General features: G+C 39.2%; 10 protein-coding genes across 11 annotated transcripts; 9 read left to right on the plus strand and 1 right to left on the minus strand.

Annotated features, from left to right (window-relative positions):
* Nucleotides 1–779: 779 nt before the first annotated feature.
* Nucleotides 780–3755, plus strand: LOC141813441 (protein BIIDXI-like). The gene is made up of 4 exons (XM_074701408.1): nucleotides 780–991; nucleotides 2205–2375; nucleotides 2472–2813; nucleotides 2891–3755. The coding sequence occupies exons 1-4, from the start codon at nucleotides 910–912 to the stop codon at nucleotides 3487–3489; spliced, it is 1194 nt and encodes a 397-aa protein (XP_074557509.1). The 5' UTR covers nucleotides 780–909; the 3' UTR covers nucleotides 3490–3755.
* A 1407-nt stretch (nucleotides 3756–5162) lies between these two features.
* LOC141813704 (gibberellin 2-beta-dioxygenase 1-like) lies at nucleotides 5163–6322 on the plus strand. Its single transcript, XM_074701679.1, has 3 exons — nucleotides 5163–5542; nucleotides 5642–5993; nucleotides 6083–6322. The coding sequence occupies exons 1-3, from the start codon at nucleotides 5163–5165 to the stop codon at nucleotides 6320–6322; spliced, it is 972 nt and encodes a 323-aa protein (XP_074557780.1).
* A 975-nt stretch (nucleotides 6323–7297) lies between these two features.
* LOC141813637 (uncharacterized) lies at nucleotides 7298–8819 on the plus strand. 2 transcript variants are annotated; one of them, XM_074701597.1, is made up of 3 exons: nucleotides 7298–7565; nucleotides 7691–8145; nucleotides 8227–8819. In XM_074701597.1, the coding sequence occupies exons 1-3, from the start codon at nucleotides 7401–7403 to the stop codon at nucleotides 8663–8665; spliced, it is 1059 nt and encodes a 352-aa protein (XP_074557698.1). In that variant the 5' UTR covers nucleotides 7298–7400; the 3' UTR covers nucleotides 8666–8819. The 2 variants fall into 2 exon arrangements, with proteins under 2 accessions (XP_074557698.1, XP_074557699.1); XM_074701598.1 differs by having other exon boundaries at nucleotides 8218–8316.
* Nucleotides 8820–12503: 3684 nt separating this feature from the next.
* Nucleotides 12504–15689, plus strand: LOC141813571 (uncharacterized). Its single transcript, XM_074701529.1, has 2 exons — nucleotides 12504–15103; nucleotides 15186–15689. Exons 1-2 carry the CDS (start codon nucleotides 12517–12519, stop codon nucleotides 15533–15535), a joined length of 2937 nt encoding a protein of 978 aa, XP_074557630.1. The 5' UTR covers nucleotides 12504–12516; the 3' UTR covers nucleotides 15536–15689.
* A 6342-nt stretch (nucleotides 15690–22031) lies between these two features.
* On the plus strand, nucleotides 22032–24822 carry LOC141813572 (NAC domain-containing protein 73-like). Its single transcript, XM_074701530.1, has 3 exons — nucleotides 22032–22169; nucleotides 23043–23235; nucleotides 24269–24822. The coding sequence occupies exons 1-3, from the start codon at nucleotides 22032–22034 to the stop codon at nucleotides 24820–24822; spliced, it is 885 nt and encodes a 294-aa protein (XP_074557631.1).
* Nucleotides 24823–28216: 3394 nt separating this feature from the next.
* LOC141813365 (auxin response factor 2-like) lies at nucleotides 28217–36587 on the plus strand. The gene is made up of 10 exons (XM_074701322.1): nucleotides 28217–28808; nucleotides 28895–28951; nucleotides 29031–29213; nucleotides 29356–29440; nucleotides 30568–30658; nucleotides 30751–30915; nucleotides 32518–32637; nucleotides 32713–32788; nucleotides 34878–35040; nucleotides 35129–36587. Exons 1-10 carry the CDS (start codon nucleotides 28497–28499, stop codon nucleotides 36076–36078), a joined length of 2202 nt encoding a protein of 733 aa, XP_074557423.1. The 5' UTR covers nucleotides 28217–28496; the 3' UTR covers nucleotides 36079–36587.
* A 1301-nt stretch (nucleotides 36588–37888) lies between these two features.
* Nucleotides 37889–39317, plus strand: LOC141813008 (F-box/LRR-repeat protein At3g26922-like). The gene is made up of 3 exons (XM_074700927.1): nucleotides 37889–38704; nucleotides 38779–38922; nucleotides 39030–39317. Exons 1-3 carry the CDS (start codon nucleotides 37889–37891, stop codon nucleotides 39315–39317), a joined length of 1248 nt encoding a protein of 415 aa, XP_074557028.1.
* A 1958-nt stretch (nucleotides 39318–41275) lies between these two features.
* Nucleotides 41276–43453, plus strand: LOC141813230 (cytochrome P450 CYP72A616-like). Its single transcript, XM_074701158.1, has 5 exons — nucleotides 41276–41566; nucleotides 41661–41890; nucleotides 41981–42219; nucleotides 42316–42694; nucleotides 42782–43453. The coding sequence occupies exons 1-5, from the start codon at nucleotides 41293–41295 to the stop codon at nucleotides 43202–43204; spliced, it is 1545 nt and encodes a 514-aa protein (XP_074557259.1). The 5' UTR covers nucleotides 41276–41292; the 3' UTR covers nucleotides 43205–43453.
* A 2448-nt stretch (nucleotides 43454–45901) lies between these two features.
* LOC141813758 (ADP-ribosylation factor GTPase-activating protein AGD5-like) lies at nucleotides 45902–52176 on the minus strand. The gene is made up of 11 exons (XM_074701742.1): nucleotides 52085–52176; nucleotides 50635–50693; nucleotides 49780–49870; nucleotides 49440–49494; nucleotides 49208–49298; nucleotides 48888–49089; nucleotides 48224–48413; nucleotides 47609–47973; nucleotides 47061–47315; nucleotides 46930–46985; nucleotides 45902–46272 (listed from the first exon to the last, which is right to left on the minus strand). The coding sequence occupies exons 1-11, from the start codon at nucleotides 52133–52135 to the stop codon at nucleotides 46149–46151; spliced, it is 1539 nt and encodes a 512-aa protein (XP_074557843.1). The 5' UTR covers nucleotides 52136–52176; the 3' UTR covers nucleotides 45902–46148.
* Nucleotides 52177–52855: 679 nt separating this feature from the next.
* Nucleotides 52856–56757, plus strand: LOC141813180 (pectin acetylesterase 8-like). Its single transcript, XM_074701097.1, has 14 exons — nucleotides 52856–52926; nucleotides 53016–53046; nucleotides 53293–53410; nucleotides 53522–53604; nucleotides 53883–54012; nucleotides 54842–54921; nucleotides 55045–55131; nucleotides 55199–55323; nucleotides 55419–55479; nucleotides 55621–55671; nucleotides 55750–55827; nucleotides 55988–56093; nucleotides 56230–56375; nucleotides 56520–56757. The coding sequence occupies exons 3-14, from the start codon at nucleotides 53293–53295 to the stop codon at nucleotides 56637–56639; spliced, it is 1185 nt and encodes a 394-aa protein (XP_074557198.1). The 5' UTR covers nucleotides 52856–52926; nucleotides 53016–53046; the 3' UTR covers nucleotides 56640–56757.
* Nucleotides 56758–68308: the final 11551 nt, after the last annotated feature.

A 68308-nucleotide genomic window follows, 5' to 3' on the forward strand; every position in this document is an offset into this window, starting at 1 on the left:
TCAGATTTTACTCTTCATCTTCGTCACCATACGTTACTCTCGCCGAATCAAACAGCAATTGTTGCACAACCCCCCCCCCCCCCCCCCCCCCCCCCCTAAATGCCATTTATTATTAAATCTAAATATGTGAACGATATTAAAAGTATAGTTGGTATGAGATGCTAAAGCATAACTATTTTTTAGGACACTTATTTCATGTAATGACGTTTATTAAGTGTAATTATTTATTTTTAAATTATTGCACCGCAGGCAGCAATGCAATAATTAAAAGGTGGGACCCATGTCGAGCCTAAAGAAGAGTGCGTCACACCTGTGCGCCATCATAATAATCCATCGAAGCTGTGATTGCGCGTGAGCCGTAGCCCATTGCTCGCTATAAATTAAAATATTATATTTTACAAAAAACAATAGATCGGAGGCTTTCTTTTTTTCCTTTTTACGGCGCTCTTTGTTTTTAACCTTTTCATAAGTTTGTATTATAAAGAAAAGACAATCCCTGATTTGACATTGATTACAGAAAGTGGTGGGTACAGTCAGTACGTGAAACTGGGAGCGACATCAGTACTACCGAATGCTTTTATTTTTCACTTTTTATTTAATTTGTCCTTCCAATCTTACTCACTCTGCTTTATATTTCAACTTCACCCTTTTTTGTAATAAAAAACCAAAAAAAAGGGAGAAATTAAAAAAAAAAACTTTGCTTAAAGAAATAAAGTATTCACACTGGCCAACATAGTGCCAAAGGAAATGGAATCAGTGGTAATAAAAGGCCTGCCATTCAGCCAAACGAGTGGTGTGTCTGTCCGCTCCACTCCTCGGAATTGCAGGAAGCGAGCGAAGGGGGAAGAACCACCCCGGCCGAGTCCTGTGCCTGGTCTGCTGATCGCTTCACTTTGCTGTCTCCCGGAGATGAATCCACTCGCTCGTCTTCCACATCTCATTGTCCTCCTCCTCCTCCTCACTCATTGTGTTTCAGCTGCAGTGGAAGATGGTATGCCTCCTTTCCCGCTGTGTTATGGATATGCAATTGTTGTGAGTTCACCTTTTGTCTTAGATTTCCTTGGATTGGTTTGGGGAACATCTGGAGGATAAGGTCATTTGGATTTTTTTTTGTCTCTCAGGATGATATTGTCTAATAGGTTGGTTATCATTCGTTTTCAAGCTACTGAATAAGAAACATTTAACAATGTGAATTAATTTACTCTGCGATCCAATAAACTCTCCACGCATTCACAGTACCTTTTACCTTTCTCAACTCGCTACATAAATTGTTTTTCAGCTCGCCCATCCCTGCAATTATCTCTTGTAGCACTGATAGCATCAAAGCCTGCTTTTGCTTCTTGTCCTCTTTCTTTACCTGCTTCGTGAGTTCGTGAGATGTTGCAGCTCTGCAGCTGGAGTTGTTGGTATATATATATATATAAGAGTCCGTGAGATGTTGCAGCTCTGCAGCTGGAGTTGTTGGCGTATATATATATATATATAATCCTAATCAGTAATTATTTTTTGTTCCCTAATCAGTAATTATTTATTGCTCCACTGTATTCCGCTTGAGTCGCAACAACTCTTTTAATTTCTACTTCATGTTATTCTAAACCATTTGGCCATATACTGAGTGTCATTATTAATTAACCGCGACGTATCTTGTGTTCGAAGAAATGTTAATGACATGTCTGTCCCACGGAAATGGTTCAAAGCAGGATCACTCGTTCACATTATTTGATGGATTGGATGTCAATCTTAATCATCCAGATGGCCAAATTCCTTCATTTGATTTGTAGACATAGAACAGGGTTTCAAGTGATCTCTTTGTTTTACATAAAAGCAGCAACCTTTAGCTACTTGTATTACTTGCCGGTCTTTGGTTCCTGGCTAACCAATGTAAACAATGTGTACTTTAGACAAAGCAAAAGTTTGACGCCGATCGAGATGAATATTAAACAAAGAAATAGTCTTTATCTTCTGCATCGTATGACTGAGAAAGTAGGCAATGTTGGACTTGTTGCATGCCTATTCTGCTGCGCTATGCTAATAGCGCACTTCCCTATGCCTTTTTTTTTTTATGTTTGTCTGCCACTGGCATCACCATGCCATCCCGTAGCTTGCATGCTAGCTGACTACGGTATGATGGACAGTTTGCAGGGTGTGCTTCGATCCTTTTCTTTGTTCCTGGACAATTTATACAGCGAGTAAATGATGTGCAGGCTTGATTAACAACGGGGATTTCGAGACTACGCCAGCGCCCTCGGGCGGGACCGCTGGCAATGACCTGGGCGAAGGAATTACCTCCCTTCCCGGTTGGACCATCAATGGCACCGTCGAGCTCGTGGAGTCAGGCCAAAAGCAAGGCGGCATGATTCTTATCGTTCCTGAAGGTAGTTACTTACCTAAATTTGCTGATTTGACGATCGAAGGCTGCTTTTTACGAAGTTTTGCTCTGTTCTACTTGACTGTAATCTTTGGTGTTGTAGGATCGCGTGCGATGCGGCTGGGCAACGAGGCGCAGATATCGCAGGGTCTACAGCTGGAGAAAGGGGCGTCGTACGCAGTCACGTTTAGCTCCGCCCGGACATGCGCGCAACTGGAGTCGCTTAACGTGTCGGTGTTTCCGGCAGCGTCGACGGTAGACCTTCAGACGCTGTACAGCGTCGAGGGGTGGGACGCCTACGCCTGGGCTTTCCAGGCCGAGGCCGACGACGGCACCGAGTCACTGCTAAGCTTCAAGAATCCTGGAATGGAAGACGATCCCACTTGCGGCCCTATCATCGACAACATCGCCATCAAGAAGCTCTTCACTCCCGATAGACCCAAAGGTGTCGATTTTTTCCCTGTTCAATTATCCTCTGTGTTGTTTTGGATCAGCGTGGTCATTAATTGTTCTGTTTCTCAGACAACGCCGTCGTGAACGGGGACTTTGAGGAAGGTCCGTGGATGTTCCAAAACGCCAGCCTCGGCGTGCTTCTTCCCACCAACCTCGAGGAGACCATGTCGGCTCTCCCAGGCTGGTTGGTGGAGTCCAATCGCGCGGTACGGTACATTGACTCTAACCACTTCGCCGTTCCTCAAGGAAAGCGCGCCGTCGAGCTTCTCTCCGGCAAGGAAGGCATCATCTCGCAGATGGTGGAGACTACTCCCGATAAGAGGTACAATCTCACCTTCACCGTCGGCGCCGCCGGCGACTCCTGCCAAGCCCCGCTAGCGGTCATGGCCTTCGCCGGCGACCAGGCGCAGAACTTCCACTACAACCCCACGGGCAACGCCACTAGCCAGCTGGCCAATATCACCTTTACGGCGCGCGCCGAGCGCACGCGAATTGCCTTCTACAGCGTCTACTACAACACTAGGAGCGATGACCACAGCTCGCTCTGCGGCCCTGTTGTGGACGAGGTCAGGGTTTGGGGCGTCTCCAGCGATGGTACTTTGACGCGCGCTTGTGCCACGTCTCTTCTCAGTCTGCTCGTCACTGTGCTCATGGTCGTAGCATTCTGAATTCCGGTCGATTGCAGTGTAAGCTGTTTAAGCCAAGTCTCAACGGATTTGCAGCTCAAGTGTTTGATGAAATTACTATGTGCGATCATCTTAGCTATCAATATCGTACGAGAGAAAGTGTGATGGTAGTGCTATCGAGTTTTGCTTAGTTTTCTTTAGCATTTGGAGATCAACCCACCTATGCGAAAGAGCAATGGCATGTTTTCAGTTACTTTGGTATCCGATCGTAAGTTAAAAATATAATCTGACTGGAGTATTATCATATTATGCCTCAGAATGTAGTCATTAATTTGTCAGATTGATTGATTGATTCCTTGTACATATGGATAATTAGTGTTGATTGATCCACAGTCTTCGGGGTACACAGAGCACGGGTAGATTGTCGACATCGTCTGATTTGTTTAAAATTCTCCAAACGCTATACGATATGCCTGTCGTTTAGTTTAAAATATTAAACAGACGTACGTTATTCTCATGTGGTCTGTCTAATGTCTGTCTTCTTCAGCAGGATCCAAGAAATATCATCAATGTATAAGCAAATCTAATCCGTCAAAGGGCCCGGGCCAGGCAAGGTGTAAGAAAGAGTCCATGTCCTCGTTCAATGTACTGCGATCGATCGAGCAACGAAGTAGATTCGGTGGCAAAACTTCTACTCCCATTTGTTGCACCTTTTTCCTGCTTAACTTGCTTTGCTTTTCAGATTCTTATCACCGTATTGTTTCGGGGCCAATAGATGACCAAACCAGCTCACTGCACTCCCATTCCTCCAGATCTCCGTACGTTATCCTCCTGCCAAAGCTTGCCTTCTTCGCTGCCCATCCAATGATTAGAGTTGTTAGATCCTTATCCACTACCCCCCTCTGCTCCTATCTTTTTGGTCTAACAGCTCACGATCTCTCAACTTTAACAAAGAATTGACACCACATTTCATGTTTTGATACTGAACCCGTCCTCCAGATAGAAAAAGATCTCTCTCGCTCTCTCTCTCTCTCTCTCTGAATTTTTTATCTGTGACCATAAAAATAATTTTTATTATTATAGTTAGATTCTCAATAATTTCTTATCTAAAATATAAAAAAAATCGTATGTGTTAATTTTCGGGCAACGTCCCGCATTGAATCGAAGGATCGCGTGGGGGGCCACCTGCCGCAGTGTGCACTCGTGTCGAGGCCTTCAGTCTTTGGACAGGCTAGTGGACCCAAGGCCAGAGAGATCATGTCCTTGCCGCTTTGGAACTCCTGTTCCAAATCAATTTGACAGTTTTTTTTTAAATTTCCTTCAGAAAGAAAGGTCAATTATTATGTCGTCTGATACCGACGTATTATTGCCTGCCACGTCGGAAATAAATGTGAAGCATGGGCAAGGATGGTGAGGGGTGACCTGGTGTCTTGGTCAAATTCGCACCAACATGGTCAAGTTTGGTTTACCTTAACGGATGTGACTGACTGAGCTGGATCCGATGTGTGTACTTTTGATAGTGGATCGAAATAAGTCAGAAATAATGCATGTATCAAAAAGTTTAGTGTCCCAGAAATGATTAACCAGGGGATTCTAAGCGTAATAAATTTTATTATGACAGAGTCTGTTACAATCCTGGCCATGCCACTATATAAGCGCCCACCGCACGCGTCGGCACTCCCTGGCTGGCTGGTTGCTCTTCTCCTGTCTCAACGATGGTCGCCTTATCCAGTGCCTCGCTGGATCAAATACCGCTCATCCGGCCCCCTAAGGCCGCCGCCGCCGCCACTTCCTTCTCGGTCGTCCCCGCCATCGACCTCTCGAAGCCCGACGACACGGCTGCCCGGCTCATCGTCAAGGCGTGCCAAGACACGGGGCTGTTCAAGGTCACCAACCACGGCGTTTCCTTGGAGCTTATGAGGAGGCTCGAAGCGGAGGCCGTGAGTTTCTTCTCCCTGCCTCTGTTGGAGAAGCAGAGGTCGTGCCCTCGTGATCCTTTTGGTGGCTACGGAAACAAAAGCATCGGCGCTAATGGCGACGTGGGCTGGCTCGAGTACCTCCTCTTCGCAGTCACTCCGAAGCACTACCCATTCAGGTCCGTTACTCGGGAGCAACCGATTCGAAGCCTCTGTTTTAGACTTTTAGGTGTGGCGCTCATCGGTGATTAAGTTTTCAAGTGTGTCGGTGCATGCAGTTCTACGTTGAGGGAGTACTTGTCCGCCATCAGGAAGCTGGCTCAGCGGGTGCTGGAGCTAATGGCAGAAGGGCTAGCGATCGAGCCGCGAGACGCGTTGAGTAAGCTAGTGATGGGTGAGCAGAGTGACGGGCTCTTTAGGTTCAACCACTACCCTCCCTGCCCGTTGCAGTTGCTCCACGGGTTTAATTCCTGCTTGACTGGCTTCGGCGAGCACACCGATCCACAGGTCATCTCTGTTCTGCGCTCAAACAACACTTCAGGCTTGCAGATTTCACATAAGGAAGGGAGCTGGATTCCGATCCTCCCCGACGAGGAATCCTTCTTCATCAACGTCGGTGATGCCCTACAGGTCTATTACTGTTAACTAACTAAAGTTTAATTAGTTAAAATATTTATCATGCCAGTAATTGAGGTAATGGACAAAATGGATGGGCACAGGTTCTGACAAATGGGAGATTCCGTAGTTTGAGGCATAGGGTGGTGGCCAATGGGAGGGAGTCGAGGGTGTCCATGATCTACTTCTTCGGGCCAGCGCTTAGGGAGAGGATTGCACCATTGCCACAGGCGATGAGGGTGGGGGAGCAGAGCCGCTACAGGGAGTTCACATGGGAGGAGTACAAGAAGGCTGCCTACGGATCCAGGCTGAGCGACAACAGGCTTGGGCTGTTTGAGAAGTAGACTGGCCAGTGATCACATTCAGAGGTCACGGTCTCATAAGTTGCATGTATGACAGACACACTGATGAGGACTGAATAGTGATGACTGCTCTATCTGGTTTCACTTCAGTGCACTGCTGCGTTACGCTGTATCTTTGAGCTTAGTTTTCTGAGATGTCTAACCAAACATGGCAACCAAACAACCTTTTCTATGACTTCTATATGCTGGGAACCTCTTCTCGCCAGACAAACTATTGGCATCGACAATACTTTGATCATATTAATGCTGCTTTTATTTTACTAACTACCCTTTTTTTTAAAGTAAATGGAGAATTTATCAATGATAGAAAAGAATGAACCATCAAAAAATGAAATTAACTTTAGCTTTTATGCAGTTCAAATGAGAGCCACTTGCATTTCTAAATGTTAAGGTGGGAGAGAGAGCTTATACAATGTTAAATATAAATTGATAATCTTTGCGCATGCACAAATCAAAAACCAGAAGTTTGTACTAGAAAGATAAATGCTACTTTGATATAACAAAAAATATTGAAGTCAGTTTGAATGGTGAAAAGCGTGGAAACTGATCGAGCCCACAGTTAATGTTTTACCTTGTCCACGGATCGACAAGCTACTATTTGATTCGAGCCAAATTGATATTGGTCTATTCGGTTCAAGCCCAAGTCAATCAATATTGTGTCAACTTGTTACAAGTCAATATTTTTTTGTTAAATATTTAAAAGTTTTAGAATCGTAAGCAGACATGGAATGCCACCATGGCAGCCACGTCATTGATACGTTGGGTGAATCGATGATCTTGCTGAATTGGCGAATGGTAATAATTCAAAATTTCTAGATGCTTTTAATAATTTTGAATCGTAAAGGGCTTTAGAGATAAGCTTCAAAGGGGCTAAAATGAAAATTCGCGGAAGCTTCGGCTTCTCTGGAAGTTTCTACAGTATGCCAACACCGTCTGCTCCAGATTCTTCGTCAGCTTTCTCTCCTACCAAGCGCCGCTAATTTATTCTCGCAACCTCGCCGATCGAGTTGAGCAATCGAGAGAGCGAAGAAGAAGAAGAAGAAGAAGGCAATTTTGAAAGATGGGCGTCGACTACTACAAGATTCTGGGCGTCGACAAGAGCGCCAAGGAGGACGACCTCAAGAAGGCCTACCGGAAACTCGCCATGAAATGGCACCCGGACAAGAATCCTAACAACAAGAAGGAAGCCGAGGAAAAATTTAAGCAGATCTCCGAGGCCTACGAGGTGATTGTTTTTATTTCTGATAACTGAATCATTGTGATTTTGTTGGAGAATTGTGGCTTTAAGATCTTATTTTTTAACCTATTTTCGTCTTCGAAATCAGATCTATAACCTTACTCTTCCTGCAGGTTCTAAGCGACCCTCAGAAGCGCGCAATCTACGACCAATACGGGGAAGAAGGCCTGAAGGGCGAGTTTCCGCCGCCAGGAGCCGATGGTTCTGGGAACGCCTCCTTCTTCTCCGGCGGAGGCAGCGGCGGCGGCCCCACTGTCTTCCGGTTCAACCCCAGAAACGCTGACGATATATTCGCGGAGTTCTTCGGATTCTCGAGCCCGTTCGGTGGCATGGGTGGAGGAGCAAGCAACGGGGGCGTCCGTGTCGGGGGGCCGCGGTTCTCCAACTCCTACTTCGGCGACGACCTCTTCGCTTCGGCGGCGTTTGGCGGGGCGGAGGGCCCGATGAACTCGCGTCGGCCGCAGAAGGCGGCTCCGATCGAGAACATGCTCCCCTGCACCCTGGAGGAGTTGTACAAAGGCACCACCAAGAAGATGAAGATCTCCAGAGAGATCGCCGACGCAAGTGGGTGAGTCTCTCAACACTGTCCTCTTTCAATCCAACTTGAATTACCATGTTTCATTTTCTCAAACGTCTCCAGTTGATCCAGGAAAACTCTACCTGTCGAGGAAATCCTCACTATCGAGATAAAGCCCGGTTGGAAGAAAGGCACTAAGATTACCTTCCCGGAGAAAGGAAACGAGCGACCCAATATGATCCCCGCTGACATCGTCTTCATCATCGACGAGAAGCCGCACCCTGTGTTTACGAGGGAAGGGAACGACCTTGTTGTGGTGCAAAAGCTCTCCCTCGTCGAAGCATTAACCGGTTACACTATGCATTTGACGACGTTGGATGGCAGAAATCTCACTATTCCTATAAACAACGTGATTCATCCTACTTACGAGGAGGTTGTTCCTGGCGAAGGTATGCCATTGCCCAAGGATCCAACCAAGAAAGGCAAGCTGAGGATCAAGTTCGATATCAAATTCCCGGCGAGGCTTAGTCCCGAGCAGAAGGTCGGATTTAAAAGGCTACTGCCTCCTTAAACACCAGGACCCTTGCTTTGCTAAATTTGCAGCTTCGCGTAGGAGCACACACTTGTGTGCTCTAAGCCTCTAATCGTGACGACCTTGTAGAGTTTAATAAGATTAGTAATTTGTAAATTTTTTCGATGATGAACATAAACATATCGTTTGATGATTTAAACCATAACCATCTATACAAACTACTACTACTACTACCATTTTAACTCAGCGAAAAGGACAAATGGAAGAGCGAAAAACAGAAAGAACTCTTTAAGGGAAAACAAGAAAGGGAGAACAACTCAGGTCGTGAGGGACCAAACGAGAGATGACCACTCCGTTGCAGCATTGGTGAAGAAGAATAAAACTCAGGTGGTCCTGCATTAGATCTTGCAAGAGGGACCTATACACAAATTTGTGATTATGCAGTAATGGGCTCTTCTGGGTTGAAAGTAGGCCCAGAGGCCTAGGAATTCGGTTATTGGGAAGTAGAAGCAGAGAGCAGAATATTGAAAACGTGTGCCGAACTTTAACTAAGGACATATTAATTTAGCGACACGTTTACTTTGTTTCATCAATCATCGTTCCAATCCGCGAACTCTTCAACGCACGGAAGTGGAGCTGAAATTCCATACTCAAAAATTCTTCTGCAAAAAAAAAAAAAAAATCATAAATTTTCTATGCGATCGACTTCGTGATCATCTGAAACGTGAATCATATTAAAAAAAAAACTCTTCTGTGTGACGTTGTCATATTTAATAACACCTACTGTACGGAACAGGGACCAAAGTTGACTTTGTTTTATTGATTTTCGCTGTAGCCACAACAGCTTCATGCAATACTGTGCAATAATGGAGACGAGCATTAGCAAGCAACGAGCTTTGACAACATATCGGAACTGTTCAAAAGTCATACCATCCAACTTGTGTTTCAAAATGATAAAGTCTTCCAGTTAACTTAATGCACACGAAATTTCCTTCCTTTTTCTCAACAGACACACACACACACTATGAAATATATGATAATTCAGGTGACTGCGACAGTTCTCCAATTTTCATAATTTTCGAATATCTCTGAGGTTTCTATTTTTAGTAACAACACAATTTATTACCGAATGTGACCATCAAGAAAAAAGAAAAATCTCACAACATTTTCTTCTGAAGGATTAAATAATTGATTGAATTATCAAGGTGAGGCTTCAAACAAAGAATTCATTTAATGGCTTTCAAGAGAGCTACCAAATAAGCTAATAGGATAAACTTCATTTGATATATAACCTTTTAACTTGACTGGATTTTTTTTTTCCAACTCCACCAAAGATTTTTGTATCAATCACGTGTGGACATATATCAAAAGAGCTCAAATGGACAATACTGCACAATTAGGGCATAATTAGGCTATCAAACCTTTCCAATAGTCCAATTTAAGTAGATTATCATGTACCTGTGTGAGTGAAGTGAATGATAATGAAGGTTCAGTATATGACTTAATCGTAATGTTAGTTAAATATTAGCTCAGTATATAAAATTGTTTACCTTTTGTTTTTCCAAAGGCGTTAGTGACATCCATTAGGAGAAGGAGAGCAGCCACACTTCATCTTATCTTCAGCCGTATAAAAAACCAAATCTTTAATTGGTCCTTACAAGATTTTTGGAATAAAGCTGGATTCTAAAACATGATCTGCATATTGACCAATAATTCATTCCATCTACTTTTCTGTATATATTTTTTTAAACTAGTTAATTATGGACAATTGTTACGTACACTTTTGACAAATTTAGATTGTGTTTGCATTTTCTGTACACTTTTCTATTGAAAATTTAAACTTTTTTTTGATAATAATCCCATTATATTTCATTAAAACTTTTTGATTGATGTTTTTTACGAGAGGGTAAAGTATTTAGTTATTCTTTTTCTATAAAAGATGAAATTTATGGTCTCCGATCGATCCTACGATCATATGTGAAAAAGTAAATCGAAAAACTACAGTTGATTATGATAGAAAAAGATATTATCTATTCGAACCCTTGCCATCTTTTATAACTTTACTCCGTTATAATTAATTCAGCTATGTCGCGAGAGCCCTATCACTTGTTTGAGATCACAATATAACTATATATTTGACCGAGGAGTTACAATCTAGCTTGTTAATTAGCTCAGGAGTGCCTTTATTTGGACTATCAAGTCAACTCGCTTGGTCTTAGACTTGACACTTGAGACAATTCGACAATTGTTTATTTAATAAAATAAATGATATCTAATTATACATTAGTAAAATTTGCCTTCGTTCAATAATTTACTTTCTTTCTCAAAATGGCACGGGAGTTTTGCTTCTGCTGCCTTTCTTTTTCTTCTGCAACTCTGCTGCCTTTCTTGATACAGTGCTCAATTTTTGTTCCTTTAACAAAGGACAAAAACATTTGTCCTTTAGCCGATTCAAATTCCTAGTCGGAGCAGGAGCATAGCAGGAGCAGCGTGCTGCAAGCCAAACAACGTGACCAGTCGCCCACCAAACACTCGTGTGCCGTGCAACTGCAAACTCAGCGATGGGATGAGATGTTGATAAATCGCAAGGGACCAACGTCATGGATTGCTCATTGCTTGCTGGCTGCTCATCACGAGAAAGAGCACCGAAGAGGAACCGGACACAACGGCCCCCTAAGGCAGCCCATGCAAGCAAAATCGCCTTGGCATCACGTGAACGACGAGCACAGAGCCTCTCATCTCATCGTCTGTCTTCTCCCTCTCCATCCCCTACCGACCGCGCTCACGTCAATCTCTGCCTTGTCCTCCTCGTCTCCACCGCCTCCCGTTGCCTTGCATGCAATCGACGGCTTCCCTTGCAGCACAATTCATGTGGACAAGATGATGTTTTAGCTGGCGTAAATTATTCTTATCTATCCACCTAATAAAAAACAGAGCAGGTTGACCTATCTGAAACAGAGCAGCAGATTCCTGGTAACTCTCTCGATGGCACGCGCTTCGCTCGTATTTCGCTTTAGAAAAGTGTGGTGAGGAAGTTTTCAAACTTTTCTCTGACAGATACGAGGCGATCGATTAACTCCCATCCGAAAGATATTCGTGTTGGGAGTTGGAGCCAGGAGAGCAGTGCTTCGTCCCATTGCGAATTGGCTTTCATGAGCATAAAAGCTCTGGGGGCTCGGTGGGACGCTGGATTTGACAGGGACCGGTGCAGGAATCCCGCTGCCGACGTTTGCGCCATGCATGACTTCATGCTCAGAACGACCAAGTTAATGCGATCAATTTAAATCCTAGAAACAACCATCGGATAAATCTGTAATCCAATGCGATCAGTCGTGTTCAAGAAATTAAAGAAAAAGGAAGATCAATTGGGGAGAAAGATCGATCAATAATGGCCTTATCCAAGCAAACATTATACCCACACCACCTTTAGAATTCCCAATGGCCATCCATGCTAATATGCTCCGAGACTCTGCACCACATTTTCCAAATCTCTATCCAACATGCAAACTATGCTTTAATAGAATCACTTCATCGCCACGTTGCGAGCAAATTGTTGAGAGAACAGAATCGTCCACGAGAGACAGAAGATATGAAACTTCTACGCAAACCCTTCCCAAACGCATATGTCCTCCTCCAACATAATCAATCCCTTGGATTCGCACTCAGTAAATCTAAGAACTGGCCAAAAGTTACAATCCCGGAAAACATAAACTTTTCTCATGCTCATTTTGTTGAATCAAAGCTGGCATTGAGAAAAGGGACCTGACTTAAAATCCTCCAGCAACCTACTGTTTCAGTAAATTCCCCTCCTCTTCTCCTTTTTAACACCCTTATCAAAGCGCACACAACCAGTGCCAAAATTGCTGGTTCAGCTTCTGCGAGACTGCAATATGCATGCTTCCCTGCTTGCTTTGCTCAGCTTCGTCTTCTTTATTCCACACCTCTCTCTCTCCCTCAACCAAGAAGCTCGCTCTCTTCTCTTAGCCAAGAGCTACCTCTCTGACCCCTACAACGCCCTGTCCAACTGGAACCCGGCGGATTCCACACCCTGCGACTGGAGAGGTGTCACCTGCAGCTCCGCCGCCGTCACCGCAGTTGACCTCTCCAACTTCGGTCTCTCCGGCCACTTCCCTTCCGCCCTCTGCCGTCTCCGTCATCTCACCTTTCTCTCGCTTTCCAACAATGAACTCACCTCCACCTTATCATCATCCGCGCTCCGGGGCTGCTACGCCCTTACTCACCTCGACCTGTCCCAGAATCTGCTCGTCGGCCCGCTCCCAGCTTCCCTACCCGCGTTTCTCCCTGTCCTATTGCACCTCGATCTCACGGAGAACAACTTCTCCGGCGAAGTGCCGCCGTCTTTTGGCCAGTTCGCAATCCTCCAATCGCTGTCCCTCGTGGGAAACCAGCTCATCGGCTCGCTGCCTTCCTTCTTCGCTAATTTGTCTTCTCTTCGCGAGCTTAATCTCTCTTACAACGACTTCGCTCCTTCTCCGATCCCGCCAACCTTTGCAAACCTCACGCAGCTTCGCGTGCTCTGGCTCGCCGGTTGCAACCTCGTTGGCCGCATCCCGCCGGAGCTTGGCCACCTTTCCTCGCTAGTAAATCTTGACCTCACCTATAATTCGCTCACCGGAAGCATTCCCCAATCACTCGCTGGCTTGTCGTCAGCGGTCCAAATTGAGTTGTACTCTAATTCGCTTTCCGGCCCGCTTCCCAGTGGCTTCTCCAACCTCACCCAACTCCGCTTCCTTGACGTTTCCATGAACAAGCTTTCCGGCTGTATCCCTGACGACATTTTCCTCGCTCCAAACCTCGAAAATTTGCAGCTTTACGAGAACAATCTAGTCGGGCAGATCCCTCGGACCATTTCTCAGTGCAAGAACCTTATCGATCTCCGGCTGTTCTCCAACCGGTTAACGGGTTCTCTGCCTGCTGATTTTGGCATGAACTGTCCACTTAGATTTCTTGATCTCTCCGACAACTTCTTCTCCGGCGATATTCCTGAAGGTTTATGTGGCGGCAGCGTGATGGCCGAGCTGCTTTTGTTAAACAATTCATTCTCAGGAAGGTTGCCGGAGAGTCTTGGCAGATGTAGGACGTTAACACGCGTGCGACTGCCTAACAATCATCTTTCGGGCGAGGTCCCCTCAGGATTATGGGGACTGCCTCACTTGTCGCTGCTCGAGTTATCCGGTAATTCCTTCTTCGGCAGTATCTCTCCAGCGATATCCACGGCGGCCAATCTGTCCATGCTCCTAATATCTGACAATCAGTTTAGCGGCCCCATTCCGGAGGAAATCGGATCTCTGTTCAATATGTACGAGTTCTCGGCCGCCAATAACCGCCTCTCGGGGCCTTTACCGGCGAGCATGCTGAACCTTTCTGAGCTTGGAGAGCTGGACATCCACAACAACTCCCTATCCGGCGAGCTCCTCAGAGGGATCCAGTCGTGGAAGAAGCTTAGCCAGCTGAACCTCGCGAACAATGAGATCTCCGGTAGCATTCCGTCTGAGATCGGTGATCTCCCAGTGCTTAATTATCTCGATCTTTCTGGGAATAAACTCAGCGGAGTGATTCCAATCGAACTGCAGAACCTTAAACTCATTCAATTCAACCTATCTAACAACCAGCTATCTGGCGGTCTTCCTCCTCTGCTTGTGGCTCAGGGCTATCAGAACAGCTTCTTGGGCAATCCCGGCTTATGCGGGGACTTATTCACTGGCCTCTGTCCCCGAATGAAAGAGGAAGGCAATCCTGAGCGCGAAGTGATCGTGTGGCTTCTTCGATCGTTATTTGTGCTCTTAGCGCTCGTGCTCGTGCTTGGCGCAATTTGGTTTTATTGGATGAATAAGAACCCGAAGCCGGCACAACCAGCAGTAGACAAGCTAAAATTGAAGCTCACTTCCTTCCATAAGCTCGTGCTCAGTGAGAATGAAATCTTGAATTGCCTGGACGAAGATAACGTGATCGGCACCGGAGCTTCTGGCAGGGTCTACAGGGTTGTGCTCGCAAGCGGCGACGTGGTGGCAGTGAAGAAACTCTGGGGAACCTCCAAAAAGAGTTACTTTCGTCAGGGCTTCGGGGATAGCTTCGAAGCAGAGGTGGCAACTTTGGGGAAGGTAAGGCACAAGAACATCGTGAAGCTGTGGTGCTGTTGCACGCACAACGACTGCAAGCTTTTGGTGTACGAGTACATGCCAAATGGGAGCTTAGGAGACAAGCTACACAGCAGCAAAGGAGCCCAGCTCGACTGGCCAATGAGGTTGAAGATCGCCGTGGATGCGGCGGAGGGGCTTTCCTACCTTCACCACGACTGCGAACCACCCATCGTTCATAGAGACGTCAAGTCCAATAACATATTGTTGGATGCCGAGTTTGGGGCCAAAGTTGCAGACTTTGGCCTCGCAAAGACCATCGAAAAGGGACCACAGTCCATGTCATTCGTTGCTGGTTCCTGCGGTTACATTGCTCCAGGTTCGTCCACTTTCACTGCTCATTTTTCCTCTTGTTCAAGATACGCTCTCGTTCACTGCGAGGGCTCTGCTTTTTTGTGCAGAGTATGCGTACACGCTGCGGGTTACTGAAAAAAGTGACATATATAGCTTCGGCGTGGTTATCCTTGAGCTGGTGACTGGGAGATTTCCGGTGGATCCTGAGTTCGGAGAGAAGGATTTGGCGAAGTGGGTGTGCTGTACGATGGAGCAGAAAGGAGTGGATAGTGTGATCGATCCAAGGCTCAATCTTTGTTTCAAGGAAGAAATTAGCAAGGCGATCAACATAGGCCGCCTCTGCACCGCCGCTCTCCCGATTAATCGCCCATCCATGAGAACCGTGGTGAAGATGCTCATTGAGCTGGCTCATGACAACATGGTTAACCCGTCAATCAATGACCCGAAGCTCGTTTGATACCCTGCTAATTAGTAGCATTAGTACATCGTTGTTAGTTTAGTTAAATAGCCAAGCAGCTTTATGTTATTGTGTCGCATACCGTTCGAATAGAACTGTGCACTGGTCTTATGATGAAAACAAAAATACTAATCTAAATGTATCTTTTCGACAACCAGATTCTCTTCAAGATTTTGTGCCAGTAGCTTTGACGGAAGTATATATATATATATATCAGCTCAAGTTAGGTTTTGGAAAAGTTTCTACATTAATTTGTACACTGCGTTTCCTTTCATCTGAAATCTTTCAAAAAGTTTCTTCAAAGATCTGTACTTTGGATAGTGTGGATTGATTGTTCGAAGAGAGATTACGTAATTGAGGAGACATTGTTCAAGTTGACTACTGTCGAGGCTTGTCATGCAGTGCAGTCCTTCAGACTGTCTGCATCAGCAATTAGTATCTTTTGTTGGCTTTCGTGAATTGGCGTTTAAGTCACCAATTTGTGGATCGATTTATTTATGTGAAAATAGATGTCTTTGGTTTTATCATTGAAAGTACATCCCTTGGTTTCTTCGGGTATGATTTCATATACTCTGTGTTGGGATTAATGTAATACAGTTGAAGTCCCATCTTCTTCGTCGATGTCTTTTTAACTTCAATTCAATCTATCGTGTTGCAACGTTCCCTCCTTTTCAGCATAAAGATGAAAATTGTCATTCTAACGATTTCATACAATCGGTCTTATCATTTTCTATGAAGAGGTAAATAAAAAAACTATAGTTGACAACGACGTAGAAGGATACTATTTCGATTTCGAAAAAATTCGATAACCAACTCAATTATATTCCAGAAACTTGTTTCGTCATTCCAAAGTCATCTCAATTGTCAATTTTGTTAAGAGTGGTGACAACAACATAGCATGACACTCACCTCCAACTCATTCCGAAGTCATCCCAATTGTCAATTTTTTTAATAGTAATTGACTTTTTTTAATAGTAATTATCTTACTTAGGCCCAAAATACAGGTCATAGATAAAATTAAATTTATTTTTGCTTAGGCTTTAGGCTTTGCAACTTGAAATACTTTATCTCTTCCAATTTACAAACGATCGATGCTAGTTGGGATATTCATGTAGACGGTATGCAGGGAGACTGCGTTTGCCAAAGCTATATATGATTTATGTTTTATTATTTATTTCAGCGTATAATATTAGTAGAAACACGAAGGCATACTTTATTTTAGGTCGTATCTTGTAACTCAATACATATGCTTCGTTTCCAAGTCTGGTAGTTATGAGTGGATTGTAATCTCCATATTGATATAAATATTGTTCTGGCTGAATGTTGTGGACAGTCAAGTTATCAGTTAACAAAAATTCGACTCACGCATAGTTGCTTCCACCAATGAAGAGACATGAAGAGAGACTGAATAGAAGGGTTAGATGAGTATCAAAATCCCGACAGACCACTCCGATATTCAAAACAATACTGATAGAAAAAGATGCATAAGAAAAAATATACGAAGTTACTGAAGTTGTCAAAAGCATTGTTCATACATCTGGAAAGACTTTACTACAAGAAAATCGGTCTTTAACAACACTCAAAAGACATCGGTTTTATGTCAAAACCGATGTCTTTTACTTTTTAACAACGGTTTTAACAAAAACCGATGTCTTTGAGACATCGGTTAGAACCTACGACAACGATTTTTGGAGGCTACAACAACGGTTTTAAAAATCGATGTCTATGTGCGCTTTTAACAACGGTTTTTGAAGACTACGACAATGGTTTAAAAACCGTTGTCTATTTGCGCTTTCAACAACGGTTTTGGAAGCTATAACAACATTTTAAAACCGATGTCTATTTGCGCTTTCAACAACGGTTTTGGAAGCTATAACAACAATTTAAAACCGTTGTATATTTTCGTTGTCTTTGAGAGGTTGATTGGAGACTACGACAACAGTTTTTTTGAGGATACAACAACGGGTTTAAACCGTTGTCTATGTGCGCTTTCAACAACGGTTTTTGAAGACTACGACAACGGTTTGAAAACTGTTGTCTATTTGCGCTTTCAACAACGGGTTTGGAAGCTATAACAACATTTTAAAACCGATGTCTATTTGCGCTTTCAACAACGGTTTTTGAAGACTACGACAACGGTTTGAAAACCGTTGTCTATTTTCGTTGTCTTTGAGAGGTTGATTGGAGACTACGACAACAGTTTTTTGAGGATACAACAACGGTTTTAAATCGTTGTCTATGTGCGCTTTCAACAACGGTTTTTGAAGACTACGACAACGGTTTGAAAACCGTTGTCTATTTGCACGCACTACTATTATAATAGTTTAAAAAAAACTTATTTCTTTTTCCCATCCCCCGCTCGACTTAACACGCACTGCCCTTTAGGTTTTTGTCGCGCCGCACCTTTCTGTTCTTCGCGCTCCCGACGTCTCGTCTCTGTCTTAACCCTAGACACTGCCGCATCTTCGACACTGCCGCATCTTCGATCTTCTCCGCCGCTTCAACGACACCGCCGCTTCAACGACACCGCCGCGTCTTCAACCTCCCCTCCCCTTCTCAACCGAGGTTCGGGAGCCGCTTCGCTTCCTCCGGACCTTCGTCTCCACTAAGCTTCCTCCGCAACCTTCGTCTCCACTAAGCTTCGCTTCCACCGCCGCTAAGCTTCCTCCGCAACCTTTGGCTCCACTTCCACACCTCCCCTCCTATCTCTTCGAGTGGCCCACCTCCCCTCCGCAACCGCCGCAAAGCTTCGTCTCCTTTGTTTGAGCCGCCCGTCGAAAGGAGCATCGCCGCCTCCCCTGCTCCATCTCCTTTCCCCGATTCTTCCTCGCTGACTTGCTGCACCGACGCTGAAGCCTTATTCCCCCTTCCTTAACCAGATTCTTTCCTTTTCGGTTTGCTGCCGCAGGGAGAAGATAGGGGAGCCACCGCCGTTGATTTCCTTCCTCAGTCCTCCGCCCTTGCTGCCAGCTTGGAGAAGACCAGAGCTTGAGGGGAAACTAGGGCAAGATCGGTCCTACATTTTCTTGGATTTTAATTGAGGTATAATCTGATCTAGTTAACCATTTCTTTGATCATGAGTAAATACCAAACTTTTAACACGATGTGTGAAATAAGAGTAAGTTCACTATGGCTTGTGGAAAAAAGTGTTTGTGGTTATTGATTGCTATTCTCTAGAAACATATACTGATTACTGATAATATTTGCTTTTGTCTTATAGTGATCAGATGAAATAAACACTAATTCATAATTAGTTGGGTGTCTTCTGGCATTTTATTTTTCATTTACAATGTTGTCTCAATCAAATGGATGTTCTTTTCTGGGTAGGAGAAACTTGCTTCTCTTAATATTCACATATAAGTTGCTTTTGTCTGAACCACCCTGTTACATGCTTAAAATCTCTTTGGCAAAAATTATGATAGATCTTTTAAACTAGTTTCACATCTTAAGTTTATAATTGAAACAATTATCCTTAAATTATATGTAGCATGTACAAAATGTATAAACTTGACTTCGAAGGCAAATCTGATTTCTTCTGCATTGTTGCTGTAAACATACGAGTTGGTTAAATTCTATAAACAATTCTCAATTTGGAGAGCAATGATTTTTGTTAACAATGTGATATTTTTGATTCATCAGTACAACAAAATGGACAAAGCATGGATGTCAAAGGATAGATTATCACATGAATTTGAAGTTGGATTGGAATATTTTTTGCAATTTGCGCTGCAACATGCTGCTAATCCTACTAGTATACCTTGTCCTTGTACAAAATGTGGAAATCTATGGAACAATAATATTAACAGCATAAGGGCACATGTGTACTGCAATGGTATAGACTTAACATACAAAAAATGGATATGGCATGGGGAAGAATCTATATTAGGGGATTTAAAGAAAGAGAAAGATGCATATGGAGAATGTGAAAACTATTTTGCTGCTGATGAACCTGTAGATATGGTACACGCTGCATATGAAAGTTCACAGAATCCAGATCAATTTATAAAATTACTTGAAGATGCTGAAAAACCTCTGTATCCTGGGTGTACAAAATTTACAAAGTTATCTGCAATTGTGCAGTTATATAACTTGAAGGCGAAATACAGCTGGAGTGATACTAGTTTTACTGACCTACTTATCTTGTTTGGAGAAATGCTTCCTGCTAGAAATGAATTGCCTTTATCTTTATATGATGCAAAGAAAAGCTTATGTGCAATGGGGATGACTTATAAGAAAATACATGCTTGCCCTAATGATTGTGTCCTATACTGGAAGGAGTACGAGGATTTTACCCATTGTCCTACTTGTGGGATGTCAAGGTGGAAGTTGGCCAAGAATTCAAGGATAATTGAAGGAGTCCCTGCAAAGATTTTATGGTACTTTCCTCCTATTCCTAGATTTCAAAGAATGTTTCGGAGTAAGGAAATATCTAAGGAGTTAACTTGGCATGCTGATAAAAGAGTATGTGATGCGACAAAGGAATCTTTATATCGACCTGAGGGAAGACCTTTGTCAAGGCCAAGGAGACTAATTCTGCGAGTTGCTGACATGGGGTTCCCACACGAGGCATTTGAGGAACCAAATTGGTTAACCTCGCAAGCACCATATGGCTCCGCATTGCTGATTATTCTTACCTTTTAGCTATATGTACAAGCACGAGGGGATCTAGGGAATCAGACTTGACAACCTCGTAATCGCCCTGACCCCTTGGCAGACATCGCACGCTAAGGGCATTTTGACAGTTTCTGTGAGAGATGGGAATGGTAACGGAGATGAGGCGTGAAGAGATCGAGCGGGCCGAGGGACTGCTTAATTATGAGAGATTAAAAGAGAATGACCGATGGAGGAGCCGAGTCATCCGAGAGCCGGACTGCCAAGTTGCTGAGTGGTCAAGTGTTCAAGAGATAGATTGGTTGAGCAGTCGAGAGGCCGAGAGATCGAGACGGTAGAGGTCGAGATGGTCGAGTGGTCGAGAGATCGTATGACTAAGAGTGTGAACGACTGAGATGACCCATAGCCGAGATCGGGTGAGATGGAGTGGTCGTATGGTCGAGAGGCTGAGTGATCGAGACAGTTGATAGCCGAGATCGGTCGAGATGGAGTGACTGAGAGACCTAGTGGCTAGTAGATGAGACGGTCCAGGTCGGGATGACCGAGTAGCTGAGTAGACAAGACGGTCTAGGTCGGAATGACCGAGTGGCCGAGACGACCGAGAGATCGAGTAGCCAAGACGGTCCAGGTCGAGATGGGCGAGTGGCTAAGATGACCAAGAGATCGAGTAACTAAGACGGTCCAGGTCGAGATGCCTGAGTAGACAAGACGGTTCAGATCAGGATGGCTGAGTGATCGAGACGACTGAGTAGCTAAGACGATCCAAGTCGGGATGACCAAGTGGCCGAAATAATCGAGAGACCGAGTAGCCTAGACAACCTAGTGGCCGAGTGGCTGAGATAATCGAGTAGTCAAGACGATCCAAGTCGGGATGGCCGAGTGGCCGAGTGGCCGAGATGACCGAGAGACCGAGTAGCCTAGACGGCCTAGTGGCCAAGTGGCCGTGTGACCGAGAAACCAAGTGGTAAAGTATAAAGCTATGACCGAGACAGTCAATCGAGGTCAAGATGGAGACATTGATCTACTCAATGTTGACTATATTGACTTTCTAGCTTGACAGATAAGTTCAGCCTCAACTATTTCTATCATATAAAATTAATCAAAATCGGCCACATCAAAAATAAAAAATAATATATATATATCACCATTTTGAAATTATCAAACTAATACAAGAAATCCATTAAGCATGCATTATCTTCCAGATTACTCTAACGTGACTTTGGACCTGAAAAGAAAAGCAAGAATCTCACCTCTCTCTCCGATCGCTCTCTCTCGTTGTTGTTTAATTAGTGTCTATATACGTCTCTCCGTGAGGTGAAACGTCTCTTACCACCTCCCTCTTGCCCTGTTTTTACTCAACCTTCTCATCTGTTAGCACGTATATTTGTCTTTAATTTCCTCCACATTATATTCCTTGATTTCATACTCTTTGTTTTAGTCTCACATGCATGAGCATGTACTTAAGTACCCAACATGCATCTTCCAACTACTTCATGCTCAAATTATATTGTCCTTTTAATTTTAAGTAATATATATTAATTAAATTGAGATCTTTTTCTTTTTTTCCTCTTTGTGTGTGTGGAAGAAGCTGGAGATTGATTGCGCAATAGCTATTATTGGTCCTTTTCTCTTTTGCTCGAACGCCGAGCCAAAGGTGGATCGATCGGCATGGTCGGAAGGCCAGGACCGCGATCATGGAAGAAGGAAATACTATTCTTTCCCAGCACTTCAAGGACAAGTGAGATCTACAGTGCTGTCAATAGAGCTCGGATTCTCTCTTTTCCTCCTTTCCCTCCTTTTCCCTCATCTTCTTAATTGCCTTGTTTGATTATTGTTCTCTTTGTCGTCGCCTCCTCCGGAGACGAAGGAGAGTTCATAAACTAAGATGACATGGTGCAACAACAACGATGGCCAAAGTCCAGCTGCTGCTGCTGCCTCCTCTGTTGGAAGGAGATTGAACTCCAGTTTCATCAAGACATGTCCTTCTTGTGGTCATCGCATCCACCTTCAGGAGCATCATCAGGTCTCATCTACAGATAATTTGATTGCACATATATATATAGTGATCTACTGCGCGAATCCCCGTCCGCGAACCGTGCGCGACACCCGACCCACGCCCACTGCCGCCGCTGCCGTTCCGCCGTCCGGCCGCCGGACCGGGCCCGATCGACGCACCACTCGCCGGCGCATCGACCGGCGTCGGTCCGGCGGCCTCCGGTGACCGGACGGCCGCGAATTCGGTCGGAATCCGCAGCTCTGCCACCCACAGCCACTGCCGCCGCGATTTCATCGCCGTCCGGCCATCTCCGGCCGCCGGACCAGGCCCGATCGACGCGCCACTCGTCGGCGCGTCGACCGGCGTCGGTCCGGCGGCCGGAGATGGCCGGACGGCGGCGAATTTGGCCGGAAACCGAGACCACAGTGACTGGCGCCGTTTCCGGCCAAATCGCGGCCGGAATCCGGCCAAATTCCGGCCGGAGACCGGCCGGGGAAGGACCGCCGGCGCCGGGCGGTCCTTCCCCGGCCGGTCTCCGGCCGGAATTTGGCCGGATTCCGGCCGCGATTTGGCCGGAAACGGCGCCAGTCACTGTGGTCTCGGTTTCCGGCCAAATTCGCCGCCGTCCGGCCATCTCCGCCCGCCGGACCGACGCCGGTCGACGCGCCGGCCAGTGGCGCGTCGATTGGGTCCGGTCCGGCGGCCGGAGATGGCCGGACGGCGATGAAATCGCGGCGGCAGTGGGCGTGGGTAGGAGAAGGTGCGGACGGGATCGCGTAGGGAAGGTGCGCGGCTGATCAATTTCCTATATATATATATATATATATATATATATATATATATGATCTTGCACTTGATTATGATGCATTATATTAATAATTAATGATCATGAGTGTGAAGGGTGGTGGAATTCAAGAGTTGCCTGGGTTGCCGGCCGGAGTAAAGTTTGACCCGACGGATCAGGAGTTGCTGGAGCACTTGGAGGGCAAGACCCGGCCAGAGTTGCAGAAGTTTCACCCACTCGTCGACGACTTCATCCCGACAATTGAAGGAGAGAACGGCATCTGCTACACCCACCCGCAGAAGCTTCCTGGTACTAAATAATTAACATCTTAGCTAATTAATCTCATTTTGATCATTCAATTTATATGCAACATTTTAATCTCTGAAGTTAATATATTATCGATTAATTTAATCTCAATCTTCTTGTTTTTGAGAGAAGTTATGTGTATATGTAGGCCATAAATCAGTGCTGTTTCCTTACTGCAACAATTGAGAAATTATTTATATATGCATACACATATAATAAATAAATTACAACTGATCAACACTAGGAAAAAAAATTGATAAATTGAATGATAAGAAGAGAAAATGGTGGTATGTATTAATACATGTTTTTTACAATATGTGGATTTGAATTGTATAATTCTTCAGTTCACCAACCTTAATTCTATTAATTTAATTAGTTCACTTTGTTAATTACAGACACGTGGCATGACGCAATAAATAAGTAAATCAATTACTCATTAGGGTGTCACAATTTATTACAACATATGTAGGGTTTCTCTGTTACTTAGAAAAAAGTAGGTTGTAGAGTGGATTTATAAGAAAATTACAACAAAAAACTAGTCTTAATTATTAGGCCAGTTATTATTTATTAAAACCGTACTTTGATAGAGTACATAATTATAAACATGGAGAAGGTTTTAGCAAATATATATAATTACGCAAATATATTGTTCTGTGAGAAAATTGTAAATTATATCTTTCATAGAATTTTATTAGATTTTTTTTTTTGTGAAAGTGAGTATCGTTTAGTTGTTTTAAACGACAAGTACTTTGTTTCGTCTTTTCTGGATTTATTTTTAAAAGTTATAATTCAGCTAAAAATTGCATATATTTTAACAACTCTTGATCAATACTTCCATGCACTCGTATTAATACCTTTAATTTAAGACAACAAAACTCACTCGAGATAATTTATTTCTAGCATTAAATCAGTGCTGAAAAATATATCCAAAGGCTCCAAAATTAATATCATTCATGACAATTAGCTAGCTTTTATTCGTCTGCCAATGATTTTTTCTCCTTTTATATATATATATATATATATATATATATAAAAGGGGTGAGCACGGATGGCATTGTCCGGCACTTCTTCCACCGCCCGTCCAAGGCCTACACCACCGGCACTAGGAAGCGCAGAAAAGTCCTCAACGACCAGCACGGCTGCGAGACACGGTGGCACAAGACCGGAAAGACCCGGCCAGTACTTGTCGGCGGCAACCTCAAAGGCTACAAGAAGATCCTCGTCCTCTACACCAACTACGGCAAGCAACGGAAGCCGGAGAAGACCAACTGGGTGATGCACCAGTACCACTTGGGCTCCGACGAGGAAGAGAAGGAAGGCCAGCTCGTCGTCTCCAAGGTTTTCTATCAAACACAACCGAGGCAATGCGGAGCGGCCGGCGGAGCCAATAGATCTCATGCTCTGTTTCAGACAAGCTGCAGCCTCAGTTCTGCAGGGGATGATCGTGGTAGCGACATCAGTAATAATATTTGCTATAATTCTTCTGTTTTCGGATCTTACAACCAGAGAGGAAGGGAAGAAAATGGTCCGACGCATCTGGTGCCTAAATTTTCAGTGCATTCCAGTAGTGGGCCTTCTTGCCTTCCTTGAATTGCAAACCGTGTCATATGTTGCATGACTACCGTACGTATGTTAGTGATGCATGGACATCGGCATTGAGTACAAGTCTTTCATTTGTTGTCTGATTCTGAACATGTTCAGGGCTTTAATTTCAGCCCAATGGTCAGGCCCTATTTGAAACCGTGATTCTTTTGGATTGGCAGGATTTCAACTCTTAATTATTTTACTATGTACGTTGCCTTTGAAATGATCAGCTTGGAGAGTTACAATTTAAATTTAAATAAAATTAAGGTGTGCCCAGATATCACACGTGGATGGTGTTAAATTAATAGATAATTAAAAATTCATTTTTCAGCCATAAATCATCTCTCCAGATAATTTATAAATTAACTTAGTTTGCTAATTAGACCGGAGCGTAGAGTAAAAAATGAAGGGTAATGTACATACTGAAAAAAAAAAAAAAATTGTTTGGAGAAAATGCCCAAACGTTACTCATTGTTCATCATTGCTGTTAGAAAATTGTCTATAATTATTGCACGAAATCAAATGAAGACATGAAAACTTGCAGAGCCACATCGACGTCGACAAATGTCCATCTTTAAGAGATGCGTGTCCATTGTTTATCGTTCCCAAGTGGGGTCACTGCTTTATATATTTTAGGCGAGTTCAGTTGTACTAAAAGCAGAGCATGATGATTTATGGATTAGGATTCTCTCGTTAATAGCTTTTTATCTAATTAATATATCGTTCTTTAATTAAGTTGCCGCATTAAAAGATTAAAACGTGACGAAAATGAGCTTCGATATGATCACGGAATTCCTGTGTCTACGTTGCGCATGCAATTGGTGGCTAACAGAGAATATCCTGTGACACCATTCTTATGTTTTAAGGCCTCCACATAACATGAAGAAAAGAAAGCGAAAGATTAAAGATGCATGTCGTGTTAAAAGACGTGTCGTCGCAACTCATTAAGGGACACACCGCTCTCTCTCTCTCTTTCTCGTCATTCTCTTGCCCTCTTCGAGGGGTTAGTGCTCTCTCTGCTCAAGCTAAGAAGCTCTCTGCTAATTGGGTGGGTCGAATAGAAACGTATAAAAATATTAATTTGTTTTCTATCAATGTAATTCATAATTTCGATGGGTTCGAAAGAATAGGATGACGGTGACATGAATCTTTGCCTCCATAAGCGTGCAAGTGCTGTCCTTGTGCTACACCAAATCATTGGGCTTCACTCCACTGCTCAACTAGGGCGGCTCCTCCACTTTCTAGTTGTCTGTCATCATTTCATTTTTTGCCTGGTTGTTTTTCTGTAATAAACCAAGGACAGACTAGGCGGCCATCATTATCTCAGCTATCTATCTTCGTCATTCATCTATTTAATAATGCGATTGAGTGGACAAGAGAATTTTCTTTATTATCTATCCTCCCTCGTCCATTCTCTTTGAAGCAAAATTAACCAACATTAAAGTTAATTTGAAATTTAAACTTAAAAATTTCTATGTAAAGACGAATTATCTCGTTGCAGCTAGCGTAGTCTTTCTCGTTGGTTACGTTCTATTTTTCCTGTTTTCATGTTCAGATTTTTGAAGTAAAGTTAAAACCGACGAGTTTGTGTGTCAGGAAAGCCAGAGCGGTTTATCCGGGGGGCCTTCGCTTTGTGCCGTGGGACGCTACCAACCTTAACGTTACAAAGGCAATGCGAAGAGCTCTGTTGTATAGTCCATTGATTGGATCGAGAGATCGAGAGGGACGTACTTAAATTTCTGGTTCCTCACCGTTCACTGCCCCACCACGTGAGCCTCTCTGTTCAGGGCCCAACACCACTGTAGTTATTTTTTCAACGTACCCAAAATCTTGCCTTGGCTACTTTTCCACGCACACATTTTTTACCAAGTTATTTCTGAACTTTGGGCACTTCACACTTGGAAATTGGAATAGTTTGCCAACAATTGCATTTGTTTAAAACTGCAGAATATTAAGTACAGTCTCTCAACCTTATCGACGGCACCGCCGTAGATGCAAACAGAAGGGCAGCAGTGGCTTGGCTCCAATCGCTGCAAGAGGAAGCACGTATCAAGCAATGTAAAGTTTTTCCACTCGGAAGCTACTTTAGGGATTGGGATGGGGCTTTATGCCCTGTGCTCTTCCAAAACCCTTTCTTTTCCATGCAAGTCTAGTCTCGACGAGGAGGTCGCATGCCACATGGGGGCGGCCCAGCGCGTTAAAATCCCGGCCAACAATGCCAACCAATTGCACAAGTAGTCTTTATCCTCACGCACAGCCACAGCTGAACTTGAGCTGGCCCCTCTCGCCCAGCAGCGGCAGCAGCAGAGCGAGAGTGCGCGAGACGTGAATCATGCAACCACGTCCAAACAATTCTCTAAAGAGGGAGGCGGGGCCGACGAGAGAGAGAACACTTGTGAGTTTTGTTGTGTATTGCAAAGCCAAGGAGAGTGTGGTGGCGAGCACCGAGAATCGAATCGACCAAGACAATAATATACACAGCGCCCGGGGAAAGCAGAAGGGTTCTTACGTCTTGTCGACTGATGTAGCATGGACAGAAAACAAAAGCGTCAGAGGGAGAAAACTGAAAAGGAGGAGCTTTTAATGCGAAAAATGAGAGGGGGTAAATGATAGAATTTATAAATTTTAAATCGTATATAAAATTTTAAATAATTAAAAATATAAATAAAATAAAATTTTAATTTTAAATAAAAATGAAGAGGTGACAAATAAGAGGATGATCTTTAAAAAAAATTAAAATGACGATACTATAATATCTTCGTCGATGAAAAATAAAGATGAGATGTTAATTATTATTAAATTTTTATATATAAATTATAATTAAATTTATTTTAAGAGATTAAAGCGAGATTAAATCCAACAGTAATGCATAAGAGGTCGCTGTCGCGGCTGCTGAGCAGAACAGGGCAGTGAAGCCCAGTAAAAGCGCCCTCCGGCAGCGCTGCTGCTACCATCCCCATCTCTGACCTCAACACCTCTGTCCGCAACAGCTGCAATTTCAGCACTGTTCTCGTGGATAAAAGCGAGGAGAAAGTGATCAGAGGCCTCCGCCCTCTTCGCTCTCAGCCACTGTTCCCCATTTGATTCAGGCATTGACGCGGAGCCAGTGCGCAGGGGCAGCTACCAACGACAAACGCAAAACAACACAACAGCAAGCATCTTAGACCGGAAGAAGATGGATTAAAGATGGAGGAGAGGAGCGAGTTGATCTTTGAAGATGGTGGTGGCGGTGAGATAGTTAAGGGGGTCGGGCCTGTTACAGGGAGTAGGGTGGGGGCGTGGTTGGGGCATCGCTTTTGACTCGTTTCCTTTTGGCAAAGCTTATGTATAATGTTTAGGGAGCCCCGAGAAAGAGGGGGAGTAGGAAGAAAGTGAAAAAGAAAAGCTAAAGTCTTTGGTCTTTAGCACTTATATCATCTATCTGCTGCTTCTGCGGCTCAGTGTTCTTTGGCTCTGCTCCCTCAGCTGCTCGTCTCCCGCCTCCAACGCTTGTCTTCTTTAGGCCTTCGATCTTTTAGGCCCCCTCACGAGCCTCCTCACTATCGCCGTCATGTGTCTCTTCATCATCCCTGTGTCCTCGCTGCTCCCTCCCTAATCTACATCTCCACCTGAGTCCGTTACCTATCGTCGCCTCCGCTGCCGTTTGATTCTTGCTTCTTATTTCACGGAGTTCAGACAACATGGGCATCGATCTGAATACCATAGAGGAGGAGGAGGAGGAGGAGGAGCCTGAGCAGTTGACAGGGCTCGGCGCTGCCCCTGCGGCGGCGGACGCGCCTCAGGCGGTGTCGGTGTGCCTAGAGCTCTGGCATGCGTGCGCGGGGCCCCGGATATGGCTGCCCAAAAAGGGGAGCTTGTTGGTGTACCTTCCGCAGGGGCATCTGGAGTACCTGGGGTTCAGTGGCGTTGATTGCGACGGAGGGAGATGGGGAGCCTGCCGCTTCGATGTGCCGCCTCATGTGTTCTGCCGTGTGATGGATATTAATCTCCATGTTTGTTCGTCTGCCCTCTGCTTTATTCCATTCAGTTCTAGGGTTTTGAATGTGAGATCTTTCTTCACACTATACCTTTGACCCAGGCCGACGTGGGCACAGATGAAGTTTACGCCCGGCTCTCTCTTGTCTCCGAAAGCGAGGTTAGTCTCCTCATTCCCGTTTGACACTTTGTCATGGTATTGCTTTCAATTTTGATGTTGTTACCTATTTTTGGCTTAGGAATCGGAAGGAAGAGTGAACAAGGGCGAGACTGAAGGAGAAGAGGGATACGAGGATAGTGAATCCATGATCAGGTCATCCACGCCCCATATGTTCTGTAAGACTCTGACTGCCTCTGACACCAGCACCCACGGAGGGTTCTCTGTCCCTCGTCGAGCTGCTGAGGACTGTTTTCCTCCACTGGTAATTGGACATTTTAAACATGTTCTATTTCTAGTTAGATTCTCTATTTTTAAATATATTACCTCTTTTTACTGTGCCTACCTCTTGATATGAAAACCATTAGTTCAACCTTATGATTTGCTGCTTCTACTCTTCTAAATAGGACTATAAGCAGCAGCGACCTTCGCAAGAGCTTACTGCGAAAGATTTGCATGGAACAGAGTGGAGGTTTCGCCATATCTACAGAGGTATGTTGGACAATGTTACAGCATAAGTTATATTACTTATTTCTCCCTGATTCATATAAAAATGGCTCTAAAATCTAGAGACAAATTTAAAAAAAGTATCTCAATTTCCTAGACAAATTTAAAAAATGTACCTCAATTTCACCATAGCTAGAGCGGAAACAAAAAACTAAGCGAAAAGAAAGCACCTGAATTTCCTAAAGGCCCTTAATTTGCCTAAAGTTATTAAGCCTAAAAGGGGGAGTTATCTCAAGTTGGTAGCGTGTTATATTAACTTGAACACTTAAAATCAACTTTATTACTAAGAAAATGCTAGATCATAAAATTTTTCTTTATTGTTGTTCAGATAACTGTCACCAAAATCTTCTTAAGCATCTGGATCTTGATCATATTCTTTAATATTCCATCAACTTTTATGAGAAATCTTAATTCTTCAAAGTTTGTTCCAAATCTTTACTATTCCATCAACTTATATTATCAAACAATAACAACAAAGAAAGTACTGATATTTGGTGATAAATATATATGAAACCTCAAGTTATTGTTATAATAAAGTAGATGTGTAAATATATCAATAAGTCACAAAATACTGTGACAATATGTATCACATTTAAAAACTTGGACATCTATGACATCAACCAGGTTCCATGAACGACCTACATGACAAAGATCAAGATTTAGTAGAAACTCAGAATGTTGTTAAATTATTTTCATATGTACCATAATGTTCTGCAAAATTTCTAAATTTACCACAACAAAAATTAATAAAGTTGAAGCAAAATTATTAACACAAAATCTTCCACAAACAACTTATCACATTGTTTTCTTATCTTCGGTGAAGGGAAGTGATTTATTTGCTGAGGTTATGAGTTATCTTATATCTTCAATGGCAGGCTTTCAGCCAAAATTAAATACCGCAGACTCATGATCCATTGTTCTTATTTTTGCAAGTTTTATCAGTATGCTTATTCTCCAAGCAGTTTTTTGCAAAATACTTAAGAATTAGTTTACATGGTGAATAATATCAGTAACAAATTGGATGTTGGATTTAGATTTTTTAGTAAATCATTCAGTTTTAATTTCGATATTATATAGCATAGTGATGGTTGCTTCATATATTTGAACTTTAGGCCAACCTCGTCGACACCTTCTTACAACTGGATGGAGTGCATTTGTCAATAGGAAGAAGCTTATTTCAGGCGATGCAGTGCTCTTTCTTCGGTAGTCGTTATTAGCATATTGCAAGTTAATGAACATGTACCTGACCCTACCCTATAGAATTGTGATTCCTTTTTCCCTTTTAATGCATATAGAGGTGATGATGGGGTGCTCAGATTGGGTGTTAGGCGTGCAGCTCAGTCCAAAGGCTGTATTCCAGTTCCTGAACATCAAAATCCTGATGTGGCTTTAACTACATTGGCAGTTGTTTCTAATGCTGTGTCTATGAAAAAGGTTTTCTATATAAATTATAACCCAAGGTAACTCAAGTTGGCAGTTGAATTAGTTTTCTGCAGATTTTTTATTCATGCATGGACAATGGATATGCTGAAAATTATTTACCTACATGATGTGATAGAGAGTAAAAGTTGCAAAGATACATGATGCCATGTAAGTGATTGTCAATATTTGAGCAGTGAGTGCTGAAGAGCCAGAGTGGTTTAATTTGACTTGGATCTCTGTGTTTCTGTCATGTTAGCAAGATTTTGTCTCGAGATGGAATCTTATAGTATAAATTGGTCCTACAAATGCCGTATTTTTTATTCATCACGTTCTAGTACAGTGCTATACTTTGCCCTGACATTCAACATGATATGTATTATTTATATCAATTGAAGTTAATGTAGTAGACTACTCAAGAAAAATGGGCACGCTTATGATAATGCTTTATTTGGTTTTAAATCTTGGTTACTTTTGTGGCATTTCAATTTAGTCCCACATTCAAAGTTGTGTACTAATTGAGAGATATCATTGCTTTTAGATTAGTCAACTATTTAAGTTGAATTTTAAGTATTTTGATTGTAGTTTAGCCTTAATAAGTTAAGCAACATCTTTTCTTATTGAGTAGGACACAGCAAATGTTGCTACAGAGAAGATCCAATAGGACAACATTGCTTCTAATCAGATAAGGATGGCTGATGGCTAAAATAGATTCAATCGTTATTACCTAATATACTTGCGTGGTTCACTGTTGTGGTTGTTTGAGACAGGAATAAAATAATTGCTAATTAAGTTTGGGACTTGGTTTAGGTTGCTGTTGTTTCCTATGGCAAATGGACCAGCGGAAGCAATTTGTGCATGGTTTTGATTTAAAAGTTTTCTAAATAGCACTCAAATATATATATATTTTTTAAAAATCTATTAGATTAATCTTTTTATATCTTTTTAAATAATCAATGTTATATATTTAAACTTTCCCTTTTTCTTTCCTTCCAAGGAATCACAAGTCTACCCTACCTCCATTCATTCACTAGCTATTTCTGTTTTCCTTGTAAAACTGGCCATATATGACTGTCTCATATTCCTGTGTATTAGTATTCAATCAGTACTTGTATAACACAGTAAAGGTAGTATTGAAGTTTTTTTTTGTGTGTGTGATAATCACTGTTGTTGACCGTTGATGGATTTAATTGTTCGACGATGAATTATATATCAAATCCTATAACACTAGCTATTTCTGTTTTCCTTATAAAACTGGCCCTATATGACTTTGTCTCATATTCCTGTGTATTAGTATTCAATCAGTACTTGTATAACATGGTAAAGGTGGTATTGAAGTTTGTGTGTGTGTGTGTGTGCGCGCGCGCGCTGTGTCTGTGTGTGTATTTGTTAGAAAAGTAATTGTTCGATGATGAATTATATATCAAATCCCATAGCTAGTGTTTTTCAATGTTGTTTCTTTAAAAGGTCATCCAATGTTTTTATCTCATGTATCCATTTCTGTTTTGGAAGCTACATTTGCATTTTACATGTTTTTTTTAATGTCTGAATATTCACAAACTTATTGATATTGCTTGTGTTAAATGCCAAAGTGGGCATGCCATTATACTGAAATGGCTTTCTAAAGTTTTTATATACTACAGGACAAGCTCATCAGCGTTTGTAGTTCCATATTGGAAATTTATAAGAAGCTCCGAGAGTTCCCTTTGTGTGGGAACGAGTTTTAAAATGCTTTATGAAAATGATGCTGCCTCAGAAAGGAGGTTTGATGCCCAACTCTCCAACTGTTATTGGATAATAAATTGAATTGTTATGAAAATCATCCTTTTCTCCTACAGGCCTACAGGGCTGATAACTGGAATCAGGGACATTGATCCTCAAAGATGGCCTGGTTCAAAGTGGAGATGTCTGTTGGTATACTCATGCACAGTTCATGTTTCTTCTCATTACAGAAAGTTGATTCATTTACTATTTCAACTTTGCTGTGTGTAGACTTATTATATGCTCCATATGAAATCGGTGTGCAAAACTGCTATCCAGTACAATATGAAAATAAATTTCTTCTATCTTTATCCATAGTGTCACTTAGGATGTGTATGAGAAGCCCTTAATTTTGAGAAATTTACATTTGCAATATTAAACTGAATACTAAGCAGTCTCCTGGTTGATTTTGGAAATGAAGAAATGATTTCTTTGAACTTCATTGTCACATATCCTACTGGTTCAAACTAACTTAATCCTACTCCCTTTAGTTACTGTTATAACTTTCAACTGTAAGAGTTCACAGATCGTTAATTTTATAGAACTCTGTTTTCCTTCCCAGTAATTGGGAGTCTACACTAACATGATACTAAATGTTCGGAACAATACCTACATTTGTCACTACCCAGTTCGATAAAAGATCCGACTCATTAACTTGTCATGTCTAACCACTAACCTAAAATGATTAAACCTAAACCTACTTATTTAAGCTTTTAAAGCTTTTGCATTGTTCAACAACTCACATTGTGAGACTAAACTTAAAGTTTTACCATCTCTCCCACTTAATTCTTGATGCCTTTGTTAAAGATTAACTCATTTCCTAAAATCATTCTAATTGGCATCACGTGAGGTCTAGTGGTGCAGCATGTGAGGGCTTGTCACTTATGAGTCAAACTATGTAGTATACAATTTTATATTTCTATGTTTTATGTAATAATTTAATACCAACTGTTTTGGCTTGGGTTTTCAGATCGAGTAGTGTCTTGCTCATATATTTTACCCCTTTTCTTTGGTCAGTTAAATAATTTAAACATATGAATTTGAATTCATTTGTGTCTGTCTGCATTTAAGCATGTGCTCTGGCTAGAATGTTTTAAGGCATACTTTATCCTCGTTTGTTTATCCTTTTGTTCCAATCTTCTGCCTTGGTTCTCCAGAGTCCAGAGGTGTTGTACATGGCCAGGTTCTAGGAAAGTTCATTTTTATGTGGAAAGTTCATTTTCTAAAAGTTGTTTGTTTATTTAATAAAATATTATATTGATATCAACATAGACCGCAACAAAATCCTTAGCCCCATTACTGCATCATTGAATTTACTAAAACATGATCTAGTTGATGGTAGGTTCTTATAATCAAGTTGTCAGTTTGCTCACTATCTGCAGTTGTTTTGACAATCCCCCAACTTACCCCTTCCCATCAACAGAATTTGACGGTTGCTTTCTTCATGTATAGTTCCTGGAAACTCTTGTTGTGAACACACTCTTGCTATCTGGACACTGGCGAATAGAGCAAAGTGACACACTAGATTAGAACATGATTAGAAGGTATTTTCAGTCAAGACTATAGAAATGAGTGTAATTTTTTGCTACTGCATGGTCTTTTCAATGGATCAATTTGGTCAGGCAAAACCTTCATAGAGAAAGAAATTCCTTTTCCCAAAAGAGAGACAGATTACAGTTTTACTGACTTGCTTCAGACCTTGTATTGGAGGCGGAGCAGGTTTGCAGTAGAAACTGCAATGTGGCCAGACTGTTTGCTAGCAATAACAAACAGCTTGCTTTGCTTGCCAAGGACAAAGGTAGGACAAATTATCTCATCTCATACCGGCTCATGGACAGATTACTTTTTTACGAGACTGAAAGATGGACACTGGCACAATTAGAGTGAAAAATTGGTAGAATTTACACTAATGGTGTAAGAACTGAATCTTTGTTTGACAAAAGGATAGGTGGTAGTCTGCTGAATAATTAAACACATAATGCTTTTTCTTTGTCAGCCAGAACACATAATGCTTCTTTGATGATACCTAGTGTGAAACATTATTTTATTGCTGATATACATTTTTCAGCTTATAGATGCTTATCGTCCTTATTTTGACTCACATGATCCCTCACTTTGTAAGCATTTGTGACAATACAGAATGTTATAAATGATTGGAAGTTCATGTTCTCTATATTTATCATCTCCTTTTTATTCAATTGTTGCCCAGAATTCTGATTGAAAATGCACTTACTCTCTGAAGGTTAACTGGGATGATGATGTGGATACTAATAGACGAAATCAAATTTCTCCGTGGGAAATTGAATCAACTGGGTCTGTTGTAGGCTCTGCTAGCCTTTCAACTACAGGTTCCAAAAGGGCCAAACTTTGTCTACCCCCTGTCAGTATGGATTATCCAATTCTGAGTAGGTGCTTCTTGTTCTTCAGAAATTATTTTCCAATGTACTAGAAAATTCTCAAGTTATTTTAACTGCTATTTCCAATTTACTGTAGATGGAAATGGGTGTCTGGACTTGAGGGAATCTGCAAGCTTCCACAAGGTCTTGCAAGGTCAAGAATTAATGAGACTCAAAACTCCAAATAATTTTGGATTCGATGCTCATATCCAAAATCTTCAATATTCGGAAGGTAAGGGGTATCCATGCAATGCAAACAGATGCATGACAAGTGAATCTGTTTCTGAAGGTAGTAGGATCAGAATCCCAGATGGAGGTTCTGATTTCTCCTTAAGCTGCACAGGCTTTAGGGAACCCATTGGGTTCTTAGGGGTCTTGCAAGGTCAAGAAGTTTTCTCAAAAGTTCCACCATTTCTTGGAGCTCGATCTGATGCTCATACTGGGAATGGTAAATATGGATTGTTTGATAGTGTGCAAACATCTCATGCTGGAAAAAGTCTACCTGCATTGTCTGTGGGATATGGTGCACTTGTGCAACCATCCTTGCCACTAATTCAGGCATCGTCTCCATCCTCAGTTCTAATGTTTCAAGAAGCAAATTCCAAAACTTCGCTACTTCCATCTAATCCTAGTCAAGAGAGGCATGATGGCAATCCGTTCTTTTTAAAGACAAATGGCGTGGAAGCAATGCATAAAAAAGAAGGAACCTTTGGATTTTGGCCTTCAACAGTGGGTTATCATCTTGCCAATGAGCAGCACAAGTTGGTCAAAATCCATGATCCCATCATCATCGATGGTAAGGTGCAGAGAGAAAAGGGGCAGGATGTTAGCCAAAATGGTTGTAGGCTTTTTGGATTTCCTTTGACTGAAAGGATTCCAGAAGCAAATTTACATGAGAAACCTCTACCTTTCTCTCCAAGTTCAACTCCAGGGAAGCTTGATATTGGGTTCACAACTTCTCCAATGCCTCAAATGCCTGCTAAGCCTGTCGGGTGCAGTTGCATTGGAGCAAGTTCTTTGTATGCTCTGTGTGCAGCTCCATTTTAGGATGCTGCTACCTAATGAAAGAAGGTGGCTCTCGTTCATGGAAACTAGTATCTTGGTTACGTTTGCAACGAACAGTAAATATGGGTAAGAAAGCCATTTTATCTACTAATACTAGATATGCTTTCAATAATGCATAAAAGGTGGCCAGTATGTGTTAAGTCTCTGCAGATCTCCGTGTAGACATGTTCTCCCTGTGTAGACATGTTCAAATCTTTCCGCAATCCTGCAAGTGACAACCATGATGCTAAGAGACTGATCCTTATGGTGGATGGTTGTGGACTCATGGATCATTTCAATGGTGTTACCAAATTATGACAACATAAACGAGTGCCTTGTTGCATCTTTATCACCGTATTATGAACCAAAGGCTATGTACGTACGTCTCAGTACTCTTCTATTTACTTGTTCCTATTCAGTTAATTCCTACTCAGATGTTTAAGTATGATCATGTTGTGTATCTGGCGAGTGTTCCGACTTTGTTACATTATATTTCTGTCCTTGTTACATTATATATCTGTCCTTAAACCCAATATTGCCAATGCAAAAAGGTCCTATTCGTTACTGCTATACCTTGCTGTGTTTGTTTTTTTTGCTTCTTAAGTTGGTAAAATGCCGTACTTAATGCCTAATAGTTATTTGTTTTCATCTTTCCTAATTACCAACTACTCCCAAAACTATAATAAAAGAACAATATTGTAGAGCATGACTTGACTATGAATATCACTAAATAGTTGGGAATTCTAACTTTGGTCTCTCTTTAGTCCTAATCCATCATAATAGCTTCTTTAGGGCACCTCGTCTGCCTATAATTTAAATTCTTCTTTTTTTTTCAGATCTAAAACACTAAACTAAATATATGACAGAGTAGTATAGGAATCATTGACATGATATCAATCAAAGAAAAAGGAATAATTAATAGGTGTCTGATATTCCTATGTCATCAGTTATTTATTTGAGTGGGTGAGTATTCAGATTAAAATTGAATCAAAATATTTTTAAACTAATTGAATTGATTAAATTTTTAAATAAAAATTAAATAAATTGAATTGATAAAATATTAATTAATTTAATTTTTAATTGAATTAATTAAAATAATTAAAATTTTTAAATATTATAAGAGATTTATTAATTAGTTAAGAATTTATAAATTTATTTATTTAAAAATTTAAAAATTTTTTTTAATTTTAATTAATTCAGTTTATTCAATTTAATTGAATAATAAATTTTAAAATCAAATTTGAATTGAATTAATTGATTTTTTTAAAAAAATTAAAATAATCAAATTAAAATTTTAAATTTGATTGATTCAATTAATTTATTTGATTTAATCAAATTTTTAATCATCTCTAATTATTTGAGTTTTTAATTATATTTAGTAATTCAATTCAGATTAAGTTAAAATTGATTTAAAATTGTGGTGTACATCCATATTCATCTTTTTAACTTTTATTTATTCTAATTTGTACGGATTCAGTGGGTATCTAATTGGTATGGATTCAATTAGTGCAGAGATTGAGAATATTTGATTTATTATCGTCCCTAAATTGTAGTATTAGATAGAAAGTGGTGAAAAAATAAGGTGTATATATATATATATATAACATTTCCTTTTTTGCACGTCTTATTAATCATAATTAAATGGAATAATTCTTTGATCTTATTAATCATAATTAAATAGGATAATTCTTTGAACCATTCCAAGATTTATCTCCATAAATTTAAAGAAATAATTCATAACTTAATCTGGAATTATCAGTATTATATTATGTAAAGATTGCATTAACAGCATAACTTTACATACTAAAACCCTATGGATGACTGCAACAATTTCGACCGATGCCCTGACGACGTCGTCGTCGAACACATCCTCTCTCGCCTCCCAGTCTCCGATCTCGTCCGTTTCGGAGCTATCTCCCGGCGGTGGAGAAATCAGTGGGCATCCGTTCGCTCTCTCAATTTCACGCCCGATCCCTACTCCAATCTCCTCAATAATCCTGAAGCCTTCGACGGAGCGTTCACCGGCGTGTTAAACCGCCTCCAATCGGAGTTGCCGACCAACCTCATCCGCTGCAGCATTGCGCTCCCCCTCAGGATCAATAGCATTGTCCTTAGCCGCTGGCTCAGCCTCCTCCAGGGCCGCTCCGTCCGCGACCTCGTCGTCCTCTGCCCCACAGGAGACGTCTTCCTCTGTTCCTTCCTCAGCGTCATCCCCTCGCTCGAACACTTTGAGCTCGCCGGACAGGTCAAGGTGCACCTCTCCGCCTCGCCTGACGACCCCTTTTTGCCGCATCTCCGCTCCGTGGCGCTGCGCGGTGTCATGATGTCGAGAGAGACGCTCGAGTTATTCCAGTCAAAGTGCCCGGCCCTGGAGCGCCTCAGCCTCGACCGGTGCATCTTCACGAGGCAGACGCTGAGGATCGTCCACGCGCCGCGTCTGAGTCACCTCGCGGTGCTCAACACCTCGCTGCAAGGGATCGAGATCGCGGCGCCTGCGCTCACCACCCTCGAGATGCACGGTGTCGCCATGGGCAGGCAAGTCGTCCTCAACGTTCCTTCTCTTCGTTTCCTCACCTCCTCCTCCGCTATCGGCAACACTAAATACTTCTTCTTCTCCAGCATCCTTGAGGTAATTAACGAATCAACATCAAGTAATTAATTACAACATCACAATCATACCAATTGTTGCATTTCCTGATTCAGACGATTCAATTCGATTGCGGAAGCATAGCATTCTCGAACCTACGTAGGTTATCGATCAGGATTGACATGAGCAACACGATAGAGGCCGTTGTGTTTGCTTCTGCTCTCAGGGCCTGCCTCCTGCTCAAGGAACTGCGCCTAACAGTGAGTCTGATCAGTTTTACTGAAATCTTGCATGCTGCCACCGCCGCCTTCTCCTTCTCCTGATTAATTAACATTGACAGATTAATACAGCGAAGACGAAATGCCAGGATTCCGCGTTGTCATATAGACAACGTAGGTTTTGGGAGAAGCAAAACTTCTTCGATTGCCTGAGTTGGCACTTGGAGTACGTCAGCATTGCGAACTACAGCGAGCGGTGTAGCGAATTAGATTTTGTTCAGTTTTTGGCGAGGGAAGCGCTAGTGCTGAAGAAATTGGTGATTTGGCGCAGCAGAAATAGTAGTGAGAATGCTCGTGCGGGAGAAGTACAGTTCAAGGCGACTGCATCATCCTTAACCAACGCAGCTTCCTCTTGCCTTGATGTCGTCTGGAATTGAGATGCATGCCCCAACACTACTGGATCGAACTCTTTCATTTCCTCATGATCAGCAATCCTGATTCATGTAAATTAACGAGGATGTATTTTATTGGATTTAGTATACGAGTTTTCTGTTGGAAATTTACAAATTTTATATTTTTCATACATTAAGATGAGATGGATGGTTAGTTTTGCATACGATGATAATTTTCTCATCTTAGAAATTATGGATTTTAAATTGAGAGATATGAAGCGGTATATATGATGACAAAGAAACCTAGCTAAGAGCTTTCTTGGATTGTTTATTTTTGTTTAATTTGATATGTTTGTAGAGAAGGTTTCCATTTCTTATTTTTGTTTATTTGGATTGTTGTTAGACAATAGAGAAAATATTCTCATTAATATTATATTCCTGTTTAATTTCACATCCAAATTAAATGTATAGGGGGCGTGGAGAGATTGTCCTTTTAAAAATATTTTGGAATTACAATATTTAAAACTTGTTATACAATACTTGTTATTTTAATTTATAAAAAATATCTTTCTAAAATTTAATCTCCTTGAATATATAGTTGCCATATTTTTTTGTGGGTTTAGTTAAAACTCTAATGTAGATGCGTCTAGTGATTATTATATTCAACACACAATCAGCCATTATACTAATTTATTATTATTATTATTTCCCTTATAAAAGTAAATTTTGTTTACTTTGGTAAAAGATAAAGTTTGTGATCACATTAATTCTAAAAGTACAGTTGTTCAAATTTCTTAAATATGCATCAAAAGTTTGGAACTTTTTCATGGAAGGCCATAAGTTTTATCTGTTTCCGTGGAACAATTTTTCTCTTTTTAATCTTTAAAATTATCTCCTAGTTTTATATTGGGCAGAAAGGGATATGAGAGATGTAGGCCAATACGTGTTCCTCTCTATAGCCAGTCAATAGGGTTTTGGATTGTAATTAATCAACAAATTGATGAATACAAAACAAAGTCTGACTTTACTGTTTGAATTTATTAATTAAATATTTTCTCTAGATGCTTTCTCATGTGCGTTATGATTTATTTTAAAGTATACATTTGCGGTAATACTATATTGAAACTAATGACGACAATCATTTATTTGTTTTCCTTACAGAGCAAATCAAAATTTGCTTTGAGAATTTAGGATTCTCACACTTCTAGATGATGTGAACGGATCAGGCAGTGCGGAAAAAAAAAGACGAAATAACATCAATTTCTAAGTGGGCCCCAAACACCGTCGATGAGTCAAATTGATGCGACGGGTTGACTATGGACTCGGAGATGGTGCTTTCCCAGTTGCATTATGCGGACTTTTTTTTTCTAATGTTATGTTATTGGTCAAATTGACTTGTCCAGTACGTTCTACGATGGAAATGACCTTTAAAATAGGGTAAAAATAAAAAATTATCTTTTTTATTAGAATTACAAAAATACCATTTCATTCTGTCTGTATTTTTATTTTTAAAAATATTCTTATTGGACCTGGTATAAAGGTATAAAAATTTTATGAGATAATTTCGTATCTATTATAATATAGATATTTAATTTCAAATATTACTGGTAATACTATATTTAATTGTTATAATTAGATAATTATTATAAAAAAACAGATAAAAGAAAAAGACACAGAGAGCAGATTGAAAAAGACTAGAGAGAAATTGAAGATGCCTCGCGGAGGTTGACCAATTGTACTACGTGTCGGTTTTGCCGCAGTCATAGGGAGATCTAACAACTGCGTCGAACCTTCTCACGTTTGTTTAGGGTGGACAGTTCGTCACGTCTTCATTATATTATATGCAACTCCGGGATTTCTCACGTCATCGCTGCGATCACCATTTGACTTCCATCTGGGCCAGAGCGCATATATCATCTCCATCCACCACCACCAATCTACAAGAAAGTAGAAGCTTCATTCCGATCTTCTCAATTTCACCCCTCAAATTTTTTCAAGTCTTGCTTTTGGAGTTGCAGACATGGAGCTGTGGTTCGCCGTGTGCGGCGGCCTGGCCGCGCTGCTGGTGGTGGCCTGGGCAATCAGGATGCTGAACTGGGCGTTCTGGAAGCCGCGCCGCCTGGATCGCGCGCTCCGGTCTCAGGGTCTCAAGGGCTCCTCCTACCGCCCCGTCAGTGGCGACCTCAAGGAGATGGTACGGCTTACCAAGGAGGCCAGCGGCAAGCCCATGCCCTTCTCCCACGCCATCTTGCCTCGCGTTTCTCCCTTCTTAAAACGCGCCGCTGAAGCACACGGTCAGCAGCCATACAACTCGATCGCCTCCCTTCGCCATTTCCCCAAGCAATACAACTCCTGCTGATTAAATTGGATCGAAAATTTTTCTTTTAGGAAAGGAGAACAAGGTAACTTTCCATTGGATGGGACCTCATCCGAGAGCGCTCATCACGGATCCTGATCAAATCAGAGAAGTTCTGGCCAACAAGACCGGCGAGATCGGGAAGGCAATTACAAATTATATGGCAAAGTACCTTGTCACAGGCGTGCTGCGTCAAGAAGGTGAGAAATGGGCCAAGCACAGGAAGATATTGACCCCCGCTTTCCATATAGAGAAGCTCAAGGTGAATGATCCATCGCCGCTTAGTTAAGTTATACCGCGCCTATATGTTTGTCGAAATGACTCAGTAATAACTCTTTTTTGCTATATGCAGCGCATGCTGCCTGCTTTCTCTGCTTGTTGTGATGAGCTGGTCAGCCGATGGGATGAGATGGCGGCGAAAGGTGAAGAGATTGATGTTTCCGTCGAGCTCCAGAGCTTCACTGGCGATGTCATTTCCCGGAGTGCTTTCGGTAGCAATTTTGAGGAAGGAAGGAAAATTTTCCAGCTTCAGGACGAGCAAGCTACGCTCGTCGTCAGCGGTCTCCCTTATGCACATATACCAGGCTACAGGTGAGTGCTGATCGACAATATACATATGCAAAAGGTTCGATTCGTTGTGATCCTTGTTAGAAACAGAGTATATAATTGATATCTTGCATTGTTCAGGTTTTTGCCCACCCGAATTAACACTAGAATGAAAGCAATCGACATAGAGGTGAAAGGGATTCTATTGAGCATAATCAAGAAGAGGGAGGAGAGTATGAAATTGGGCACCGCAAAGAACGATGACCTTCTCGGCTTGTTGCTGGAATCTAATCTGCAACGCCTCCGAGAACACGGGAACGCCGGGATGACGACGGATGAGGTGGTGGATGAATGCAAGCTGTTCTACTTCGCAGGACAAGAGACGACGTCCATTTTGCTAACGTGGACGATGGTTGTGCTGAGCATGCATCAAGATTGGCAAGAACGGGCTCGCGAAGAGGTTCTGCATGCCTTTGGGAAAGAGAAACCTACTTTTGATGGCTTGAACCACTTGAAGACCGTAAGCTCCATAAATTTCGATTCTCGATTAGTCTGCAGGGATTTCCTCCATGTTATCGTGTAAGATTGATGTGGCATATATATGCAGGTGACGATGATTCTGTACGAGGTTCTGCGACTCTACCCGCCGGCAATCGGCGCGGGGCGGCAGGTCTTTAAGAGCACAAAGATTGGAGACGTAGTGTACCCTCCAGGCGTCCTGCTCTTACTGTCCTTCCTTCAGGTTCACCATGATCCAGATTTCTGGGGCAAAGACGCCGACGAGTTCAAGCCGGAGCGATTCGCGGAAGGCATGTACAAGGCGTCTGAGAAGAATGCCTTCTTCCCCTTCGGTGGCGGCCACCGGGTCTGCATCGGCCAGAACTTCGCGTTGCTGGAAGCCAAGTTGGCACTATGTTTGATCCTTCAGCGCTTCTCCTTTGACCTTTCGCCTTCCTACACTCATGCTCCCAACCTTGTTCTCACTCTCAAGCCTCAACATGGTGCTCCAATCAGGTTGCGTAGGCTTTGAAAATTGAAACCATCGATCCTTCCATCGATCAATCTTAATATATATATACTTCTCTGGTAAATTTGTAATAATCTTATAATTTCATTGTTAGTGTTTCTTCCATGTGTGTGATCATGCTGAGGATTATTACTTAATAAAGGATCGAAGCCTTTCGATGTATATTATTGGATTTAGATAAGGGTTGAAAAATTAAAACGAGCTTTGTAAATTATATTATCAAATAAAGCTTATTAAGTTATTGGGCTCTTAGTATGATATGGACTTTAATAATTATTTGAAGTCTAAACATAATAATTATAAGGGTTTTCATTCACATCAATAATTGAACTCGATATGGAAAGGTTCAGATGTGGAAGAATAATCTTTGTTTAAGTTTTACAGTCATCTATCACGAGCAATTAATAATTTTAAAACTTTATCACCTTTTTTTGTTGATAACAATTAACTTTGCAGATTGTATTTCTTCGGTAAAGGATAATTTTGCATGTCGATAGGGAAGTGAATAGAGTAGTAGGTGGCACAATCTTGACCTGATCCATAGACTCCATGTAATGCCTCTTGGACTCAGTCAACATAAGTTACGTAGCGTGCCCTCAACTTGGTCTATAGGGACCCACATCATTTAAACTCGGTTGAACTGAGAGCTCGACAATCCTGATCAAGAGCTCAAGAACACTTGTGGAGAATTTGGCAGGTCACTTTTCGTCATATTTAATGGAGTTGGACAGTCATTAGAGGTCTTCATCCAATAGGTTATTAGTTTTGTCAGATTTAATAAGAAAATGTGTCATTTACAAAACAGGCATCAGCATTAAAATGTTTAACGGTATAAACGAATGACAGTTACCAATGCAAGAAACAAGCGCCCGTTACCAGAAAAAGGAGCTACGATATTTACAGGCTGCAGCTTGCAGTGCCGTCTCAATCAATTCCGAAGCCCTAAGGCAATTTTTTAAATAAATTAATATTAATTTTTTAAAATAAATTTTTATATATATAAATTTTTATATAAAAAATGTCAATTAAAATTTTATATTTAAGTTTTGATAATATTTTTTTTAATTGACAAATTTACTGTTTTATTTATCTTTTTTTGAGATATTATTGAAAATAAAATTTTATTAATTTTAATTTTGATATTAAAGAATATTATCAATAGTATCCTATTAGTTATTCATGCATTAAAAAAATAATATATAATATTGGGTTTTGATTATTAATTTATTATTATTATTTTTAAAAATTATATTTTAACAAAAATTTAATTGATTTTTTATTTAAATTTTTAATTATTTTTTCTGAGTTAGCACATTTATAATGTACACTTTTTGAGTTTGATAAATTCTTTTATTGTTTCATGTGTTTTTCATATTCAAAATCAATTTAATATTTTAAAAAACTAACATACTGTTTTTTATGAATGAATGAAAAAATCTTATTTTCTGTTCTTATCTGAAAGAGGATGAAAGAACGAGGAAGGAAGATGATCAATGAGGGGGAAAAAGATATCCTTTGAGAATATAATTGATGAGAAAAATAGATACGAGAATAGATGAGAGAAGAAAAGGATACAACATCATTGCCAATTGTGTGTCAGGGTACCGATTTTGAGAGCATAGAAATTGGAAGAGATAATGAGATAGTGGTGGTTAATATGCCTTATTACCGAGTCCTCCACTGGCCACAAATTTATTCTCTAATTTGTCATTTTATAATTATTGGTTCAAATGTTATTCTATTTCATATTTTCAAATAAATTCAAGGTATTTAAAAAGGTATATATAAAAATGCTATAAAATTTTTTTTAACTAATTACAAAATTTTAAAGATAATTTATTATGTAATATATTGATTTAATAATTCTAGACTCCAGAGTAATTTTTAAATTAAAAAACTTATGCATATATTTATTAAAAACGAAAATTCATGCTTAATTTTATGGTTATTCTAAAATGAAGCACCAAGGGATGAAAAAAAAAAAGCGATTAAACTTAAGAAAAAATCAATTCAATTATTTCAAAATTTTAATCTTTTAAAAAATTTAATTAATTCAATTCGATTTCTACGTTAAAATTCTTTATTTAATTAAATCAATTAAATCAGAATAAAAAAATTAATAAATTCTTAAGAAATGTAATTAATTCAATTGATTTAATTTTTAATTAAATTAATTAATATTTTATCAATTTAATTTATTTAATTTTTATTTAAAATTTTAATCAATTTGATTAATTAAAAAAATTTAATTTATTCAATTTCAATTAAATCAATTCAATTTTAATTGAATATTCAACCTAAAAAGTACTTTGACTTTATTAAAACTCTCATTTTTTTTTCTCCATTTTTTCCCACATATATTATTAAGAAAGTGATCCACAAACCCTTGATATATGATTAAGTTAGTTACTACGGAACAAATTTATTGAAATAGACAAAAATCGAATCTCGATAAATTTGAAATAATATCCTTTCCTACATTAGTTAGTTGTAATTTTCTAATTTACCTCTTCACAAATGATCGCGAGACCGATTGTGTAAAACCACTGAAATGATAGATTCTACATTTTGCTAATGAAAACGATCCAACCTATTGATCCATCGATCAATCTAACTAATAACCTTGAATTGTCGTTCAACAAGTAACCATGATTTCGTAAGTGAATATATCACTCACGACCAAATTCGATTCTTGCTACGTGATTTTCAGAACTATGCATTCAACTCGAACAATCTAAATCCAAATAATCATTCTAAGCTCATTTAAAGCCGAAGAATGCTCAAGATTTGCAACCACAGATCTTTACATGTAAACAATCAAAGAAAGGACCTCAGTAAGGGTAACACAGCCACAGCGATATCGTAATTTCTTTTTCCCTTCGATTGATATAAGCACAAGCTAAGAAAGGGATGACTAAAAGAGACCGAGCAGCATTTGATCTTATGCTCACTGTTTCGCGAACATTCCTTGAGTCAATGACGAGAAATCATAATCGTTAAGTGATCGATCAGTCCCTGTGGATGATGATGAAGCAGCATGAGTTGTGTTTTCTCCATCAAGAGCACCTAGACTGCATGACAAAAGGCTTGGAATTAAAGTTGCTGGTTTGTTGTTAGACAAAAAGATGAAGAGCAAATTGCACATGAATACAATATAATAAAAAGGAATTTTGGTACTCTAAGATCGAATTAGTTTATGACATAGAAGAACCTTGATATTTTGTGATGTAAGAATTCCTTCAAAATTTATTCATTGAGCAAACATGCCCATTGTTGTTGTTGTCATCATAATAATGCATCTTCTTCTGCTATTAAGCTCTATATAATAATATATCACTAGTAACTGTCTCTTATGTTGTTTGCTTTAATCAATTTAACACTTCTAAATTTTACATGAGTTTCAGCAAAACGATCACATTGCTAATATATTATCTTCGAGTTTCATTGACCATTAAAAACCAATTGCAATGGCTCAATGGTTTTCTCACTTCTCTCCTATGCAATTTATTTGAATTTCCATTATACTATTCTACTCTTTTTCCTAGTAAATCGATCATCCATCTTCCATTTTTTTCCTCTTTTTCTAAATATGTGCATGTTCTATTCGAAGTATAATGAGAAAGGATGCATGACTGAAAATGTGAAGGTTCAAACGTTGGAAATCCTGTAAGTTAATCTTGATCTTGTTACAATTTTATTTAATAAAATCTGCTTCGAGGAATGCATACCTGGATGCAGGAGCATGGGCAAGGTTCCCAGAGGAAGAGTGCAAGGCATTTCCCATCTGCATTTCAAAAGGGCAAGTCAGATTGTTCGAATCCCAAAATGAAAAATCAGTCACAGTTGCGTCTATACTTACCTGACCAAAGTTATTGGGATACTGACTGCCGGAAGGTACATTCCTTGGCAACTGGTAGGCAAAGTTACCCCAACTTTGTGCTGCAAAGTTTCCTTTCAATGCATTTGAATCACTCATACTGCGCTGATGAGTTTGGCCGACAGATAATGTGGAAGGTGAATTGTTAGGTTTAGCGGCAGCCGCGAGATAAGCCTGCTGATGAGCAATGATTGCCAGCTGCTGTTGATGAAGTGCAAATGGAGAAACCATATTTGACTGCAAATCATCAAACTACACATGTTAAAGACATCAATTGTTCATCATATTAAATTTGATTACAAAAAGTAATATAGTCAAGGAAGATATTGCTCATAGTTAACCAAGTGAAAGAAGGCAAGATCTCAATATTCTTTACCCAGCTAGAAAGCAACGATAGTAAATTATCATGGTGCAAAAGGTTGAAGGACACATCCATAACTAGAAAAAGGATACGCAGAAACTCAAAAATTATAACATTGTGGTTCTGCTTGAGTACATTCAGTTCATACAAAAAAGAACAAGGGTTTTACCTTGTCAAAGAGGCTCATGATGTCATTTTTTACATCTAGCTGGGTTTTCTTTTGGGCTGAAGGTTGCAAAGAAGATGTTGAATCCTTGAATAGTTCTTCAACTATAGATTCAGTTTCATTCTTGACATTTGTCTGAGTATTTGTTTGTGATGGAGGTTGCAACAGAGACTTGGAGTCATTAAATAGATCCTCAACTCCAATTGTAGCTTCAGTTTTGACATCTGTCTGGATTTTTGTTTGTGTTGAAGGTTGCATCACAGATGTTGAATCCTTGAATAGATCCTCAGCTTCAGATTTAATCTTATTCTTGTTTTCAGCAGATTCGGTGGTGCTCTTACTGTCCATGGAATTGATTAGTTCTGCAGCTGCAGATCACGAATACGTAAGTAGGATCATCATGTTAATAACAAGTTAGTGATTTTTAAATCTATTTCATAAAAGCAAGTTTGCAGAAGACATGACAAAGAGTAAACTACAAGAACAAAACAAACACGATCAGTATTTGATGATACCAATTCTCACCTAAAGTCCTCCCCCTACCCAAATGGTATGTTTTTGACAAAATGGAGAATTACTCGTTTCTTTTTGATATTTGAAGACTACCAAAAAACCTACACTGAAAATTTGCCCATGAATTATCATCTGCTGAAGATAATCCTTCTGCAACTTCGCTTGGATCATCCAGAGAAAGCATGTCCAGTAGATTGGATGCAGAATCGAGTTTTGGTTGTGCGGTTGTTAGGACATTAACCACAGCAGAAGCTACCTGGGTTCTGTCTGTTTCCACATTTGAGCTATAAGAAACCTGTTTATGTAATCTGGGCATGAGAAACTTTTCTTATTACTACAAATAAATAAAACAAATAGAACTGGAGCAGCAAAAAGGTACGACTGCTCCAAATGGTAGTTAGCAACAATAATGTAAACAGCACAAAATGCATCAGAAAGCATCATGTATTTGTCTCACTAAGTGAAGAAATTTTGCAATCCCACTTGCAATACATACCATGAGATTCTAAATGTAAAAAGAATTGAAGCATGTAAATCATCTCAACTGAGCATAAAAACTGTGCTGTTATCTGAAAGCAAAGAAAGTGATTTTCTAAGTATCCCGGAGCTCCAATATCTCCAAGGACTTTACAGCATTCTCGGCCTTTAGAAAATGTTAAAACTATACTGATCTTTTAGCCACAACTTTTGTAGCAAAAATAATGGAGAGAATAATACAAAGATAGTATAATGTAAGCTTTGCAGAAGTGAACAGAAGCAAGAACATTACTGGGCTAGGTATTTTAGGAACCACAAAATTATCTTTTATTGTACTTTGTGGTGTATTATCCTTCTCTGGAATTTTATGATTGTCGGAATTTTCATCTCCATTAAAATCAGTGGATCTTTTCTTAGCATGGCCAGTCCCTTCTTGCGGCTTTGGAGGTGTTATAAACCTTGTATCCCGAGGTACCCATCTTTTTTCTTCATATCTAGAAATTCAGTCCATTTACTCAACTTAGTCATGATATAAAATTTCTGTATGCGAGAAATATAGAAAAAAAAAACACAAGCATAAAAGAGTAAAAGGAAGATTAGAAGTTTTGATACTTTGCACGAATGAAGTTTTCGATCCCAACTCTATCATAATTCGGGGGTAATTCTGCTTCCCAGTAGCTATTTGCCTTTGAATTGCCCATTGCTGTTCAGCCATAACAATCATAAAAATAAAAACTTCCATCAGTTCCATACAAAATACAAGTTCATTTTACTCAAAACTTCAGCAGAAGTAATCACAATGAGTATAAAGCTATATATAAAGCAGCAAAAAATATATGCTTACTTTGAATAAAAGCAACTTGCTCAGGCAGCCATGTGTCCAATGCCGCAGATCTTACCTGCAGTGGACTAAGAATTAATAAAGTACAGTTAAAATTAAAATTTAGACCAACTCTGGTCTCAGATTCTCAATAATTCTATAGAACTAATAATGTGAGAACAAAATTACCAGAGCTAGTTGATGACATTAGCATATCCCAAATTAGAAATTACTAATGAAAGATCCATGGAAGTCGGTTGAAGTTCAAAGATGTTAAATGACAATTTGAAGTTGCTAAGACAATATGAATGCATTGACAATGAATGTTCAAGTATATTAAATCACATAAGAACTGAAGTTTGACCTTTGATATATGCACTCCTAAACTCCTATGAATTCCTGAACACTGCATGCATAAGAAAACTCCCAAATTTACGCTTGCCCATCGTGGACCTCTGAAAATAATCACCAATATGTTAGAAAGAACTACTTAAATATAAGAAAGAACAAAGAAAAGGAAAACTAAATGTTATTCTGGACCATAAAGGATATATACAGCAAGAAGGCTTAGATTTTAAAGAAAGGAATTAGGAATTCTAGACAAACTGTCAAATTTAGACTGTGAGGTTGAAATGCCCCCAGAATAATCATTTTTAACAGAGCTCTAATCGGAAATCTTGGAAGAGCTTTCCCAATTTCAGTTCTAGACTAGCTTATGATAGAAATAATTAAAACAGGAGAGTCGCATCAAATACATTATACACCAATATAAGAGGGACATTTTATTTTCTTGTTTTTACACCTTTCAGGAAATAAACTTTACAGGAATAAATATAAGCTAATGTTGGAACCAAACAGTGGGCAATAAAATGCCATTAAGTAGCACAAAAACCGATTGAGAAATTTTCATTGATTATATCACACTCAAACTGTGTGGATAAAAGCCATAGTAAAATCAGAATATCTCAAGTGAAAGACACTGCATTATGAAGGGATCAAGTAACAAATACAACACCCAGGAAGCCGTGAAAACTAGTCCTAGAAAACCAGACACAATTTAAGCATTCACTTTTATGGAACACCAGAAAACATCCAGATGAACGATTCTAGATCCTATACACCAAGGCCATGAGAAATAATCATTGTTAGGAAATGAAGCACCATAAAAGATCGCATGAACAACAAGGTTATATAGCATCTATCATGTAGCTAAGCTCACTTAGACTTGCAATCAGCACATTCTTTGTTCTCTGGTAACTTGAGCAGTCCCTCCAATATCTGCAAATAAATAAAACAGAGACGTGATTTTACAGAGACACAAAAAACAGATAAATCTAGGTGGAAAGGAAAGCAATCAGCTGAAGTATTAGTGAGCAAATGAACAACCTAGAAAGAAATTAGAAGGCCAAGCAGTGGATAAATTGCTCAAATGAAAAAAAAAATATTGAGAAAGAGAAGAAAAAAAAGCCTGCTAATGACCTTTAAAAATGAAATGCAGAAAAAGGAAGTATAGTGACAAGAAAATGAAGATGAATTACACAGGAAAGAAGATAATCAATAGTTAACATTAAGATATTTCACTATTTAAATTCTGGAGCCATAATGTCTAGTGGTCCTTCTAATTATATTTACTAATTACTATATACCGATATAACTGGAGAAGGAAGGATATAGCTCAAGGCTTGATATAAGGAAAAAAAAATCTCTGATCTAATGTTCTCCAAGAAGTGTCCACTAAATATTTCTTAACATAACCAAATACGCATAATTTAGCTTGAAAGATTTAGACTGAACAAAAAAATAATGGCTGTCAAACCTGTTACAAAAGTTATTCTAGACGTACTGTTCAGATGTATTTGCATGCTATGTGAAGACTAGTATGTGAATTAGAAGTCAGAGCCGCAAGTATGCCACCATCCATCTTGGATTCATTTTTTATATGGCCTTGTGAGTTGTGATTATGTTGTGTATTATCTTGGATATATGGTCAGAAAAATAAGATCATCAACTATATTGATCAAACTTCAGAGGATCATCAATCTAATCACAATGATTTAACAAAAACAGCAACTAGAAACGCCAAATGAATTTATCAGTCATAAATGAGGAGAAGCTATGCCTTTTGGATGTTATATATGGATATTGTCCGTCATGAGCCATCTTCCAAAGTTTACAAAACTAGCAAAAGCATAAATAAATATGATGTCTGTAACATGAAGATCATCAGTGTCAACCTGCAGTTGTCAAAGAAGCTTGCTCATGACCTATAATTAACGATTTTGAAGACGAAAATATGGTTCTTATTCTCTATTTAGACCCAAATTTTTAAATAAAACGGAATCCATGTAAAAAAAAATACAACTGAGCTGGGAAGATCCAACGTACTCCTAGTTTTAAGTCCACGCCTTTCCCATGTCTTATCAAGGGCGACTGTTTGAAAATTACAGATGTTCGACAACCAAAGTAAGATTCCAGATTCGCAATAACGAAACCACGATCCGACAGATGGCCGATAGAATATCGCAGAGCAATGACAAATACCGATCAGAATTAATCGAAATGGAATCGTAATAGATACCTTACGATTTCTAGATTCCTAAACACTAGATCACCAAGCCGGCAGGCAAACAAGCACTAAAAATTTCGGCTGAGCTAACAAAAGGCTGAACCTTTCTATGCTTATCATTGAGCTCCTTGGAGACGGTTGCCTTTTCGTTCATCTCGACGCTTCTCCCTCGCGCGATTCAGGAAGCAGAAAGCAAGTAAAGGCGAAGGGGGTGAAGGAGAGCCAGAAACCGAACAAATATTGTTCTCTTCGCAGTTTTATTCACACCCATCCTACCACTAAATGTAGTAGTGGCTCCAAAGATGGCCCAGCGATGATGGAAGGGTTTACACATGGGTACATATCGGCAACCAATATTGGGCCCTCAACTCCTAGAGGCCCATTCGGCCTTTTAAACATTTCACATATAATTTTTTTTTCATAATTTCAATAGTCAATATGGTGTTTTTCTTCCGGGATAAGAAATACGTGACATCATTTTTCATAAATTCAAAAAATAAAAATTAATCCATCATATATTTTTTTTCACATGAAACTTTTTACACCTTGCTTTTCCTGATCAAAAGTCGAGGTGCAACTTCTGTAACATTAAAAGCATATTTTTGCCAGAGGAAGTTTATACAGTTTGATTATAAAATTAAATAAATCTGAACCCTTCAACTGTCGGCCAGGAAATTCTCGCTTGACTTTATATATTGGGGAATGTATGCTAAAGTTGGAGTAAAACCTCTTTATATATTGCTGTGTTTAGTTAAAAGGAAGTAGGAATAAATGAAGTAATTCTAATGGATTAAATTTCCTTCCTTCTCTTAAATATTACCTAGCACTTGATTCTATAGAACTCCTTTCTTGAAAATCTCTGATTTAAATAGATTTACTCTTCCTGGCAAGTTGAGCTCAGTGAAATCTTTGCAAGGTATTTTCGAGGCGACTAAAGACTTCTGTGTGAGTTATTTTTGTTTGAATCTGGAATTTCTTTTCCCCTTAAGGAGGCAGAAAATTGATACCTTATCAATTTTTTAATCCTTTTCCAGGAAGAAGAGAAACCTGGACAATAACTAAGAGGTTGATTATCATTTATGATTTTGATTTTTCTAGACCTATATCTGCCAAATGACATGAAAAATTGCAACTAGAAGCCCTTCAATGTAACTGGATCATTTCAATTTGATCTCACCATTTCATACCAATTTTATTGGCACCTCTGAATACTTATCATCTAGCTATTGGATTTGTAACGATTTCTAGAAAAAATAGTTTAACCAATTGTGATACTATATGTTGTGTTGATAAGTCTGTTTTGTTTTGCAGATGTTAAATGCTACATTTTATGCTTGGACTTGCACATTCACTGTACTGATATTACTTAAAGCAAAAGCAGAGTTAGTAAATATTACATATGTTGAAAGTGCTGTAGCCACTGGTGCAGGTGAGATTCTCTTGGGTTTCAGGTTATTTTGTGTGCAGTTCACATATGTTATTATATATGAGAGCTAGCAGTTAGGTCTGATCTATTATTCACCATTACATATTGTTGCAGTATGTTTGGATGGAAGTCCCCCAGCTTATCATCTATCTAGAGGTTCTGCATCAGGAGTCAATAGTTGGTTGGTTCAGATTGAGGTATATCCTAACACTTAGGTTAGTGTTTCAAACAAACAAACAAACAAACAAAAAACCCAAATTCAGGTTAATATTTATTAGACTACTAGCCAAAAGTATGCTTATCTGAATTAGAAAATCCATTGGAGTTGCTAATTGATATTATCTTCTTAAAATGAGTATCTATACCAAACACAAAGTAATCCAGTTTAGTAGAAAGCAATGTTTGTTCTCAAGTATCTCTTGTTAGGAATAGTTTTCATGCTTAAGACTATAAAGGATATTCATCTAATTTTCAGGGAGGAGGATGGTGCAGTGACTTAACAACTTGTCTAGCTCGAAAGAATACCCGTTTAGGCTCTTCGAAACAAATGGCTACACAACTTGCTTTTTCTGGCATCTTGAGCAATAGTAAAGCATTTAATCCAGGTACAAAAGTAATAGAGTTTTGTCATATGCTACTCAGTACTTAAATTTTCTGCTGTTTAAGTGATTGTTTCTTGTACTCAGCTTGCATATTTTTGGTGTATCTAAATGTTTGATCTAGTTAATGATTCAATTTACTAAAAGAAGACCGTTTAATCTAGTTAAATTTCATAGGAAGAATCCTTTCCTAAAGTGCCTTGGAAATTTTGCACATATTACTAGGTGATCTAAAATTTTGATCGCAATGCAAGTATGTTTTATCAGATATAGCACACACATGATCTCAATATATTTAAAATTTTATAATGTTTGTAATTTTTTTTGATGGATTTAATGAGTGGGATGAAACTCACTCAACTTAAATACACATTAGATAAACTCTATCACTAAATGGGTAGAAAATATGAGCACCTCCTCCTGAGCATGCACGACACATTCATGCATTAAGCCCATATAAAAGTTGAATTGGCTGCCTTGTGCATATCCATCTCTTGTATTAACTTTTTTTCCCCATCCATTCTAGTCCTATGAGATTAACGTTCACGCATACTTGCCAATGTGCATAAAATTTCACCTTGTTACTTGCCAATATGCATAACATATTTGGCAACTGTAGAATGTAGTTGACCATACAACTTATTAAAGTATGGGCAGTATAAGATAATTAACAGCATATGTTATGTAACCATACTTGGCCTGCAGGTTTTTCCCACTCAAAGTCATCTTTATTTACTGCTCCATAGATCTATGCATATGCAACTCTGAAATGATAAACAATTTATCTTATAAATTTTCTTTTCTAACATCTTCTCTGTGTACTTGGGTCATTCAGATTTCTACAACTGGAACAGAGTCAAGCTTCGTTACTGTGATGGCTCATCATTCACTGGGGACATAGAGAAAGTAGATCCTGTGAGTCAGATTTAACTTGCATTTGCTTCTGCAATGATGTTTGGAAGGATACCGTTCGTATACAATTGAAGCAAGATCTAAATATGGCCTTTGTACAAATTCACTCATTTTCAAATTTACTAGGTCACCAATCTTCACTATAGAGGAGCCAGGGTATGGCGTGCTGTTATGGAAGATCTACTTGCTCAAGGAATGAGTGAGGCTGAAAACGTATGCTTCTAGGTGCTAATTTGGTTATCGTAATTCAGACACATTGGTGATTCAGTTAGTATTGCAGGCACTTCTTTCTGGTTGTTCAGCTGGAGGATTGGCTTCGATACTACATTGTGACAGTTTTCGAAACTTTCTACCAACAAGTGCCAAGGTCAAATGCCTTTCAGATGCTGGTTACTTCATAAATGTGTAAGCTGTGCATTCTTCTTAAATCAAAGGATACACCAATCAAATTTATACTCTACGAGTTCTGCACAAGATTCATTAGTTGTGCCATTTGACAGGAAGGATATTAATGGAACTGAACACATCAAGACCTTCTATAATGATGTGGTCACAACACATGTATGAATTTGATGCATTTACTTCTATACAAACATTCTAAATGCTTCTGCTTTTTCTCCTAATCAATTCCATGCTCGATATGTAAATTTCAAAATACTTTAGTTTGTGACGTTCATAAATGAGGTTATTCATGTTTATAAGGGATCAGAAAAGAATTTGCCTCACTGCTCTTCAACAATGGAACCTGGACTGGCAAGTAGTTCTGAAGTAACTATGCATTGTAAACTTCTTTCTTTTTCATTTCACTGATGATAATTCAGATATATACAGTGCTTTTTCCCACAATACATGGCTCAAGGAGTAGAGACACAGTTATTTCTTCTAAATGCAGCATATGATACATGGCAGGTATGGACTAAAAAGTGCTATTCTGAAGTCTTTGTAGAGTAATGACCAATCAAAATACATGATTTTTATTCACTGAAGATGATATATAGTACCTTTTCTTGTCCTATACCCTGTGCATCAAAGTTTTACATCATTGAAATATTACTCCTTTCCACTTCAGATAAGGAATATCTTGGTACCTGGAAGTGCTGATCCTCAGGGAAATTGGAAGGCCTGCAAGCTTGATATAAAGCTATGCTCTCCAGCTCAGCTCGAAATCATTCAAGGTGAACTGATCAAGATCCTTAGTTCGTGGAATGACTAGAACCAATTAGCATAGTTAATGAAATGGAATACTGAAGCATTAGAATAAGAAGTAGTACAATGTTTTTCATATATAGTAGTTTGTTTTTTACATGACAGGGTACAGAATGGACTTTTTGGATGCATTAAATGGATTAGGTAATTTAAGCTCAAGAGGTCTTTTCATAAATTCATGTTATATCCACTGCCAATCAGAAACACAAGAGACATGGTTTACTGTGGACTCTCCTATGCTTAACAAGACTGTAAGTTCTATATGTATGATAAAGTTCTACTTGTAGTCCCTGTTTTTTTCATTGCAAAAATAGTGTCAATCTGATATCTTCCCCGACAAAGCCTATCTTGCTTTATTTTCTTGTGGTCTATCTAACCATATTGTACTTGTACAGCGAATTGCGACAGCAGTTGGAGACTGGTTCTATGACCGAAGACCCTTTGTAAACATTGACTGCCCCTACCCTTGTGACTCAACTTGTCACAACAATGCCTCTCCTGATGATCAAGCATAGCAATTAATTTCGCTTCGGGTAATTTTAGTTGCTATATTCTATTGGTTGCAGTGATCCAAGCTCAATTGGAAGAATAAGTACAAGTCATTTTTAAAAGAAAAACATTGGTTCATGATTTATTGGCGATTCATTTACATAACATGTAAAGAATTGCATTTTTCCTTTAAACAATAATGTCAAAGAAAACAAACTTACAAATATTGTTTGCTCTATGATTTTGTTTCTGAATTTTATGATGTTGAAATATTGAGGTAGCTAAGGCAGTATATATCAAGCTCAAGGCAAGAAATGCTCACTGTGCCCATTGCTATTAGTGACCATGAAAAACTAATCCCCTCAGGTTCTTTGGCAGCTGAGTAAACATGTTAAAATGAATTAAACTAAAATGAATGTTTTCTCTTGTTTAATTGGAAAGGATTAGAGAAAGAGAGAGGAGCTTAATTTCATTTATTTCTTTTATTTCATTTCTGTGCAAATTAGGTATAAATAAATAAAATTTGCACATTGCTTATGCAGAAATTAGCAAGGTGAAGGTGAAACTGTATCTCTTTATTTATTTATTTTTTTAATTCTGGATAAGCAAACAAGTTAAATTAGATAAAATAATACATTTTCTTTTGTTTCTATTCACTTAAACTATTTCATTTTACTCTATTTCCTCCCCTTCGAGTAAACATAACAAACAAAACTTCTAATAATTCCAAATTGCAAAGGGAGATGCTTCCAAACTAGTAGGACCCTTTGAAATCATTGTGTGCTCCAACCTAAGCATCTTGGCTTTCACATCTTGTGATGGATTAGATTTGCTATCTTTTATTATATATACCTCTCATAGTTCATTTACTATATATAAATTCGTATGTAATTTTGTAAGACCCTCTCTCTCTCTCTCTCTCTCTCTCTCTCTGGTTTTTTTAACATATGAGAAAATGAACCCTAAATCTTTTAAATATATAGGGTATCAATGAGAAAAAGAATAGAAGCGAAGCACCAACATTTATAGATCTCATATATAAATTGACTCATTTTACTTGAAAAATAATTAGTTAATTACTCAAATGATCTTTTGAAGAAGTTCTTCATCTTCTTCTTCATTAGCTAGTAGTGACACGTGAAAATAATTTTATTTAATAAGGTTTTACTGTTGGATTTTATCTCACTATTCGATGAGCTTCCATATTATTTGTGACATGTAGATTTATATCATTAAGGAACAAACTCATTAAGTAATTTAATTAAGATTAATTATGAGTTTGTGTTATTGGATATGGATTATATGTGTAGAACTTGTTAACTCGCTCCGTTATTATTGATGGGTTGATATATAATGGAATTGAGTTCATTATAAATAGGGCGTTGTCCCAGTAGGATTGGGCAATTTGAGATCTTCTTGTTACCCATTGTTGAGGAGAGTATGGTGTTATTGCGTAAATCCCTATGAAAGATCCATGTCTACTGCTTCTTTGCAAAATCACCGGATTACGAGGACGATACAAAGACGATGATAATTCCACTACATTCAAGTTCATTGTCTTTAACTTTTATATTTACTTTCGGTTATAATTTTGATGTTATTAGATCTTGTACATGTTTTCTGTTTGTTGAGTTCATAAGGTTTAGAATTCGTGATTCAGAAAACAATCCATCAAGTGATATCAAAGCCACAAGTTATTTCATCAATTTATAGCATAAAGTTAGGGTTGTCAATGATTTCTAACTAGATATGTATGTTTTGTGTTAGATTGTATTCTAACATGTTAAAACGATGCATATTCGTCAAGTTTTTGTATAAGAAAACCTAGGATTCTAAGTTCTTTGTGTCGACATAATTTTTTTGGAAAAATTACAACGTTTGATCTTTGAAAACATGATAGCATATGATTAGCTGGTTGATGAATTATAACAATCAATTGATGTATCAAAATTAGCGAACAGAATGGATTTTACTCGATTGGCCAGTTTGACTACTCCATGAATCGATTGTTGTTATATAGCAATCAACTACTGGTCTTGAAATTGAGCACAAAATAATTTTTACTCCATTGGATGGTTCATTGCTTCCATCAATCGATTGCTATTTTATAGCAATCAACTGTTGGCCTTGAAGTTGAGCACAGAATGATTTTTACTCAATTGGTCGATCTACTATTTTCATCAATCGACTATTGTTTTACATCAATCAATTGTTGGACTTAAGATCAGGCATAGAGGGTTTTGTAATCAATTGGAGGCACTCAACTGATTGTATCAATCGACTACCATATGGCACCAATCGACTGCGGTGTCCAAAGTTGCATACAGAAGGTTTGGTAATTGATTGCGACGTTCGACTAATTGATTATCAATTTATTGCCATTAAGTAGAAATCGACTACTATGGCTAAACCTGAGTACAAAAGGTTTAGCAGTTGATTACTTCTATTCGATTAGGTTTCCTATGGTTTTCTTGAGTTTATTTACATATATATTACTAAATTGAACTAGTACTATCATCAAAGTGAAAATTATTAAGTAAATTTAGTACATTTTGTGTTAATAGATGTATATTTATGCTAAAAGTAATTGACCCAAAGGAAAATTAATTTTAGATCAGATATATATTTAAGAATAGCTCACAACTAAGGAATAAATTGTGTTCAATCATACACATTATATGTTGGCCCAAAGGAAAGCATATTACATGGCCAATTAAGGTAATTGTGAGCTATAGACTCAGACATATGCTTATAGCTTATATAAAGTACAATTATGCACATAATTATTGGTGCAAGGAGCACTAGGTCTGATCCTAGAATTTTGATGTTTGATAATACATCTAGGTCTGATTAGTTTGACCAAGGGTTGATCCAAACATGACCTAATATTTGGATATGAGTGAAGTCTAGTCAGGTTAATTTGACAAGAAGATTAGCTAGAAGTCCTAGTCGGTTAGATCGGGCAAGGAGAAATCCTAGTTGGAGGCTAGGCAGAGAAAGTCTTAATCTGGATGATTGGACAAGGAAGTCCTAGTTGGAGGCTAGATAGTCCTAGTTAGAGGTTAGGAGAAGTTCTTATCTAGAGGATTAGGTAGGGAAAGTCCTAATTGAAGGTTAGGCAAGGGAAAGTCCAAACTGAATGTTTGGCAGGTAAGAAGTCTACCTATGGAAGTGACTAGTTCTAACTATAGGTTAGGCAAGGAAAAATTCAAACTGGATATTTGGCAAGTGGGAAGTCTACCTATGGAAGTGACTAGTCCTAACAGGAAGTTAGGCATGGACAAGCCAGTAGATTAGACCTACAAGATAAGGCTTAGGTAAGCCTAGTAGGTTAAACAGATTACTAATAGACTTAGGTTGCTTGCGTGTTTGTGTGGTTATCTTGCAGGAACTAGGAGCTGAAAGCAAGACGAAGGAAGTATAAGAGGAACACACAGAAGCAGTCAAACCAAGTTCGGGGTCAACTCAGGTCAAACCCGAGTTAACTGGATTCAGGTGCTCGGATGTTACTCCAGGCGCTCGGATAGTTCAAGCGTCCCTGAAAGGTCCAGGCACCTGAATCAAGAAGAATTAGCTCGGATAGAGTCCGAAGAGATCGAATCAGATCAGACCAGATCCAAGCGCTTGGATAAGAATCTAGGTGCTCGGAAGACTCTATATAAGGAGGTTGAACGTGCACCACAAGGAAAACATTACTACTACTCATTCTTCATCCTGCGATGCTGCTGAATGCGAACGGAACCAAGCTCGTGCGACTAAAAAATTTTGAAAAGGGTGCGCTACGCTCAAGACTTCTGGATCGGCCTACTCGAAATTGGTTAATTTATTTAAGTCTTATTGTCTTGTTCTTTATTCTTTCTATTACTATTTCGGATTATAAGACGGGTTTCTCCGCCTTCGGATAAAGTTTGGAAAGGAGACCACTAGTGAACAGACGTCTCATATACATAGGCCTTGGATGTACTAACTCTAGGGGGTTAGGAACCAAGTAAATCTGTGAGTCCCCTTGCATTGTTTACTAATTTCACTGCTAAGTTTTCTATGTTAAGCATTAGAACGAACGAATGAAAAGAACGCACTATTCACCCCCCTCTAACGCGCCCACTAATCCTACAATAATGTGTTGGCCCAAAGGAAGACACATTATATGACTAATTAAGATTTGAGCTATAGATAAAGAGTACTGCTAACAAATTACATGCTAGTTCAAAGACGAAATATAATATTGTATTTGATATCTCATTAAGAGCTCATTTATATGCATATTTTATGTAACATAATTCACTTATATATTATTTATCTATGTTCTTGACTTTGATGTGAGTTTACAATGTTTTCTCTCTTTTGATCCAGTGCAATCAGTAACTCCTAATATTAACAACATCCCTACACTTACCAAATCAATTTTTACCCAATGGAAGAAATACGTTATCGTTGTCTTGGATTGTATAAACTTAGACTATGCATTAAAGCACAATCAACTCCACACCCCTGACCAATGCTAGCATTGCAAAGGGTTGAATTTGAAAAGTGAAATCAATCATATCGCATAAGTTTAAGTATTATGAAGCTTTTAATTCTGAAACCAATTAGTGGCTTAATAACTGAAGGAGAGGATGCAAGAACTTTCCTGAAGCAACTTGCAAACTATTTCACCGTAAATGAAAAGGTCAAGACAACTATAGTATTATTGAAGCTTGTTCTAATGCGGTATAATAGTAAGGAAAGTATAAGGGAGTACATTTTGGAGATGTCTCATCTTGCAACAAGACTAAAGGCACTAAAACTCGAAAGCCGAAGAGTATGTTTATGCAATTTGTCTTGATGTTTCTGTTTGCACAATTCACTCCTTTTAAGATATCGTATAATACTCAAAAGGAATAGTGGATATTAAATGAGCTTATTTCTCAATGTGTGCAAGAGGAGGAGAGATTGAGGCATAAGATATCTAAGAGTGCTTACTTAGCATTCAGTTCTTAAGGTTCAAGCAAGAAGAGGAAAAAGAACAATGTTAAGGGAATAGATAAACAAACTGTAGATTCTGAGGATTTTGACCATAAGGAACAAAAGAAATAAGATAAAGAATCTACTTATTTTTTCTATAAGAAAAAAGATCATATGAAAAAAAGACTATCCCAAATATGCCAACTGACGTGTTAAGAAAGGTAAACTTCTCAACCTTATTAATTTGAAAGTCAACCTATCGTATTATGCCTACTGACACCTGATGGATAGATACTAATACTACTACTCACATAAGTGTTACTATATGAGATTATTTTAGAAGTCAATTGCCACTTGATAGTAAAAGATATATCTATACGAGGAATGATAAGAAGGCTAAAGTAGAGTCGATATGTATTTTTAGGCTTTATTTAGGATTGATGTCTTTTTTAATTTGGATAATACATTTATTGTATCATCTTTTAGATGTAATTTAATTTTTATTTCTTGGTTGAATAAATTAGGTTATTCTTGTTTAGATAAATCAAGTTATTCTTGTTCATTTGAAAATAAATTTTTTAATATTTTTCTAAATTCAATGTTGATTGACAATGATTCCTTAATTGATAAGTTATATACATTAAACACCTTAATTCCTATTGACATTAAAATAATGCATAACATAGATACGAAATACAATTTGACTGATGAGAATTCTTCCATATTGTGCGATAGACATTTAGGACATATAGCATAAATAAATTAATTCTTATTTTGATTAACTCATTTCTAGAAAGATTCTAGAGGTAGAGAACCCTTAAAAAGAATCTAAAAATAAAGCACGATGATACAAGAATGTATGACATCTAAGAAATCATAATATTATGCTTATATTGTTGTATATAGAGAATGAAGCATAAAGTTACAGCGCGTAGCATCTGAAGAGCACTAAATGTGAGCATGAGTATATTGAGAATGATTGAGAATGAGATGCGTGAAAGCTCTATCTCATGGGTCCTTTTATAGGCCTTGTTTGGATGCTACGTATCATCTCTCGATAGACTGGACTATCCCTAATCGCCTGGGAGTTTGTTGATATGACTGTAATATTTTTCTAGTAATAAATGTTATCTGTAATCTCGATCGACTGGGATCCCCTTGATCGCCTAGAGCCAGATCAATTTTTATTTTTGACCTGCTTTCTTGAATCGTTTAATCTCATCTATACTTATATCCTAGAAGTATCTACGGTCGCCTGGACACTACGATCGCCCACCCCTTGCTCTAGTCGCCTGTGAGACCTCAACTTCTACGGTAGACGGTTATCTCTAGTCAGTCGTCCGAGCTCCCTCTCGGTCACATAAAACCATTGAACTTTGCTTCCTTGCACTTAATATGCATAATCAATATAATATAGATTTCAGCTTTACTCGCGCATACCTTGGCAAGATGTTCAACTCATAGCTGACCCATCTAGTGTGATTTGTCAAGCCACAACTCCCAACTGCTTCTACTTGAACTTGTTTGTTAAGTCACAGCTCCTAGCTGTCTCCACTGGGACTTGTCTGTCAAGCTACAACTCCCAGCTGCCTCCATTTGGACTTGTCTATCAAGCCACAACTCTCAGATGCCTCTACTTGGACTTGTTCTGTCTAGTTCCCAACTAGGACTTTTCTGCTTAATTTTCAACTAAGACTTCCAACTGCCTGATTCCTAACTAGGACTTTGCACTTGCCTAGTTTTACTAGGACTTAACCACTTGTCTAGTTCCCAACCAAGACTTGCACCGCCTAGCCCCACTATGACTTTCACTATATAATTCTCAATTAGAACTTGTCCACTTGTCAATTTTCCTATACCTGCACACTTGATAATATTCATCAGTACACATACTAACTTTAAATTTATCCATACATCAAAATATAAGTTTGATGTTGTGCTCTCAGTACTAACAATCTATCCCTTTTTTATCATATAGAAACTTAGTTTAAAGTTAATTAAATCAGTAATATGAAAAATACGAGTGTACATTATATGTATATTATAAACAAGAATATAAATATGTCATACATTAATATGCACTTAAAATGAGAATTGTAAAGTCTCCCTCTTAATATAAAACTCCTCCTTAATGTAAGCTCTTTAATATTAGGAAATTTATACTAAGTAAAGAAACTTTATACTAAACTTTTCTCTCCCCCTTTTACATACATAAAAATAGGTTTAAGTAGGAAATAGAAAAACAAACTTAGTTTATTTACTTGTTTAAAATAGATTTTTAGCAAAAATTATAATAAGTAAGATGTTTTTAGGAATGATTTAAAGATAGTACATGAATCTTAAAAGGAATATTTAGCTTAAAAACGTAGACTATTTAAACATGTAGCATGTAGCATGTAGCATGCACCAAAGCTTTGAGTAAGAAATTTACTTTGATCATTTAACTAAGTTAAGTTAAAGTAAGTCAAAGTAGATTAACTAATAATCATAAAAAAGCATAAGTTTGACTATCAAGTCATGCATATGTCATGTACAACTAAGAATAAATCAAGTATAAGTCAAAACCAAGGAGGACTTGCAAAATAGAGTAGTCAACATAAGTAAGATTGCAATAAGCTCAAACATAGTCCAAGTCAACATACAAGTCAAAACTAATCAACTAAAAATCACTATAAGTTAATACAAGTTCATATAAGTCAAACCAAGTCTAAAGATTAATCAAGCATGTAAGCATTAGACTTTAATCAAGGCAAGACTTAATAACTTACTTAAATGATAATTATCTTAACGTGACTTGAATAATTAATAAACTTTTAAATGGTCATGTAAGTACAGGTAAACAAGCTCTAATAAGATACATGATTGACTTGTAGCTAGATAAGTTGGATAAGCAATATAAGTACTAATATAGAATAAACAAATATTATCTTGAATGAGTAAGTAAACCTAGCTAGTTAAACATTTAAACAAAGCAAGTGGACATGTTAAGTCGTAAATTAAATGACTCTGGATACGTGAATAATTAGGCAAGCATTTAAATAAGTAATTTGAATCTTTAAGTAAATTCTTATATAATAAATAAGTTTAAGAAAGCAATGCGCTTAAGTAAAATCAAGTAAGTAATGAGCTTAAGTAAATACTAAAGTAAGCTTAAGAAGACAAAGAGAACTAGAAATCAAGTAAGCTTAAGAAGGTAAGTAAAGTAGAAATCAAGATTAAAAAGGTAGGTAAGTAGCTTTGAAAGTCAGATGAAGTCAAGTCAGCTTTTGTGAATAATAGAACATCTAAATAAATAAGCTAAGTGTCAACATTTGAAGTAGTCAAAATGAGTCAATATTAGACAAATCAAAATAAGTCAAACTAGCTAAACCTAACAAGACCTAAATCCTAGTCTAAGTAACACTAAGAGTTAGCTCCCCCTAAATTGGAGGTTTATTTCTTTTTATCCAAAAGTTTCTATCTTCTCCTAGGTTTAACATGAAGTGAATCCATATAATTATCCCTATATTTGAGCTAGAGTTAACAGTGTATACATTATTTTGTCTAACTCCTAATAAGGTTAAACTTGATTCATCAATAAACTTAACAATGCATTTTGTTGAGGAAGATTCTACTTTATACCTTGTGCTAAGTAAATTAAACATGACTTTTTCATAAAACATTTTCTTAATAAATAAAGTTGACTTCAAAAAGAGGTTACCTGACTCAATTACCTTTAACATGTCTTGATCGAATTCTAACTCAGGTTTTAATTTTGATTTGAGTTCAGACTTTGACTTAGGTTCTGATTCTAATTCGGTTGAGTCTTTGGAATTTGATTAAGCCATAGGAATGGTGTTGCTGACTTGTTCTAATTCAGCTTCTTCATTTTTAGCACTTAACTTCTCCCAAAGCTCCTTTACATCCTTAAATTGTCTGACTTTCTCAAGTTGAACTTAAGTTAAACCATAAAGATGATAGTGGTTGCCTTTGCGTTTGACTGGGTTGCTCTTGTCCATGAGTCAAACCTGCATAGCTCACCTTTTGAATCTCTGGGCAGTCGACTCCTCCTTGAATGGCTTTCCAGTAGCTTGAGTCACTTGTAAGAATGCACTCCATCCTTCTCTTCCAATTGGCAAAATTTTGTCATTGAAGAGAGGTGGTCGGGTTGTGCTGAGTCCCTCTTGCATGGCCATATTTGAAGATATCTCCAAGATTTTTACAAATCTTGGGTAAGTTGTAAACAAATTATTTTTAGTAGATTATGGCTAGGTTAGTATTGGGGGTTGATTTAGGTTTGGTTGGGTTATAGTTAGGGTTGGATTTGGCTCAGGGTAGGCTCAGATTTAATTAATTATTTTTAAAAATTAATTTGATCCGACTCAAAACATAAAATTCATCCTAAGTTAGATTTAGATTTGATTTGGGATTAGTTAAATAAAAAATTTCTAACTTAGCTTCTAGGTGATGGCGAGGCACAAAGGCCTTCTTGGATATCGGAGCAACGATCATTTTCTAAGACAAAGCTAAAGTAAGAATTTTGAATTTGACTAACTTTAGTACAATCCCTTAGTCTAACTAGGTTTAGAACGAGGTGAGTTAGCTTCAGCTAGTTCCACTTGACTAGATGCATCAGGTAGGGTACTTCTTACCCTTCCTTGACATGCACCCAACCGAGCTTTCCTAGTGTACTATCAGCTCAACCTACTCTGATATCAATTTGTAGGATCGAACTCGACACTAGAGGGGGTGAATAGCATTATGAATTTTACAAGCTTTAAAGGGCGAAAAATAACTCTAAGAATATTAATAGAGTAATGGAGTGCAATTAAGATAAACAATTAAATTAAGTATTCTAAAAGCAATAAATTGATTCTTATTTTGATTAACTCCTTTCTAGAAAGATTCTAGAGGTGAAGAAATTTTTAAAAAAAATCTAAAAATAAAGCACAATAATACAAGAATGTACGACAATTAAAAAATCATAATGTTATGCTTATGTTGTCGTATATGGAGAATAAAACATGAAGTTGCAACGCATAGCATCCGAAGAACATTGAATGTGAATATGAGCACATTGAGCATGATTGAGAATGAGATGCCTGAAAGCTCTATTTCATGGCTCCTTTTATAGACATTCTGTGGATGCTAACGTATCACCTCTTGGTCGATTGGACCATCCCTAGATCACTTGGGAGTCTGTTGACATGGATGCAACATTTATCTAGTAATAAATGTTATCTGTGATCTCAATCAACTGGGATCCCCACAATCGCCTTAGTTTTGTGGACGATCATGTGAGTCCCTGGAAACGGCGCCAAACATCATGTGTGTTGATGTTAGGCAAACTGGGAGTTTGCGGGGAGCACCAGACGATCGAACCTTAGTTTTGATAATGACACTAGGTTCAAGTTAAGTGTGTGTTGAGCTAACATTGTTAATCTAAGTGTGCAGGGAGCACAGGTTTGAACAAAGTTCTAGTTAAGGCTAGGCAAAGGACTAAGTCCTAGTTGTGGCTAGGCACGAGCAAGTTCTGATCTGGAGGATCAGGTGGAAGACTTGGTAGAGTCAAGAGCACCAGGTGAAATTTCATGCAGGGTCAGGAGGACTATGGAGTGTGGCAAAAATCCAGTCGTGTATGGTCAGGAGGACCAGAGGACGTGGTGATGTCTGGGCGATCTGGAGGACCGAGCCGCAGTAGCAAATCCTAAGGGCTAAGTGTAGGGTCCCCAAGGATGTCTGCATCTCCACAATGACATGATATTGTCCACTTTGGGCCTAAGCCCTCATGACTTTGCTCTTGGGCTCTCCCCAAAAGGCCTCATGCCAATGGAGATACTTTCCATCCTTTTAAACCCATGATCTTTCCCATGTGTTTTAGATGTGGGACTATGTTTGCACCTTTGTAACCCAACAATCCCCCCCTCAAACAAAGGACCACAGACCCCCCTCAAACGGAAAGCTTCCGTTTGATGTCTGAATCTTCGACCCACCAGGACTTCCTGCCCCTCGGTCCACCCTGACCTACTAGGACTTCCTGCTCAGCCGCAACCAGGACTTCCTGCCCAGCCGCAACCAAGACTTCTTGCCTCTCGGTCCACCCGACCTACTAGGACTTCCTGCCCAGTCGCAACCAGGACTTCATGCCCCTTGGTCTACCCGACCTACTAGGACTTCCTGCCCGGTGTCTGGTCCTCTTGATTCAAATACGGGAGCCCCTACTTCCTTTGTTTTTAAGGTTCAACCCACATGGTTAGATCCAGATCATGGCTCATCCGGCAGTTAGTCCGGTGAAGAGCGGCCTTGCTTTGATACCAATTGTAGGGTCTAAAGAATGTCTACATCTCCACAATGACATGATATTGTCTACTTTGGGCCTAAGCCCTCATGGCTTTGCTCTTGGGCTCTCCCCAAAAGGTCTCATGCCAATGGAGATACTTTCCATCCTTTTAAACCCATGATCTTTCCCATGTGTTTTAGATGTGGGACTATGTTTGCACCTTTACAACCCAACACTAAGGACAGAGCCGAGCAAAAGTCCAATAAGTCTGGAGGACTTGGTTGGCACAAGATAATTTCTCCTGAGAGGAGTGGGCTAGGACGCGTTTCCAAGGGGAACATTAGCCGTCGGTCTAACCCAGAGTCTCACTAGAGACCTAAAGCTAAGACCAAGAGACAGTTCTAGGAATTGACTCTATGAACCTTTTCTTTACATGTTTTTGGACTAACTTTCAATGCAGGTTGGAGAGGTTGAGACTTAGACTCCGGGCTA

This window comes from Curcuma longa, chromosome 20 (genome assembly GCF_044706935.1).
Source record: "Curcuma longa cultivar G26 ecotype Majalengka, Jawa Barat chromosome 20, ITB_CL_G26_1.1, whole genome shotgun sequence".
Lineage (NCBI taxonomy): Eukaryota > Viridiplantae > Streptophyta > Magnoliopsida > Zingiberales > Zingiberaceae > Curcuma > Curcuma longa.

Excerpts from the sequence above, each read along its gene's own strand:
- LOC141813441 (XM_074701408.1), top strand. The coding sequence starts at position 910 with ATGAATCCACTCGCTCGTCTTCCACATCTCATTGTCCTCCTCCTCCTC. Across the intron at positions 2,376-2,471 it reads GATTCTTATCGTTCCTGAAG|GATCGCGTGCGATGCGGCTG; the intron begins GTAGTTACTTAC and ends TTGGTGTTGTAG. Across the intron at positions 2,814-2,890 it reads CACTCCCGATAGACCCAAAG|ACAACGCCGTCGTGAACGGG; the intron begins GTGTCGATTTTT and ends TCTGTTTCTCAG.
- LOC141813704 (XM_074701679.1), top strand. The coding sequence starts at position 5,163 with ATGGTCGCCTTATCCAGTGCCTCGCTGGATCAAATACCGCTCATCCGG. Across the intron at positions 5,543-5,641 it reads CCGAAGCACTACCCATTCAG|TTCTACGTTGAGGGAGTACT; the intron begins GTCCGTTACTCG and ends CGGTGCATGCAG. Across the intron at positions 5,994-6,082 it reads ACGTCGGTGATGCCCTACAG|GTTCTGACAAATGGGAGATT; the intron begins GTCTATTACTGT and ends GGATGGGCACAG.
- LOC141813637 (XM_074701597.1), top strand. The coding sequence starts at position 7,401 with ATGGGCGTCGACTACTACAAGATTCTGGGCGTCGACAAGAGCGCCAAG. Across the intron at positions 7,566-7,690 it reads AGATCTCCGAGGCCTACGAG|GTTCTAAGCGACCCTCAGAA; the intron begins GTGATTGTTTTT and ends CTCTTCCTGCAG. Across the intron at positions 8,146-8,226 it reads GAGATCGCCGACGCAAGTGG|GAAAACTCTACCTGTCGAGG; the intron begins GTGAGTCTCTCA and ends CAGTTGATCCAG.
- LOC141813571 (XM_074701529.1), top strand. The coding sequence starts at position 12,517 with ATGCATGCTTCCCTGCTTGCTTTGCTCAGCTTCGTCTTCTTTATTCCA. Across the intron at positions 15,104-15,185 it reads CTGCGGTTACATTGCTCCAG|AGTATGCGTACACGCTGCGG; the intron begins GTTCGTCCACTT and ends TTTTTTGTGCAG.
- LOC141813572 (XM_074701530.1), top strand. The coding sequence starts at position 22,032 with ATGACATGGTGCAACAACAACGATGGCCAAAGTCCAGCTGCTGCTGCT. Across the intron at positions 22,170-23,042 it reads ACCTTCAGGAGCATCATCAG|GGTGGTGGAATTCAAGAGTT; the intron begins GTCTCATCTACA and ends ATGAGTGTGAAG. Across the intron at positions 23,236-24,268 it reads CCACCCGCAGAAGCTTCCTG|GGGTGAGCACGGATGGCATT; the intron begins GTACTAAATAAT and ends TATATATAAAAG.
- LOC141813365 (XM_074701322.1), top strand. The coding sequence starts at position 28,497 with ATGGGCATCGATCTGAATACCATAGAGGAGGAGGAGGAGGAGGAGGAG. Across the intron at positions 28,809-28,894 it reads TGATGGATATTAATCTCCAT|GCCGACGTGGGCACAGATGA; the intron begins GTTTGTTCGTCT and ends CCTTTGACCCAG. Across the intron at positions 32,638-32,712 it reads GATGCTGCCTCAGAAAGGAG|GCCTACAGGGCTGATAACTG; the intron begins GTTTGATGCCCA and ends TTTCTCCTACAG.
- LOC141813008 (XM_074700927.1), top strand. The coding sequence starts at position 37,889 with ATGGATGACTGCAACAATTTCGACCGATGCCCTGACGACGTCGTCGTC. Across the intron at positions 38,705-38,778 it reads TCTTCTCCAGCATCCTTGAG|ACGATTCAATTCGATTGCGG; the intron begins GTAATTAACGAA and ends TTCCTGATTCAG. Across the intron at positions 38,923-39,029 it reads TCAAGGAACTGCGCCTAACA|GATTCCGCGTTGTCATATAG; the intron begins GTGAGTCTGATC and ends ACGAAATGCCAG.
- LOC141813230 (XM_074701158.1), top strand. The coding sequence starts at position 41,293 with ATGGAGCTGTGGTTCGCCGTGTGCGGCGGCCTGGCCGCGCTGCTGGTG. Across the intron at positions 41,567-41,660 it reads ACGCGCCGCTGAAGCACACG|GAAAGGAGAACAAGGTAACT; the intron begins GTCAGCAGCCAT and ends TTTTTCTTTTAG. Across the intron at positions 41,891-41,980 it reads TCCATATAGAGAAGCTCAAG|CGCATGCTGCCTGCTTTCTC; the intron begins GTGAATGATCCA and ends TGCTATATGCAG.
- LOC141813758 (XM_074701742.1), bottom strand. The coding sequence starts at position 52,135 with ATGAACGAAAAGGCAACCGTCTCCAAGGAGCTCAATGATAAGCATAGA. Across the intron at positions 49,299-49,439 it reads GCAAGTTGCTTTTATTCAAA|CAATGGGCAATTCAAAGGCA; the intron begins GTAAGCATATAT and ends ATGGCTGAACAG. Across the intron at positions 48,414-48,887 it reads TTCCTAAAATACCTAGCCCA|GTTTCTTATAGCTCAAATGT; the intron begins GTAATGTTCTTG and ends TTACATAAACAG.
- LOC141813180 (XM_074701097.1), top strand. The coding sequence starts at position 53,293 with ATGTTAAATGCTACATTTTATGCTTGGACTTGCACATTCACTGTACTG. Across the intron at positions 54,922-55,044 it reads ACATAGAGAAAGTAGATCCT|GTCACCAATCTTCACTATAG; the intron begins GTGAGTCAGATT and ends CAAATTTACTAG. Across the intron at positions 56,094-56,229 it reads TCAGCTCGAAATCATTCAAG|GGTACAGAATGGACTTTTTG; the intron begins GTGAACTGATCA and ends TTTACATGACAG.